Raw genomic sequence first — 72,089 nt, forward strand, 5'->3', positions numbered from 1 at the left:
AGCTTTAGGGTGAAAACGGAATTGAAATAGAACACGTGACAGCTGTGCTTTATAGGCACGATTGGACGCAGTTGTACCAATCTCATCGATAGTAACTGAGAGTAATTGAAGGTGGGCACTTAAGCGTAAATCAGTGCGAGAGAATCGCTTTGAACTTCAACTTAGTTAGTGGACATGCCATTGCTAACGAAGTAAATTAGGCAATCTCAACCGGATTGTCTAAATTTCAAAATAACTTAGTGTACTTAACAGCGCAACAGGATCTCATTCCTAGGCTATCACAATATTGATTCGATTGTAGAACGCTCCATTGATTAGCTAACACCTCTTCACTGTCAACAGTCGAAGCGGTTCGATCGAAGCAAAAGGTCACCATTAATCAGCCGGATTAGCGCTTGAAGATGTTCCGCAAACAATCGTTGAAAATGATACTCGTTGAAGCTGGCAAGAGGCAATTTGCATACGCCTCCGGTGATGCAGCCGAATAAAGCGACACAAAAGCACAACAATTGATGCGTTCTGTACAAAACGGAACTGTATAATGTACGCTCGAGGCAATTTTCTGTGTGACTGCCGAACCGACCATCCTTCCTCACACGTTTAAACCACCCGCTGCGGTTGCTCTCATGCTTTTAATAGCGGTACGATGTTACTGTGTGCATCGTAAAGTTGAAATATTAAAACTCATTACTCTCTGCCACCATTTGATGAGTTCCAGCCGTACCTCACATGGGTAGAGGGATGTGAATGTTCCATTAAGTCAAAAATTATTCATCACAAAAGCGCTTTGTTGTGTAAAATCGTTCGTGATTCGGTGTCGCATTCCGGTGTTGTTGGCAGCTTTTCGTTTGGTCTATTCGAGAATGAATGTAATATGAAATATGTATGCGACGTAATGAAGATTGTTATTATTATCAATCACTTAATAATGCTCTCACTTCGGATAATGAACCGTGCGTTGTTCGGTTATTCATTTACTGGAATTCTGGCTATTGTTTTGCCTCACGGTTAAACTCAGCAAACAATAACAGGTAGCGTGAAAAAGTGCCGCAGTTCACTGAATTTGGAAGTTGTATTCAATAATGCGGCGACCAGAATGTGCAAACAAATTTCTTCCTCCGGGGGTTATTTTGCTGTAACACTTGTTATCGGTATAAAAGCGGGTGGTAGCAATACCGATCGATTGTTCGAGGAAAAAGATGGAGAGGAATAAATGGTTGGGGTTATGAATTGCATATTTGCTGTACTGATGCGAACCACCTACTGTGTTTCCAATTTCCATTGTGGCATTGCTGTTTGACGCTTCATAATCAAAACTTCTGCTGACGTTGACGATCATCAGGTGCAATCGTTGGAAACAAAGCGAATGAAGGTAATTTAAGCAACAAAATAAGCCAAATCAGCAATGCATTTTTTTTTCTTATAGACTGATAAAATTTGATTTTTATTGAATGTTTCTGCCTCACAACGGTAGTGAACGGTGTGCTAACCCCAAAATGCTGTACTTAAAATTCTATTACACTTAACAGTAGTAGTTCATCATAGTAATCTCTAATCTTGTGTTCCATGTTGTCGGTTAGTACATACGGCAACATATTCGTAGGCCCCTAAGCCACTCGTTGATATAATATACATCATACTTATTAGCCACCTGCTTTCTGGTACTTAAATCATCTGTTACTTTGCTGTACAAAACGTGCACCAACTCACCATCCTCTCGGCAACAAACTCCATTTACTCGCTCGCCGAACTGGACAAAGGGTAAACTGTACAGGTTGCCCTGTTGGCTTCTTACGTACTAGCTGATTTCGCGTTAGATTCGAAGTAACGTTACGTATAAATCTGTTCCTTAGCACACTATCTCACTGTCAATGCTTCATGTTGCGGCGTTGCGTTGGGATACGATTGTATGTTTGTGTGAGTGATGTTTTTTTGGGGGGGGTGGGGCTTTGGCCAACTATCCTGCACCGCATGGTTGGATAATTTGCTATTTTAAACCTTTTGCTTGCGCTTATCTTAAACGAACTTTCGATCATTACCCAGCGAAGAGGTTTGTGGGGTTGCGTACAAGTTTTGATTTGAGTCGATTTTGCCATAACAAAGGTCGTCGCATACTCTACCTTCCTAACCTAACGGAATGGATAATATGTTTATCTAAGCAAAAACGTAACAATAAAACGATCGTTAAGTTAACAAATGTACACGCTACCAATGCTCTTTTGGGAATGGGTTCGATGAGGAAAAACGATCGTCTAAATACCACAACCAATGCTTTTTGCTTTTGGGTTAGCTAGATTTCTATATCTCTCAGCAGTTCTCCAGTAAAATCTCTAGTGAAATCTTGAACAACGTGTTTAAAAATAGTGCCTTGAATCTAAGTGTTTTGGTGGATCGATACCGGTGGTGTGTGAGAACGGAGCAAAAATTTAACAACAATTTCTCTGTACAAACTTTGCCATTTTGTACACGCGCGATACACGGTAAGGTGAAAACTATCGTTTTCTTACAAATATAGCAACCAGATTGCACAAATCTTCACTTGCATGACCGCTGCGGCCCGAATAATCTCGTGTACTGATAACGATAAGAAGCGATTTTTTGTTTCTTTGTCTTTTATACAGCGTTGCGATAAAAGCTAACCTACACGCTAGTAAAGTTTGGAGATATGTTTGATTAAACATAGCAAATTGTAATCGGATACTAACTAGCGTTCGATGGTGCAATCAATATAGGAACGGAAACATTCAAATTGTGTCCACACGAATCGTAACCAGCCTCTGAGAACCAAAATTGAAGCCATCTCCCATCCTCGAAAACCGCAAAGCCACGCTACGTTAACGTTTCCTAAGGGGCTCTCTTAGAGAACGTATTTATCTTTGCCTCTCCATAAATACTATTTTGACATGCGATGGAAGCTGGGAGATGGAAAAACTTTGGTTGCCATTACCGTTTGCTGCGTGCTGCCGGCAGGATATTAATAACAGCTTGCAGTAAGTAGACCGAAACTGGAAAAGGCCGTCCGTTTTACTTACAATTTCTGGGACAGGGCGTTTAATTCGGTGGAGCATTTGATGTTTTTTGTTGTTGTGTGCGTGAGTGTATGTGTGTGTGTGAAGGGAAGGAATAAAAGAAGGAGCAGTCTTTGTGTTGCAACTGAGCAGAATGTGTTCGGAATGTACGTTTGAAGGTGTTTATTTAATCGATCTTTATTGAGGTTTATTGTATTACAACTAGGAAATGACACCATGTGAACCTATGGAAGCAGCATAAATAATAAACACAACTAAATCTTCGTTTTGACCATGTCGTTATTTTTGAACAACTTCGCCCATCGCTTCACACGAAATCAACCGTTATGGTTAAAAAAGAAAAATAGGCGTATCTATATAGAACCGCGAACGGTTAGTAAACAACCCATTGATTTACTTTGTGTCAAACATATGGAGCAACACAAATAAAAGCCATACACATGGCAGGGAAAACAACGAAATGGTTGAATGGTTTTTTGACAAATCATCAACAAATAATTCATCCAATATGCAAATGAGCTGTTTGCATGTAGTACGTTTGGATTGCATTCTTTCCCGTCAACCGACAGGTAAGCTCCATACACACCCCAAAAAAGAAGAACGGACAGATGGATAAAAAGCATCCAGAATAAACATTACCGTAAGTGAATGACGATATTTCGTGCGTAAATCACATTGGCCATGATTATGCCCTTTTGCCATGTTTGCTCACTGTTGTGTGTTTGAAAATATTGATGAATGAGCATTTGATGATACCATATCGTGCCCTTTTCCGATCGAATCAGATTGTGGTTTGGTATTGTTTCTTGGTAATGGTTAATCTTTTCAACAGGTACTGGGTTCTTACTTCGGGAGTGGTTTGTTCGTTGGAAATGTGTTTCCAGTTTGATTTGCAAGTGCGTTGTTTTATACAGGAGCAGCACTAGCCTACTGATACAATGGAAGAAACCTCTATCGATACAGCGTATGATAAAGTGAATGAAAAGGAAAAGTAAGCCATGCTTCTTAACAAAGCATTGCATTTCAAGAGCTACCAGGCGTCCGCTCTGTAGTACATAAAGTACTGGGCGTCTCCATTGTTTGATAACTATTGAAAGAAACCTCATTTTAAAACAATTTTTTCTAAGCGTGGAATAAAGCGTTCGCATTGGAATAAAAAATAATAATTTTGATATGTGAACATTTCAATCGCGTGTCTTGTACGCTTAAAAAAAATATTTTTCTTGCTTTGAGAGCAGCTCACCCATGAACAACGAATAGTGTCAAATTTATCGCCCCAAAAACTTCCCCAAATGGGGAGCACTAAGAAATGTCATGTTTTCTTCTGCGCAATTGAAGCAACTCAATAAAAGAAAGACCTATAAAACCATTGCTTTTATTAGCAACCTTCCGCCTGGCGGCATGAACGCATTAAGAAGCGATTTCTAGCGCACGGAATGAAGATTCTTTGATTTCATAAATATTCCAAATTATGGAGAACGTAGCGCATTTCGGCACATTTTGCTTTCCTCCCAGGAAAAGACATTTCGAAATGACAACAAGGGTGTCATATCTCAGCTGTGGCAGGGCATCCTCCGAGCAAACATTACCCAGGAGCACACGTTTATGAGCGCAGAGTACGCGCGTAAAGGAAATTGGAAATAATGTAATACATTGTGCTGACTGGCTCGGGGGTGGTGCAGAAAAAACAACTGTCGAAACAATTGTAAGCCAATACGAAACAGCTTTCCACCCTCGCCCGATGGCCCGCTGCATTTGGGTCTTCGCGTCGGACACCAAAGAGCGGGAAGTGATAAAATCGAGTGAAAAAGTATCTTTCGGTACGTGTTGCGTTGTGTGTTGTTCGGTTCATAAATTGATTTTACGACCCGGGACCAAGTGGTGATACGAAATGATTACACCACCCCCTCGCTGTCGATGAAACGGAACGCAAACCTGGTGAAAAATATAACCCAACAGTGCATTGTTTGTTTTAATTATGCACAACGGTGGTGGTTGAAGGGGATAACGGGAAATTACAGCGATTCGTACCAAATAACGAGTTTTGATGTGTGGCACGATTCTTTCATACATTGATATGATCAGCAGCACAATCATGGTTCATGAAGAAACTCAGATCTTATCGGAATGTACCGAAATAATAAACAACGATTTGTGTGATGATAAGCGAGGAGCTGCAACAACCAGGTACGAAAAGGAAAATTAATGTACGATGTGAAGCGTAAAGCGAAGTAAAGCGAGATTAAATATTGAAAGCTACCAGGCGCCTCCATGGCATCACCATCGGCACCAGGCGGCCCCATTTGAAATTTTAAATTTATCAGAAAATCGTTGAAATAATAAACTAGCACGAAAAGTACAAACAAAGTAGAAAAATAGAAATTAATTCCACAGTTATTTTGTTTGATCCTGTTCTGTTTTCTTTCTCATTCTCTTGTCCAGTACGGAGGACGAGAACACAACTGTCCTTCAACAATGAAAGTGACTTTTGCGAAAGATAAAGTATAATGTGATGATAAAAATGGAGCATTTCCAAACTTGACGATAGCTTTACCGACAGTTTCGCCTTTATTCGTAACCGATACCAGTTCAATCTTCCTGGTGGAAAGGGCGATTAAGAAAAAAGGGAAGGAAAAGAACCGCTCGATTGCTGTGTCTTTTCCGCTGAGATGGTAAGTTCCATAAAGATGGAAAAAGAACAAAAGTGTCCACATGGTGTTTTCTCCCTAGCGGTCACGTCCGTATCAATTCGATCGAAGAAGTTTGATTGTGCTGTTTTCGTTTTGTTTCCTTAGTTTGTTACATTTCGCTGTCGTTCGTGTGTGTTTTCGGCTACCTATTCGAACGAGGGATTTCTTTGTACACATTCGGTTGCAAAAATTTACATTTTACCTGTGATCAATTTCTAGCAAACTCACACCGATACCTCTTCCGTGTATTTGGAACGATCGTTCAAATCGATAACGAGTCGCTTATCGGGGGATTTTTTCTTCTTGCTTCCACCCCCACCACCACCACCACTAGAACTACCCACCTCGGCACTCCCGCTGGCACCGCTACCTGCCTCTCCACCTTCGCCTCCAACGCCACCACCCTCTCCAGCAGCAGATGTTTCCGGTGTGTTGGCACTGTTATTCGTACTGTTGCTGTTTCCGCTACTACTGTGGCTGTTGTCATTGTTGTTTCGCTTATTAGTACCACTGCTTCTGCTACTGTTACAGCTACTGGTGCTACTATTACTACTATTGCATTTACTATTGATTGCTTCATCCGCACCGGAATTACTGACCGCGGGAACCTCCGGCCCACGGATGACGCTGCGTGATTGGTCCGCGGGTACATCTCGCGGTTCCGCCAGGCCACTGTCCGTAACCTCGTCATCACTGGCATGCCGTGGTCGGATGCGTCCATGGCCCACCGCACACCGGGACCGATTTTCAATTTCGAGATTCTGCAGCGCGGTCGTGAGCGCGTTCCGCATGAGAAAGTGCTCTTTCAGGCTATCTATCCTACTGCTGTTATTGGCGTACAATTTGTTAAACTTTTCTAGATTCACCGACCGGATCGTGGCCTCGTCCGTCGCGGGTGTTAGCTGGGCGAGGGTACCGGGCACCCCGCCACCCAACGATCGTTCCCCCGTCGGGCCCGTTTGTGTGGCATGGCTATCTACACTGTCACCGGCACTGCCCGTTAGCTGGTGCCGCTGGTGGTGCGGTTGGTGGTGATGTGGGGGTTGCTGCTGGTGCTGGTAGTGGTGCTGCTGATGTAGCAGATTATCACAAGATTCGAAAGCGTTTGTACTGAACTCACCGCACTCGCTGGTGCTGGAGGCACGCTGATGTTGGTGAGGATGGGAAGGCGCCTGATGATGATGCTGTTCCGAGTTCTGTTGCTGCTGCTGCTTCCGGTGTTCACCGACCGTGCTGGCACTGTTCGGTGCAACATACCCCAACCCGCTATCACCACCACCACCAACACCATTATTCCCACCGGCAAACTGACAGTTCAGCACCAGCTCCGAGGTGTGTTGTTTGGCTTTATGTAACGGCACCGCACCGTCCACGTCCGGTTTCCGCCGGCCGGCAACGGTGCTCGCGGAACCGGAACCGGATTTGTCGTTCACTCCACTTATCTTACAATTACAATTAACCGCACCGCTAGCACTGTTCAGCAGCACGGCACTGGTGGAATTATTTATCACACTATCGTTACGCCGATGTTGCTGTGGCTGCTGCTGCTGCTGCCGATTGCCGGTGGTACGGGTTGTGGAGCAGCAGCTACAGCTGCAGCAGCAATTATTGTTCCGTCCGCCCACATCCAGGTCCATCGAGCGCGAAAGCCCATCCCTACCGGCGTACGGTTCCTCGTCGCCCGAACCACTGCACATGCACTGCAGCTGCTGATGGTCGAGCCGGAAGTCACTGCCGTCGATCGAGCGGGCCCCCAGTTTGTGGCGTTCCCGGTCCGCTTCCTGCACACCGTCCGCATCGTCGGTGATGGTGATGCGCGTCTGTGAAGGCATCGGAACGATCGACCCATTTCCGGGTGCAGTCGTTACTGACCCGTTCGGGATCGTTGCCGTCGTGTTGGTGTTGGTGCTCTTGTCCATTCGTTGTATGGTGGTGGGAGTTGCTGCCAAGATGCCCGTTGTTCCCGACGCCATCGATAAGCCGTCCGGAGCACCCGTCATACCGGCGCTCTGGATGGCTTTCAGTGGGCTGGGCGCACCGATGGCGGGTGGTGGCCGAAGCGAGGTGGTACGGCAAGCCTCCATCAGACTAGCGACGGTCAGAATAGCCGCACCACGCTGTGGAATGCGCTCGTACAGCCGCTGCAGCTGGGTGTAAAGAAGCTTCAGCTCTTCCAGTGCTTCCGTTTCCGTCAGCCGGCCTTCATTGGCTGGAAAATATGGAGGAAAAGTGATAAGATTAGATAAACGGAAAAGGAGTGTAATTGTGAAAACAACCCCAATAGCTATAACGATGTGTACAATGAAGCTGATTGAAGGTAGTCATACATGAAGAGAAGTTGATGAGATAATCATAAAGGCGCGCGAACCATAACTATAATGAGGGTTAATTTCCGTTAGTGTTAATTAGTTTGTAGTAGTGATGGGAAATAGGCTCATTTTGCTAAAGCAAGATTGAACCAATGTCGGAAACCTAAGGAGTAAAGATTACTTTCGAACATTGCATTGAATCGACAGATCCGGTATCAGATGCAGTAATCTGGGGTACTGGTGTCACTTCACAGATGTTCCACGTGGTCCGGAACATTCCGGAACCTTGCAGTATGCTCCGGAGTACTTTGGAATAATAGGAGTAATCTGGAGCACTGGAGTCAAATCCAACATTTCTCTGTAGAAGTCGGAATAGAGCTCAGACTTCCCATCACTAGCACAGGCGAACAGTTGTTCAGTATTCATAGATTAATATCTAAAACAAGCTATCTATCAGTCTTACACACCGGCCGGAGGCTGAGCTTTCTTCTGCATAAAATAAACCAAAGAATAATGTTGTTTGTTAGGTAGAAATCCCCATATCAGACATATTTCACGTTACATTCGCTCAATAAACGATGCCATTTTTCACACGTCTAATCAATTTCGGGGACAAGCTAATATTCGCTCATATCAACCAACTCCATCTTCATCTTTCCGCGCACAAAGGCGGCACCCACTGGTATTTCCTCTGCACGGACGATAATGAAAATGGCTGATCGATCATTTGCCCCAACCGCGCGGCCCCTCCGTTCGTTCACGCATCGCATCCCAAAATACAGCACTAGTGCAGAATGTGATAACGATAATTCATTTCCTGAAGGATGTGTCTTAGGTGGTCCAATTTCGAGTGCTCATTCCCCGTTCCATGCCTGCATTCATCATCTGTGGCAGGGTACCGCCATTCGGAAGCGGGGCCCACTATCGATGGCCATGTAGTAAAGGGCACTTGATCACTGCCAGGCACGATAGAAAGCGGGTCAAAGTATAATTTCTCCTTCCCAACCGAGACAATCGAGTTCTGGGATAATTCGGGCAGGAAGGCGCACACACTATTCCTTTGCCCCGCACTGTGTGCAATAACCTTTCTGCCGAAAAGTGATTTATCGAAATTTGCCTCGAGCTCGTATGTAATTGGTTTGGTCCGTTATTTGCTCTGCCAAAGCTATAAAGTGGCGTCTGCAGTTGGACCGTGTCCGGTTGCTCGAGTGTACAACATGGCAAATGTGGGTAGAGAAGCATAAAAAAATGGAACAAGCTCAACCATACAAGGATGTGAAAAGGGAAAAGTGCTCTCATTGCTGTTCGATGTGAACAACGACGCAAACGGACGCAATTTGCTTGTCCGAATTTCAACCTCCCCTCGCACTGGCTCGCTCTTTCATTTCTGCTCGTTCTGTCCCATACTTTATACATTTCAACCCCTTTATCTGCTTCGTTCGTTGATCGTTCCTGTCCCTCCCGCAGTGATCATTGACAAATGGGAGCGTCGAGTTTTTCAACAGTTTTCCCGTACCGTATACCCGGTCGCCCGGTATCGAGAGGCCGAGATGTCAAATAGTTTCCCAAATTGAATTTAATGAAACGAAAACAATCTGGCATTCCGGGAAAGTGTGGCGTGCCAAGCGTTGTAAAGAGATTCGGTCCACCTTAACTTGCCAGCTGAGTCTCGTCTGCTCGGTTCAAGAATCGGCACACTGGCCGGAACTGCAGATGACCAGAATTGGATCTGAGAAGTGAAAACACCGAATCCCTCCCAATGTAGCCGACGGAAGAAAAATGTAAACTACTCTTTTTTTTGTACATGTACGTTCTACCGACCGTGTGTGATTTGTGTGCCCAATGAGTTCCATTAGTGCCCGTACACGCACTGTTTGTTTTAATTCCGGACCAGCTGTCTTACCTGATTGGACATCAAACGGTGGCACTGCATTGCCATTTACGGCATAGGTGACCGTTTAAAGCAAACAAGAAATAAAAGGCAAACTACCACTAACGACACACAGATTGTTGATACTGACCCATGTTGGCTCCGAGCTGAGCGGTAGACGTCGTGACGCTGCTAGCGTTTGCGAATGTTCGTCCGTGCGAGCGGCTAATAAATTTGGCACCGGACGGTTTGATGCCGAGCCCGGTTGGGTCGTCCTGATGTTTGCCACCACCCCGGAATACCAGGTATACCTGTGAACGAGTGGACATGGAACGGAAAAGAAAGAGAGTAATCATGAATGACATTCCAAGACGGGGACCGGTGGACGGGGCAATGGTAGAGAGCCGAGGTAGAGACGCTTCGAGCAGTTGGGGACGGTATTTACACGGAATCAAATTTGACAGTTCGGGTTGCTGGAAAAGGTGGAGAATTTACGCTTCCAAGAGTGTCTTGAGCATTGGATGGTTGAATTCCAGTTGAAGGTGGACCTTCCCAAAGGTGACACGCCTTGGATATGGCTTACTGAAAACTCCGTTTCGCTAACCGGAGAAAGTTGTAATAAGACATGGCTTACAGTTGATGAGAGGGAGCTAAAGAGATTTATCATGGCAACGGTATCAAAATAACTTAAAGGAGCTTCACCTTTGTTGAACTCGGTGTAGGACATTGACGTTGAGAAATGTGCAGTGAGCAATAAAATAAAAGAAAAACACTCTCCAAAAACCATACCATGTTATTGACGTTGAATTAATCAGCACGAGCTGTTTTGCAATCGAATGCAAACAACCGTCGGAGAATATCCTCGAGCACTGAGAGTTAACTTCGAAACAATTCCCGTGTTTCTCTCCCTCCCCTCTCCGATTGCCGGACGAAAATTGTCGTCAACGGTTGATGGTTGATGACTTAAGTTTCAATAAAATACCTCCAGGAAATTGTCAACCGCACTCGAAACGGCTAGGCTAGTGTTTGAAGGGGCTGAAGCCAAAAATAGTCGGAATCGGATAGAAACAGAAAACCCACGGAAAATGTCCTTGCCTGCGGCAGTTGGAAGCGTGAAGTGTCGGCAAACTTTGGCTATAGTGCCACCGTGTGTACTTTTCATTTACGGCGATGGGTTTTATTTACAGGATCGCTATCTCTAGAAGTGGCTCATTATCCCCCCCTTTTTTTTTGCTTTGCTTTTCTTGTCCCTTTTAGTTTTCTTACACTTTCTTCAAGCGCTGTAAAAATAGATCCATCCAACCGCCGATTACGGTGGCTGAATTCAGGGGGGTGGGGCTAGTCCGGGAGGATAAAACACACACACATCTACCCACTAAAAAAAGAGCCGAATAAAAATGGTTGAATTTTAAGCGGTCGCTTTTCTTTACCTACGCCACCTTTCAGCGCACAAGAGAGCTGACGAAAATGGACCAAGAATGTGTTTCGTTTCTGTTGAAGCCTTTTATATTTTTTTGGGTTGAAGAGCAATATCGTAAGAGCCGTTGACAGAGCGTGAAGAAAGCGGCTAACGATTGTTTGTCTTAACGATGGATACATTTGTTTTGTTTTTCTTTTCCGAGAGGTACGAAAGGTACACCACCACTTACACGTGCAAGAAAAGCAATCAAGCACTCTCGACAATCGAGGCGCACAAAAAAAAACCCGAGGATCAAGCGGCCGGTGTACGAAAAGCGAGCGAATGCGAAACTAATAAAACTGATGTGAAGGACCAGCACCATCACGGTGGGACAAACCGGTACCGGGCATGGAGTTTACGGGGCAGTTTGGGACACGGGGAGAGGGGGGGTTTCTTTTGTCTTACCTTGCTGCCAAAAATCAAAGCCAACAGTAGCGTGACCGTGAGCTGCGTGTGACAGAAAAATATGATGTACAATAAATCGGGATTAGCCGGTGACTGCAGGAACAACCTGGAACGAGACAAAGTGGTAGAGCGAAAAAAAAGGGGAGAGTGAAAACGACCATTCAGAATGTAACAGCGAGATGGAAGCAATTTTGCAGATTGTTGTTGAAAGGAAAAAAAACACACACAAACGAGCAGATCTGTGCTGATAAAACGAACGAAAGGAGGTTATGTGTGCATGCCGGTGCGGTCACTATGGCAAACTGCATCAGTTTAGAGTGAACATAAAAATAAACTCGTAGAAATGGCCGATAAAATGGCTATCTCTTCCGGCACGGAGTGGCATGGTGTTTTTACTGAAGCATAATGATCATCAACACTTCCACTTTGTGGATGAAACAGAACAATCTACCCTTCAGCGCGAAGGGTTCGTCTAAATATCTTCTAAATAAATGATAGTTTTTGTTACTCGTTCGGGAAGATAAATGACGCGCGATGCAATTCATACACGGTGAGCAGTCTGACGGTCATATGTTTGTGTCTGGAGATAGAACAAAGTGGAATGTATATTTCAAACTGCAGGCGTACTGATTCAGATCATCGCAATAAACATATAGTATTTTTTAAATATAATTCAAGATGCATCTTCTTCTTATCAGGTTCTACAATCGCCGCGTGATCTTGAACTGATGCAGGAGTCACGGTGCATTATCCCAGCTTTTCTGGCGGACGCATCAACAGCATCACTATGGACCTTTCATCACTCTATTTCAATTGGAGTCTACCACATCTTCTCTGTCCATATGCGGACGACCGGAAAGAATTTTACGGGCTGGGTTGTTCGGTGTCATTCTCATGACATGTTTAGTCCACCGGAGCCTGGCGAGTCTAATCCGCTGTAAGATCGTCGTAAAGCTCGTAGATCTCATCATTGTAGAGACTCTCCCATTGTCCTTCCACACAATAGGAATGGGACCGAACCAAACATCCTTCCGAGCATTTTCACCCTAACGTGGGTAAGAGGGTTTTGTCAGCTTTTGGACAAGTCCCTGTCTCAGAGGCGTATGTGAGTACTGGAACTGTATAAGCTGAATGTGGTTGTTTTGAGAATTGTTTTAATAAAAAAAATCTAATATTGTCAATGATGGCATTGTGTAACGTAAGTAAAAAATATTGTGGGATGTAAATCTTCCGGTGGCCCCACTCAAACCTACAGTTATCAAGTGATGGCTTTTCGTACAAGGTTTGTTCATTTCGCTGTACCAATTCTTTTTTCTCTTCCAATGAACAACGAACTAAAATTGTTTTTTTCCTACAATCTTCCCACATTTGTAATCCGGCGGTGGTTTCTTTTCGTTGCAGCATTATCTTCGTTGCACGAGGCGGGAAATAGTGCTGTGAAAAGCGACACCATTTGACACTCCAGCAGCAATCCATCGACGCTCGTAGAGGGCTTCAGGATATTTGAGCATGTTTCTTCATAACTCCCGCAGTGCCTGGCGGGAAGATTCAACAGCGGATCATGTTTTGCATAGTTTATGTCGCGGGAGGTCTCGCGACCTACGCCACATCATTTGCTGGTTCGAGGCGTAAGGACAAACGTCTTAATACGCGTTTTCTCAACACTCGGATAGCAAAAACCACAGAACAAAAAGGAAAACCCCCCGTACGCATTTGACCGCTGAATGGGATAAAAAGGCGGCGGCGCGTTGGCCATGTTTGACACCCGTCAGCTTTTGACTTGCTCTGCTACGAGCTGCCAGTACACGCGGTAGTGGAGATGGCTGGGAACGAGCGATTTATTATCCGGTGCGCGTCTTTTTTCCGTGATGCGCGTTCGTGTCGCTCTTCATTCCATCCCGCAACGGTCATCAAGCGGGGTTGATTTATTTTACACCATGTTTTGTTTTCGTCTGCTGGTGTGTTTGCCACTTCTGATGTTCCCTACTTGTGGGATGGTTTTGTATTTTCTTTCTTTTTGCAGATACAAAATGGAACATTTGCCGTCGTTCTCCATTTAGGGAGGAACAGAGTATTTCATCTCATCCTTCGGATGAGTGGGCATTTGAGTGGGGTTTTTTTTTGCCTCCTTCGTTTTGCTATCCCCCAAAGCAACATCATCATCTTCGCCACGTTCCATGGGTACGCGGGACACAAAGTTAAAAAGAAGGTCCGTGGCAGCAAGACATGACCAGAAAATGAAATCTATTTATTTTGACCAGCCAACGAGGCAACGGCCGGTCGTCATTCCTGAGGGTTTGGTTGCGTTAAGAGATGAATCGTCCACCGGGGATGTTGGGTGGAGTTGGTAGTGTGGCCTGACTTACGTCTAACCGTTGATGCATGAACCGTTCTCGAGTAGACTGATAATAGCGCGGTCAGTGCGGTTTCTTCTGAACATCTGCGAGCAGACAGGATGATATGGTTAGGGACCGCTTTCGACTTTTTACAGTCCGTTTTAAAGAAAAGAGGTCACATTATGGTTTCGAGGGAAGTTTTCATCAAATATGAGATGATTTACTTTTTCGTCTTGAGTGCTTCGCAGGAATTGAGAATCAGTTTTTCTTTGCGCTCGCCTTTAGTTTGAATGGTTAAGTATTTAGAGATAGGATCTTATTTGTAAAAAAATATTTATTTCCAGTTCTAATTGAATAGTTCCTGCTTTTAAAAATTTGTTAGCAGTATTTATGAATTAAAGATAAGTATAAACATTTTATGAATCTTCATTTTTAAAAAAGATTACGTGAAAAATAAGTGTTTTCCTCAAAAGAGCACTCAGGGATCAATCAATCCCGTTACCCTCGTCAGTAACGCTGGATGTTAATTGAAAATCTATACACTGTGAATAATTTCCCATCATCCATCGAGCAAAAAGAAAGACAAAAACTTCAACAGCTTAACGGATTCAACAACAAATCCTACTGATAGAAGAAAACATTCCCTACTATACGCTCCTCACTAGACGCGGAAGAAGGCAAATGGCATCAAAAGGCTGGGCAACATTTTCTCCCATAAATACTTGCTCGCCTTGAATATCAATGATGCCCCTTATTTGCATAGCGACAGGACGCCTTCGTTGACCGGGCATCTACTTGAACTGGCCATTAGCCGAAAACCTAGAAGAAGGGAGTGCCGGAGCGACAGTCTGGAGCGGGCTGGATTGGAATGGCGGTGGAGTAGTAGCCAAGAATGGACATTAAAAACCCATCATGCAAAAGGAAGAACCGTTGAAGCCACGGGAGCTGCTGTAGCCCCGGTTTTCCAATCCATAAATCCAACACATGCACACATCGATAAGCGAGCGAATTTGTGTGTGCGTTGAAAGAGCGAAAGATAACAAAAAGATCAACGTGCTAGGAAAAACGGCTACATCCCATGCCTTCGATCGTGTGATGGATTTTCTATTTCTCTTTCCAGCAGCGGAATGGATGATGATGCATACCAACTACACGTTAAGCACCGACCATATTCAAATGCTGCTTCGGAATGCATTAAAGAATGTGCTGCTGCCGTTCGTGTGAGCCAAAAAACAAATGACTCCGCCTGCGCCGGTAGCGTGGATGGCGGTGGACTGTTTCATTGTGGCAATCTGTTTCCCGCACAGCACCGGCATGGGAAACCGTAATGCATGTGTGAGGTTGAGCAGGAAATAGCTTTTCGAGTACGGTGAACACTTGCACACTGTCTGGAGCATTATGGACCGGGTGAAAATGAACCGTATGCAAGTAACAAGTTGTACAACATGCCGGGAAACGGAACGATAGTGCAACAAAGAGGGAGAAAAAGCGGCTTTCCCAGTCGAACGAGTTCAATGACAAGTGAGGTGTTTAAGGATAATAATTTCCATATTAAAATATTCATTTGCTTCCGACAGATGAACAACCATACTTTTGCAGTCAACCTGTGACAAGCGCAGTGTCGATTGTGGACCATACCCCACATCCGGGGCGGTTCAATCGGAAACGGCATGTATAATTAATCTTCACAAACGGTGCTGTTTGTGATCATTTCTTGTTGTGGCTGCGTGGAAAAAGGGCAGAAAACAGGTACGGGAAAGCAGTTAAAATTATTCATTTTAATTAGGCAACTGTGCGTATGTGCTGGACAGGGGACGTCCGCATATTAAAATTTAATCGAGATTTACTGGGCAGCAGTTTTACTGTTTTATCGATATTGCGTGTCAATTATGGCGAAATGTCATTAGTAATACGTCTTTTAGGGAATTGCATTCACTGTCACAGTGCAGACGCCATCTGTTGGAAAGTTATTAAACTAATAGACTTAACGATTTTTTAGTGAGTTACTGGATTACCAATAAGGGCTTAGGTACTCTTATACCATTCTTTGAGCATGACAAAACTGCTTGAACCCAAACGGAAGCATCAGAAACACGTTAAACTAGGGCAATGCATGCAGTATGGAAACAACAATCAGCAAACCGCACCACATAATTCATTTGTGGGACGAACGTACAATGGCGAAACACATTCATTAAAGGATGATACTCACATTGACACATTCAGGAAGCACGTCAGTAGAAATTCGTTGTAGATCGCCATCGATATGAAGCGGCTTTCGTTAAACTCGGACGGTGCCTTCCGTACCATGATGCAGAGCCGGACACCCCAGGCCAGAAACAGGACCTCCACTGCACGGTCCACGGTCAGCATTGTTGTAGTTAGCGGGCAACCATAGTTCGGTTTTTGTGGTCCATATATTTTCCACCGTGGTACCATCGCACATCCGGAAGTAAACACGCACGCACGGAGCAGACGATAAAAGATATTCGAAAAAGAAAGGATCCACCATGAAACGAAAGGATAGAAAGTTAGCGTTTGGGAAGTTTGGATGTTTTTGCCGCTACACTGGGGCGGGGTATAATATACTATTTACAACAAAGTGCAGAGTTTGCTTTATGATGCGGACATGGATGCAGTACCGTGCGCGGACCAGGGACCAGTTCGCCGTTCGCCGTGGTAAACACATTTTTCTGCTGGACCACCGTACGGTGCGCTCGATAAAACATATACACGTTACAATTTAATAAACAAAACACAAAAAAAGCACAACAAAAAACTTTCCACAACACACCGTACGCCCTTTGTTGTTTTATGAAACGGAATCTGACCCGCGTTTCGGGCTGACTTATAAATCTCATCGGTGGATAAAAAACACGTGCAGAGATAGTGAAAAGATAGTGTAGTGAAGCGAGTTGAAATAAACTTTGTTAACTTTATGTTTTTGTCTTGAAACAGATTCTTCGGCAGATTGTTTCTTTGCAAGTTTGACACAATTTATGAAAGCTGAACTTGATCCTGTAGAAGCCTTGGAGCTTCATGTAATTTTTTTTTCCCGACGAGGGTTTCTCCCGCAGCTATATTATATTTTAGACTCTCGACGAGGATAGGTTTTTCATTGCACTCGAACGGTGCAGGTGAGCTTGAGCTCGTCGACAGATTTACAGCCAACTTACAGCGGAAGCCAGTTGGCCGCGTGCAATATGCACCCTCGTGTTTGACAATATGTGCCTGCCAGGAAGGGAAAGTTCAATATTGTAAGCGTAACTTTTACGCGCTGCAAAGGAACATGGAAACAGAAGGCTTCCAACTGGCTTCAGCAACATGTGCTAGTAATTTAAACCGTAACATGCTGCTTTTGAAAGAACTCTTCTGGAGTAAGAGTACCAATAGAAGCTGTTTTGGTAATACACGTTTACCCGTTTTCCTCGTGGCAGTAGCAAAAAAGAAGCTTCCTGCATGCCGCCAGGACTGAAGGGAAAAATAATGATCACTTTTGCAAAGTATGTCAGCACAGCGGAGACCGGTGCTGGTGCTGGCACCGGAACACACAAACTTCAGGTAGAGCCAATAAATATCCTGCTAAGGTGTGAAGATTTATGCTGTTGTTTTGCTTGCATCTCGGTAATGGCTAGTGTTAATAGCTGGTGCTCAAATAGATGCTGCAGTAGAAAAGATAGGGCCACATAGGGCCTCCGTGGATAAGAAGGGGGCATAAATACCAACATTATGCTTCCCGGTAGAAACAGTGTTTTAATTAACCTGTCTACAAACTTTTCAACCAAGCGAATAAATAATGTTTCAGGTGCCGTAACGCTAAAGTTTCGATTTAACATCGGTGTTCTTAATGCCAGCTTCAGAACAAGGAAAACCCTTTGCTGAAAATTGAAATACACAAGTTACAGAGTGACCTAAGAGAAACGGTTAATGGAGTTTGTGATAACTTCAACACAGGTGGAATTGAGATAAGCGTCACGTTTCCCAATAAGCTTTTGATGAGCTTTACGGCTTGCGAAAAGGATATGTTCTTTTCTTCGAAGTTGGGGTGATGGTTACGAGGGGTCTTCCAGAAACTGTCGTCTTTATCAAGAAATGTATCACCAAAGAGGATGGTCTGCCTATCTAACCTTGGCTCATTATTATTCTCAGAAACTAAGAAAAGATGCTAGACTGGTTAAAGATGAATGTTTCGCCGAAAATTACCAACCCTCTCAAGGTATCGCAGACTCGACCGACAGTTATGCACTTATCTTAAATGAAGGATCAGATTTTGGAGGCACAAAAAAAGGTAGCTAGTCGTCAAGATCACGTTGAAAATTAATGAATGGATTTCATTTCTCATTTCTTTTCGACACCGAATTAATCGGAATTAACTTCTATTTATCGTAGAATAGGCTTATTCATTGAGCGAACCGGTCTCTGTTTTGCTTTTTATACAAACATCTCAATTACTCATTAAACTCTTCCAGGAACGGAAATAAATACAGACAAAACAGGTGCTGCTTATGCCCATTAACACGATTCAAACTAATCCTATCTTGGGCGCCTTAATTATGATATTTTTTGTAACTTTGAATGGTAAGTGACCTACTTAGACACACATCCGGCGGCAAAAACCACTGTTGCAAAGCAAACGCGTCAAGAAAAAAAAACGATCTCAAACTTCACTTTCAACACTTCGACTTGGCCGAAGCCAATTTAACGGGCCAGAACATTTTAATTAATCCCTCCACCCTTCAGTGTTTTTGTTTGGAAACCGAGCATCTGCTCGGTATCTTTCAGCAATCTACGCGGACGGGTACTTACTCGAGGTGAAGGTATGATCCCACCAGTCCGTTTTACACAGGAACGCCTTCAGATTGTCCGCGGTTCGACCGACGATCACGACCGGAGGCGCTACCAACGTCCGGACCAGCAATGCAATCCCTACGAAACCGCACAGCACGCCCAACCGCTTCAGCAGGTACGCATCCGTGATTTTGACCGCTTTCGCCGAACGGACGCGAAAAATTACCGATATTCTGTGTGGGGCAAAAAATTGGAACGATTAGAGGTGGAATGTACTCAACAAAAAGTCGTCCATGGTTTCCTTGTTTTCCTGTCCGGTGTTTAAGAGTGGTTTGCTTCTCTCGACGAGGTCTTTGGATAGAATTTTTTTTGCTATTACTATAGCAAATGTTGATGGTTTGACGCGTCTTTGTTGATGTAAACGTAAACGAATTTCTTTTTCTTTGTTCTCTTTGTTTTCTTTGTGTTTTGGTGATGTTGTCTGGAGTTGAATGTTGTATTATTTATGTTGTATGTGTTTCCCTCGGGAGTTACCCTTGTTATATCCGGTTGTGATGGTTACACATACACACCAAGAGTAAGTTAATTGTAATTGTACGGTGAAAACCCGAGCAACGAAGCCTATCGGTCCCGAATACTTACCGCCAGGTTTTCAACATCAGTGCTCCGTATGTCAGGGAAAATCCAATTTCCCGCAACCAAATGCGGGCGGTACAGGAGTAGAGCGATGGTGGCGGATACATCACAACCGACTGCCGAATGTCGTCCACAATTTCCACGGATAAATCCCGCGCCATGTTGTTGGTGTTTTTTTTTTCGTGCGGAAAGAAAGAACGTGTTGAGAAAGAGAGCAAAAAACAGGGGGAAATTAAAGTGCGCTATCTATTAACAAAAAAAAACTTATACTAACTCAAGCAAAAAGTGAGATTGACTGAGCGGTTGTGTAATAAAATCGTTCCGATTTTGCCTTCACACTTAGCTTCCCTTTCCGCGATACACTGGGTGGCTCTTGTGCACCGGCAGTTAGTTATGTAAATGCACGTAATTAGTGATTCTGTCGGCGTTCGAATGAAGTTAAAATTAGATTTCTTTTACTTTCTGCCACGTTTCGGGTGCGAATATCGTTGTTCGCGGTCTACCGCTTGGGGTGTGTGCGTGTGCTGGAAGAGCACACAAAATGCCCGCGGAAATAACAGCAAACTCGCAGTGCTCAAAACACGCCCGGACAGCGCCCTGAACGATGGTAGTTTTTAATTTGCTTTTACTTTTGCCTCCCATTTACGTCGGGTTTGTGGCGAAGGAAATGAAAGCGAAATGAAAAATTTATTTTAATGCCACTGACCCGCACACGGGAAGATACGGCGACCGGGTTTGTTTGCGCGTGGCATTCGCGATGGCACAATATTATCACCGCTGGCAGGAACCGGTTAAGCGGGTTGGGGAGCGTTGAAAACTATGTGAGGCGTGTTTTGATTTGCGTCGAATTGTTTGTCCGGTATAAAGGGAAAGTGTCGAGTGTCAGGACATCGCGTCTCGGATACGAGCGGTGGTCAAGCATGCAGATTGTGTTTCCGGACGCGGAAACTATATTCGCAATACTTGTCAATTTGCCAACTAATGATTTTCGCTGATGCATTTTGCTAATGGTTTGTTAATATTTAACAAAAATTCTTTCTACTGCATTTCGCACATATTTCACGACGAAATATACTTCCCAATTATTTCATTAATTGATATTTCATCTCAATTTTATATATTTTTCAGTAATTCGAATTTTAGGAACAATACTAAAAGAAAATTATAATTGTTTGCAAGGAATTCAAATTAATTTAAGTTAAATTTTATCAATGTGATAAATCCTTCCACCCGCGAAACGATTTATTCATTTCCTTATCAATTAATCGTGTACAACGATGGATGCAAAATATTCCACATTAAAATCGGATTAAACCTTTTCACGTGGCACTTTTATGGCAAATTAATAGCTACCGCCGAAGTGAAATCACTTTTACACACCCACCGGCGTAAAAAAAATGGAAACGCTGAGTAATGTTTGCATCCCGAAGGCTAAGCACAAAAAACATCAATTCGAAATGGAATTAAATAAAGATATCTTATTTCAAGCGCGCGCACCGATAGCCAATGCTGAGCGTTGCAAAAGGCATCCGGAAAGTGGAGAATGGAATAAAGAAAGGAACAGCATAAAACAAAAAACCAACCCTTCGAAAAACACCATTTGTAATGTAATGAAACGAAAGATTAATGTATTCTTTTGAATGGGTTTGCGTGACCCTGCCCCGTTCCGAACTATCAACAGACGGGAGAGAAAAAGACCGAGTCAAATGAAGCAATTACCAAATAAAAACAAACAAAAAAGGCACAAGAAGGTTTAAATGGATATTTGAGTATGTATGTGAAATTAAAACATTCCCACCACCAATGGTGCCCAGAAGCAATTCGGATAAATACAAAAAAAAACAGTGGAAACGAATACTTACCGTACAATAAATGCAAAATGCGCCCAATGCAATTACACGCAGCAATGCGGGACTGGCAGCTCGTACGACCTGTAATGTGGGCCAAAAAAAAAAGTGGAACGAAAGAGAATGAGAATGTTTCCGTTTTTGTTTTTCTTCTGCCTACAAGCAGCTACTTGTACACGCTAAAAATGTTTCGAAAATGGAACAATTTAATTTGGTACAAATTCACGGACAAATAATTGTGCGAATTGAATTTCCTTCCATTGACGGAGCGGAAAGCGGTGAAAAACCCAGAAAAAACGGCTTCAAAGGCAACGCATAACGTTTATGCTCCCTTCATATGCAGAAATTTTACAGCTTATCGTAGCTTTGGACAGATGCCCACTGTGCTTTTTTTGTCTTATTGTTACGATTAAAGGTTTTTTACGTAGTGAACGCCATTAAAGAGCAATGATGAAAAGGGTTTGTGTACGTTTGCTTTAAAAAAAAAGCTTAGCGTTTGACAGCCTAACATAAAAACGCACTTTTTGTGTGCAAATGGAGCTTTCAATTTAATATTTTACACACCTCTCCTCCCATAGTTAACCACTGTATAATCCACCAGTTTTGAAGTAGTTCAATTATAATCTCTCTTCATGACGCTCATGACAGCACCGCAATTTTGTTGCATTTTTAAAACATCCAATCAGACACCGACACCTCCATCCGACCGGTGGAGTGTCATCCCGAACACTGTACTACGCAAACACACATTTGTAAAATCGGAATAAATTAATGTAACGACCATGGCAACGTGATTCTCGTAATGAAAAGGTGGCAAAAACAACCACCAAACCCAGCTACTGGTTTCCTTCAGTGGCTTTATCGGCACGCATGAAAGACCCGCTCTTGTGTGTTTAATATGTAACACCAAAGGTCGGTCAGCTTCGAAGAGTCAGCGGGCAAGGTGATACAGCAGAAAAAAGTAATTTACATTTCCTGTTATGCGAGAGGATCCTTCATTGTGATTGTCGGGTACAAAAACACACACACACACGGTTGCAGCATCCGTCCGGTGCAGCTCGAACCACAAAGTTCGATGAGTCGGATCGTACACGGTGTCAACAATTCATTGCTTTGACCACATCCCGTGGTGTGAACATATGTACGTAGGTGCGTTTGTTCATTGTTTTGTTGTTGTTCTGTTTTCGTGACAGGGCGAAAACAATCACATCAAGCGCCAGGGATGCGTTCCTGTCGTTCAATTTGCAGTACGAATTGGATGTGAATGTCCCACGCATGGAAAACCACTGTACGATAGCAGCTTAACTCGAATTAAAATTTTGTTTTCAGCTGGTTTGAGTTGACGTTGGCAAGTATTAATCATAACGAGTCACATGAGAGAGTGTGCATGAATGGTACTTTAAGTTATGCTTTTTTATTTAATTTTAAACAAAACCAATTTTTTCAAGAATCGATAACACAACAATAAAAAGATTCATTTGAACCGAATTCAGAAAAGCCTCCCATTATGTCTAGTAGTATCGAAATCCATGCATGCAAAGACAAAGAAAATGTTAATGATTCCAGATCTATTTCTTTTTATAGTTTCTTAAGAATTATAATAATAGTATCATTAGAACATCATCCAGAACAAGGTTCAATTCTTAAAGTTAAAAAATCTCCGAAAACTCAAAGCTGAATTCACGTCGCAGGGAGGACATTTTCTTATCCGCATCATGAAAAGACACAGCCTAGCAACGTGCTTTTTACCTAAAGAGAAGACGATTTGACACGAAATTTAAAATTAAAATATGAAATATCCTTATATACTCTAGACGAATCCAATACTTCTAACATTAAGAGATGTCGGAGGTAAAGTAAAATCTCTTATTTGTGCGAATATATAATATGCCCTACATAACGTCGTAAAATAAGTTACTCCAATCTACATTGAAATGTAAATAGAAAGTTTGTGTGGTGTTTACCTTCAATAAATGAATTGAAAATCTGTTTCATCCCATCCCAACAAATGGTTCCCCGGCTCAGTTTCAGTTCATAAAAAAAAAAACATTTCAAAAAGGAATAAAATTGTGAGGCTGCAACATGTTTGCGTTATGCTTTCGTGATTTTTTTCATACCACAACAACGAAACGAATGTATGATGATACACTCAGAAAGGTAAACAAGCGTTCTAAATGCAAACCGTCCGCGTTGTTGTTGGCCTACCTTCACTTGCTGGTACTTGAAGGTAAACACGGCCGCCGGTGGCAGCAGCCCAATGACAGCACAGGCCAGCACCAGGATGGACGTACGCATCGGCCAGTTCAGTGCAGCCACACACGGTGATGCATCCTCGCAGGAGTCACACCCTTCAGCGCACGGTAAACATTCGTACGAGTTCGGGATGCTGTAGGTGCTGTACTCGTTCTGGAATGACAGTGGAAACAAACCAAATCGCTGTGTGTTAATACAACCGGACACGGGCAGCCAACGCTGTTCGTCAATCGTAAGAAAAAAACAGTCTCCTACCAGCATAAGTTTTTCATACTCTTCCTCCAGTGTGCTGCCGTTGAAATACTTCTGCTCGATCGTCGTATCGGGAAAGTAGTATCCCTTTCGGCAGATGCACCGATAGGATCCTCGCCGAAAGCCAAGCCCGGGAATGGGTGTACACTGTATAAATAAATCAACATATATGATAACAACGAAGCTGACTGATACTTACACTAAGTGCAACAGAAATCAAATAAACGAATGCACATATAAAAGCAGTAAAATAAATCTACCACCACGAGCCTTTTTTTCCGGGCGAGTTCTAATAAATTCTAAAAATACTACATCCTGCTCAAAACAAAAAATGTAAACTCAACTGGAGAGCACACTTTGCGTAGAACGGGGCCACATTTTACAAGTTGAAGCAGAAAAAATCCACCAACCTTAAAGTACCCACGGCAACAACATTGAAACAGCATTAAATTAATTAAAACTAATGAAAGCAATGAAAATTTATCGCCTCCAAGTTCTATTTTCCCTGGTGTGCTTCCCTCGCGGGAAAAAAAGGTCTGTAAGAGTTCAGCAGCAGAGCAGGGAGGACAAGACCTGTAACAAAAAAATAACACGGAAACTGAGGCAAAACTAAGCCCCAGCGTTGAGAGGTGCATCACATCGCCAGCTTTAATGGGCCGCCATAACTCAACGGAAAGCTTGCTCGAAAGGAATTTACGTATGGTGTACACTTTTTTTTTTGCTGGTTGGCTGCTTACATCTTCCGCTCGTCGGTGCCGGTTAGGCACCGAATGACTACAGTAACGGTCGAATATAAATACAGACGGATGAGGGAGAGAAAAAAGAAGCTTTTCTTGTCTGGGAAATGGCAAACAGAGACGAGCTCACGGTATTCTTTTTTTCTTCACCGAGAATGTTTAAAAAGGATCCCATAGAAACACCATTTTAACGTGATTTTCGCGTTCGCACATGGGGTTAGTAGCCATGTTGGAAGATAAAGCATGATTGCTAGAGGTAATATTTGGCAACAAAATGAAGACCCAAAGCAACAAACAAAAAAAAACAAGCTTTTCCTCCACGGAGTCGGAAGTGGACGGGAATAAAAGGGACGGTGTGTTTGAAATTTTTATTACAGCAAAGTCTACAAAATAACACTGTGCACTCGTGGCGGAAAGGAAAAGTTGAATAAAAAAAAAGCTGGTAAAATGGAAAATTGTATGGCGATGGGAGCGAAAACCAGCCAATTTCCACTGGATCGGCAAAGGACTTACCTCCGTCGTACGCTGTTTGCATTTGTCCGTGCCGGCAAAAATGTTCAGTGGCTGGGGTGCACCAGATGGGGAGTTTTTCTGCGGACACTGATCAATGTCGACGCGCCTTAAATCGATATCAATGCCAGATGTACCTCTATGGGAAAGAAAATGGCGTTAGCGGGTAAGTGGGCCGGTTTCGTTGGTAAGTGAAGGTGTTGAGGTTTATGATCTGCCATCATATAGTGTCATTAGGTGAATGGCCATTATCTCTTAGCACGGTCGCTGATGACGTTGTGGGTTGAATATTATGGAGTAACATAATGTCTAATACAGCGTATAAAAACCCTCAGATGCCAAGAAAGCAAAAAAAATATGCAATATTGCTAATAAAAGCTTCATTATTGTAGGACATTATTGAAACATAATTAACAAACGAAACAAATGTGTTAATTCGCTGCTTTAGTTCACTCGGGCATATGACACAATGCTTCTCTAATGCTTTGTGAAACAGCTGCAGATGATAATCGTTCCCAACATTTTACATCATCCACCTAATCCGTCTCGCAGTGTTGGTCTTGCCTCTTGAACTGCCCACACCATTTTCATTCCGTTGCCAAGGTCCAGCAAGGTCTGGCGCGATTTGCAAATTTTGCTAAATGACTCCTGACAACCGCAGCTGTCCAGCCCAACCCGGCGTAGTTCGGGCGAACAAAACCAAAAAATACTTTACCTAATAAACCGTATCAGTACGACGTACTCGAGACAACCGACAGCGAGTGAAACATTTCCGACGAAAAGCACCACTCCTACGCACACAGAAATAAAAATCGGAGCAACAGAAAAAAAAAAAACCCAAAACGCCACACAGTACCGGTCCAGTACGCGCGTTCCGGACAACGGCATAAGTCAACATCACAATCAGCTTCCCCAACTCGGCAGACGAGGTCTGCCGATAGGGAAAGTTTAATCTGATGAAAGCAAAACAATCGATAAGCGGTAACTCGCTGGAGCCGGGATGTTCGAACGGACCGGGTGCGGATCCTTAATCGGATGTGACGATCACGAGCTGGACAGAACGCGCGTAGGAAGCGTATCCGCAAATGCCGGGTGAATCCGGCGGAAAGTAATCCTATTAAGTTGTCGCTCATTGATTTTTAATTGAACATGAAATGGACCGACGTTTCGTGGAGTGTGTGCGTGTGCGTGAGTGTTAGTGAATTCTTATTTAGGAAATGAATTGTCTAACACCGGGCGGATGATGAGCCGTGGATGCGGACATCCCCGTATGCAACGAATCCCACGAGACTTGTAATAAGCGAAAGTAATCTTTGGGTAAAACAAATCCCCCCGCCAGGAAACGAGGTTAGTTTAATCGAAAATCTGTCCGAGGTGGTTTAGTGCTGCTTTTCGGGAAAGTTGCTCGGTGGGAGTTGAATTACGCTCGCTCGCCCTCACTGCCTGGCTGTATGGTGCAACTTTGTAACATACGGTATTGTTTGCTGTACCGTGCATTTATTACGTTCATCCCAGTGTCCTAAATAGTTTCTCACGGGACTAAGTTCACCGGCTTGACTAATACTTCTGATGTCTTTAACATTATTATTGCTTGTTTCGGCACTTTCTATTCTTGCCACATTTACGAGTACCGACATCAACTTGACGCCATCAAGGTAACAACTTCTGAAGTGAGTAAACTTTTCCCACCGTTGGGAGCGCAACCTGATCGGCGTTCTGCATGGTTGGTTTTAAGTGAAGCTCCAGAAGAGGTTGCGTATTCTGCAGAGTTTCCACCACTCGAACGGGTGCTTTTTTGCTGTTGCTGTTTTGCTAAGCTATAGTTTAATAAATTTTCCTTTAATCAACCCCAGGATTGAATGTTTAATGGGCCATTAAGAACCTTTTGGTACTGGGAAATCAAAGGCATTATTCATTGGCAAAATGTTTCATTGAAATGCACCATAAAGCGAACTCATTTCCCACTGCCCTGATGAGTCTGAACACCGGTGTCTGAAAAGTTTTTAGACAAAGCCAGCCCCAACACAATTACCAAGAATGGGAAACTCATTCCCAACCAGGTACATTCTAATTCTGGCCAAGATTCTGACAATCCGATATCGTAGCGCGGCTAAGCAAAATCGATTAATCATCTTATCTGAGATGCGCGCACGTTTAAGAATTATCAAACACGCGGAAAAGCAAATCGAATTGCAAATCGGCACGGTACGGTTGCAAAGGCATTTTATTTGCTTTATTTCATTCTTCACTTCACTCACTATTAATTACGGTCACATAATTAATCTCCCCGGTGCGTTCGTTCTTTTCAGAAGGTGAAATTGTCCGGCCACACTGGGAGATTGTGCCATCGATAAGCGATGTTGATTAATATAGATCAAACCAAAAGCGCTACTCTACGGTGAGCTTTCAAGATAGACCAGCCCCAAAAATTTGGGGGAAATATCGTTTAAACGTCCTCTATTGTCGAGGAGCTCGGGCAGCCATAAGACGGGCGGTGAGCACTTGCGGCCTGGTCCATCGCGCCTAGATCGTCGTTTCGGGAGCACTTCAGGAAAATCGGTCTTTCGGCAAGGATTTATGATACGGCTGTGTAAGAATTCCAGATAAGCAGATTACCATCTCCCGGATGTGTTGAGCGGCCCGTGGGAGATAGCATCGCATTGTTTCGTTAATTATAAGGTTGTCCAACAAAGAGCGCGCCGAAACGTGGTGGTGGTAGAAACGAAATGGTGATGGACCGGTTGCTTTCGATTCTTCGTAAACTGTAGCATCGTGAATATCCTATGTGAGGGTTTGGCAGTATTTGACAGGGCCACGGTACACACTATCAAGCAAGATAAACCACCGACATTTGGATCAACCTGCAAAATTAGCTCAACGCTTCGAAGGCGTGGGAAATGGTTTGAAGAGCTAGCTAGTATCGTTCCACCGTCTGAGTGTTCCATCCCAGTCGATCAATCGTTGTGGTTATTCGATTCCATTCTAACCACCCAAACCTCAACAAATACGTACAGTTTGTGTAAATCACTCTCCCTTCACCGCAACAACTCACAAATGAGTCGATTTAAGTGGCAGTCTATCCGATAAAATACAGATCCTTCAACTCCCGAGTGGAAATGCTACGGTTTTCAGCTATCACAACCTATATTGGACGCACGAAAAACTTCGACACGATTTGCTGACCACTGATGTAACGATGAGTGATTTACGGTACTTGACGGATCGTGTCACGTTTTTCGGGTGAGTAAGGGCTCCCATGAAGAAGAAAAAAGCCATAATTTCTCCACTTCGGTAACATTTTGGCGCAAGGAGAACCACTCACCAAAGCACGGACATTAACGATGCTGACCGTGTGGCTGGCGAAGATTTTGCAACAAGTCGATCAGACGCTTGTCCGAGCAGCATCAGCAACCACCGGTAGCGGTGTTCAGTCACCATCGTCTACCGAAATTACCGCAATCAATTTTCACTTGTACGTTCCGGTTCGTGTGGCGCCCGGTCGGGTGGAAGACAGTGGTTGGAAGTTGTTGGAAGCTTGTCGGGTTTCTGGTTGGGACACATTCTTGCGGTGAGATCGGTTACGTTTAGCCAAATTTTCATCATTGGCACGGAGGCTCTTTTTATTCGCCGAGATCACGGCCATCCCGAGATACGCTGGAAAGCTGATGGAGATGGAAGACCGAAAGCTCATTCAATCAAATCCCATTACGGTTTTTGCACGTCCCCATTACGGTGTTGGGGTTGGTGGTTTCCAATGGGTGATCACCGAGTTCTTCCACAACCGACGAGCAGCGGCTCGAATGTCGCTCGAAAGAAGCATAGTTGTGTCGTTCGTTGTTCGATACCTTTTTATGTAGCTCGAACCTTACTTTCTCCCTTCTTTTTTAATGCTTTGTGGGCGACGTGCTGTTGCTGTGGCTATTGCCACCTGCCTGTATAAGTTCCTCGTTCCAATCGGGAGACTCTTGTGCGGCAGCAGCAGCGAGAGAGAGAGAGAACGTAAACAGTAAACTTTCCTGTTCAATGGAATCCGATTGTCTGAAAGTCGGGATGCGAAGGCACAGTTGCTGCACCCGTGTCCCTGTAGTCTGCGCCACGAGCAACATGATCCCTTTCGGGATTTTTGCGTCAGGTCCGATTTCTTCCATCCCCGTCGTGAAGGTACCAGCCCCAACCCGGTTGTGACTCGTATCCTTTTTCCGGTCTGCGGAGTAACAATGGCGATTTTTCTTGTCCAACCAAAACCGTTCGCCTCAAATTGGACCCATTGGGACAGCGCGTTAGCGTGGGTAGATGTCTAACTAAGCCTCCCCGGTGCTGGAACCGATACTCGCGTACACACAAAACTCCGATGCATTGTGTGCCTGCCGGAGAATGTGAGCAAATATTTCTGCGAAAGAAGGCTAAACATAGCGGTCGACCTGTGTGGTCTGTTCGTGCTGGGAAGCTTTTGTATTATTGTGTCCCGCGCTCCGTGGTGCAATGGCGCACGTTCCCTTTTTTCCTCTGTCATCGGACGATCCTTTGCTACCGTTAGCGTTTGGTTAGCGATGGCCATTCTCTATTCAGCGCTTTTTTTTATTATGCTTCGCCTCTAATGTGTCCTTCGTCTTTCTACACCGTCCGTTCATCGCCAGGATCTCGGGGAAATTGAAAGCTCGGCAATTATTTGCAACCCTCAGCTCTATTAATAATGGGAATGTCGACAAGGGACTTGATCGTACACACAGCCACACCTACCCACAAGTTCCCGGCACATACCCTACCATCGGCACGGAATCGGCACGTGTCCGAGTGGAATGGTATGTTTCAACGAATCGCTAATCGTTTCGCTTTTCGAACTATAGAAATCGGTACCCGTATCATGAGCAGATAATCGAGCGTGCAGCTTTTCATTTCCTGTCGCCACCCTTCTCATCCGTGCCTTCCCGGGGCCGGGTTTGTCCTGAGCTTCCGATGCTTGATGCTATTGTCGAACGGGATTATAATTATGTGAAGTTGGGCATGCTTTTGTTCGGACCTTTTTTTTTTGTTGTTGCACAAGAAGAAGTGCCTTGTGTGTGGCCACATTTGCACGTTTTCAGCACGTTTGAAGCAGACAGCAAAAACTATTATTGGTTCTGGAAATTGAACCGCCACAATGTGCGCTCATTATGGAGCTTCGGGGGTAGGGGATTATTCTACGGGCTGAAATATATAGCTTGTTCTTTTGATACGATCAAAGCATGATCTATGCACAAAGGACTTACCATGGACTTAAATGTGAACAATTGCTTTTATCTATTCAAAATGTGCTATCCCTCTTTGGCAGGAATTTTTTTCACAAAATTATGTTTCATTTTGCACAAAATGTACCTTCGTTAGAGAATAGTGGAATGATTGAAAAGCTTTTCGTTTAGCATTGTACCTTGTGTTTTTGCATTCCAAATGACTGACACTGTGACAAATGCGTATTCGGAATAATAAATCGTCTACTAGCAATTCTCACCTAAAAGCAATCCCTTGAATAATGTTTTTGTCGTTTGCAATTAATTCCCTGTCCATGCCACCGTCGCCGGGCGTAATGTTGTGAAATACAGCAAAAAAAAAAACTGACAAGCATAAACAGTGACTTACTTGAAAAAGTACGTCCCATTCTCGTAGCCAAAGAAAGGTACCGTGTACGTAAGCATCCAGATATTGCCACCTCCGCAGTCGTAGTACGGCTTCGACCAGCGTCCATCCTCGTACTTTACCGATAGAATTTCGTCCGCCTGTCGCTCGGTGTTGTTGGTGTAGACGTGAAAAGCTGTTACCGTGACGCAAACCGTACCATTTGAAAAGAGAGAGAGGGGAAGAGAAAGAGATAGAGAAAATGAAGGAAGAAAAAAGTGTGAAACAGAGCAGAAACACGTTTCAAGAAAATTAATATTAAATGTAGCTGGAAAAATTAAAACGCACCAGGAAGCTATTTATTTATTTTCATTGCTTGGTTGTAGATTTTCCTTAGACCCGCACAACCGGGGTTTGATTCGGTGAGTGGTTGATGGAAATGCTTGAAGCAATCAAGTGAAAAGCAACTCCAGCGGGTTCCCGTAAACAGCAAATCCATTTTTCCTGAAAGGTTTTTAGTGTTGGCCGCATTACCTGCCGGGATTTTTATGTTCATTATTTTTGAGCGGCTTTGACCTGATATAAAAAATGTTGTCAGATGTTTTTTTACCACGAACACTTGACTAGCACGGATATAATAGTTGAGGTTCGGATGGATTTTGGTATACATTTTTAAAAAGTCTCATTTTGTATTCAAATACTAGATGCAAACAGAAATGTTTAATAAATAAGAAAATAAACTATATTACAACAACAACAAAAAACCTGCAAAAAAGCCATCATTTTGTAATTTCGATGCGCTTTCAAGCACGAACATTGAAATCTTTCATCGAAAAAAGACTTGCTTGACTTGAATAACTTGTTTCAAGTAAAAAAAAAAGTCAAACATCATAGGTAAAAAAGCAAACAAAGTTTCGAATGAGAAACTTTCACTTCGTCACTTTTCACCACAGTAACGCATTGCGAACTAGCAAAAGCACGAGTGTACCACTAACTAGTTGACAGGGATGGCCGTTTCCCGAAGGCGTTTCCAACACAACCCCAGTAAGGGTGAATGCGGTGGCACTGGCGGTGCATACGTAGCTACTGCTCGCGAAAAGTTTCGAAGATTTATTGCGACACTCCTGACAAGAAACTTGAACTTTACTCGGAAGGTCAAAACAAGCGCCAGCATGGGAAATTAATCAAACGGCGAAAGGACAAACTGGTTGATACTTCCGGTGTGGCTTCGCTATGTCTTTTTCTTGTAGCTGCTTTTCAAAACTAGTTGCCATTTCTTTAAATGAGCTTCATTTCGTACGACTCCTAACGTGGCAACCCCGCACGGCGTCAACTATTCGTGGTGAAGTATGCCGAGAAAGTGTGCGAGCGAGAACACAATACATCGGTGCCACCCAACTTCAAGTTTCCATCGAAACCATTATCCAAGTTGGCAACAACTTATCCAATTTGTGGTTGAATCTCGCGTGGTTGGTGTTGTGGGTTGTCTTTTTTTCTCAATTGCGTGACCTAATCAACCGTAAAACCTCACGATGAATCGGAAAAAAGTTTCAATTTTCTTCGAATATTCCCTTGATAGTATGGTACGCGTGTGTACGATGTCTTACCGGACGAGATTTCGTGGCTGCGGTTGGAAACAATGGCGAATAAAATTTGATACTGTTGTGCTTTTACGTACACCAGGTTTTGTCTTTTATTTTCGATTTATTAACTCAATTCCACTCCAATATGAAGGAGATATTTGTCAAATTATGTCAGCTTCGAAAGCATCCACTGGATCAAACTGCCGCAAAAACGTTGAGTGTATAATCATGTCAAATGTTACGTGTCAAATCATTACCGCGTACCAAGGTGAAAATGTTGTACAGCAAGATGTGTTCGTTTAACCGTACGGTTTGGAAGCATATTTTTTACTTCCAAGAAGCGGAAATGTATCGCCGCACAAACAATTGGTCTATTTTGAAACGTGGCCCAGTTTTCGAGAATCATAAAATCAACCTAAGCCCAAGTCGCCCAACTGCACAACAACGTACGTCCATTTTCTTGCGTAGTAAGATTTCTCAGAAAAAGGCACCGAATCGCAATCAGCAGCCAAATTTAAATGTTTCTCGCAAAAGCGCTTTCATGCTGTCAGTGTGCAAGCTCATGACAAACAGGACGGTACGTCATATTGGCAACAGGATATTACACACAGAGTTCACCGTTCCACTTCCGCTTATTGGACGGTGTAATCCACAGCATTACGACTGTTACGCCGTAACAGGGTAGCTTGTAAATCGCTTGTACCATCTGAGCTCAACATCATAATCACCACCGCTGGTGACGGTACACGCTTAATTTTAGCAAGGATATAAACGCTCGCAAGCATGCAGAACATCCATAATGTAAGTGAGACAGTTTTTTTTTGTATGCATATTATGCTAATCATTAAACCTCCCGTGTCAACACCAAAGAAACGCATTTTGTTTTACCAAACAAACTTCACCGAATAGCGATCCGTCTCATGTCTTCTGTTTAAAGAGCACACATACGCTCTGGAATTGTTAGCATAACAGATGCTTACTTTTTGTTCATTGTTACACACGTTTGTTTGTGTTACAGAGGTTTCGAGTCGAAGTGATGAACTAACAGCAATTTCCGGATTATATTCTATTTGGAGTAACTTTCAAGCAGTCAACATTCCGGAAATTGAAGAGAATTCTTGATATATCTCTACAGATTCTAATTCAACTTGAATCCAGAATCCAGAAATGGTAACAACTGATCGGTGTCAACTGAATGGTGCCTTCTGATCGACATGCGTACCACAGACTTTTAGATACTACCCTGATTGATACACAAAAAGTATTGCAAAACCTTAACTTCAAATCTACCTCAACAAAAATCAGATCTACCTCAACAAAAATCCATTTCAACTAGAATTTTTATTCTACACAAAGCTTCCAACTTTGACAAATGAACTTGAAACCCCTGCAAAAAAAACACACACATGCGTACAGTCTGCGATCTTGTTCCTAACCTAATGGAGGTGTGTATGTTGGAGACGGATGGAATTACGCTTAAACATTTTCCAGTTCTGGAGGAGTAGGTGATGAAAATTTTTGAAAATTCGACAACATCCGAGAGGATTGCGAGGGGTTTTGTTTGGAATGGGAAAAGCGGAAGAACAGGCTCATCATGCGAAGCGTTTGCAGTGAAATATCCTTGTTTCGAAGTCGTTAGATTGAGCGGGAGTATGCACAGGGGTTAGCAAGTTTGGTTTTGGGCACGCCACACCACAAAGCTTTACCGGTCTGTGTTGTCTCGTGAACATCGTGATCGTGTTTTCTTCTTATCCAAGTGATTCCGGTTTCGTGTGGTGGAGGGCTTGCCCAAGCAAAGCTCAAGCATGCCTACCGGCATGGAGCCTCAGGATACAAGCGTTACGATATGGTTGAAATTTTTCTATACAATTTTTCGGGGGTGGCTCGGCGTATCGAGAGAGAGAGAGAGAGAGAGAGAGAGAGAGAGAGAGAAATGGTGAGTCTTGACTCGTCGACCACACGCTAGCTAACAACCGGACCGGGACCTTCCCGTTGATAGTGATGACGATGGTGTTTGAAGGATGGAAAAATATGTTTGTTGACAGTGTGAGGGCCCGTTGGAATGTACTCAAGATGTACGGAAGGGGCATGTAGCATTTCAGAGAGGATGATATTTTACGAATCCGAACCATGTTATCAATGCGTGGTGACTCCGTTTACCAACCGCTACACCACCGGCCGGAAAGTCTCGGTAAAGCCCACACCGGAGTGAGTTATAATAATCATCCTCGGTGTGCTCGTTTGACATGGGAAAGAGTGATACGATGGGACACGTACACCATCGTAACGTATGCGGCACGACATTATATCACGCTAAAGAGCAGATGAAGCATCAGTTTCGGTACCGTGAAACCAGGACGCAAAAGAAACAAAAAGCATCATGCTGAAGGACGTCGAGGTATGTTTGACATTTACTCCAAACTGTGTGAAGGCCCTACTGTGTGTGTGTGTGCGTTGAAGCGACAAAAGAGCGACATTGCCGGATTTTGGGTTTAGGATTTCATGTTACCATCCCGTCTAATGATGCATTCTGCCACTTAGCTTGTGAGACGTGAAGTTTGTCTACTCATGTTACGCCATGGCATGCATGTGGTGGGGGCAAAAATAATTTCTTTAGTTGCCCGTTTATCGACGCAGGCAAAAAGACACAATTTTGTGGAGAATTTGAGATAAAATTATTAGACCGTTGTTGCCCCGAAGACTCACTTTCGCTAACGAAGGTAAGTTGTTGAACATGCAATCGTGTACAAATTGCTAGCTGAAGTACGCAACCGGCATTACGCTGTTACTTCGTAGCAGCTCAATTGGCAAAGAACAAAAACACAAGCTCAACACAATCCAAACAGTTTGCCAAACGACTTTTCTTCTCGAATCGTTTGCAAAGCTTGTCGTGCGAAACTTTGTTTTGGTAAGAAATTATTTAACGTAGCAAAAACTTGATTGCGAACCACAATGAACGCGGAAACCACACGATATGGTTTCATTTTCTGATTGGTTCAATATTGCAAAAATAAAAACTGTCCATACAAGTGTCTTTCGGTGCTACCGAAACTCGCAAGTTAATGGCTGGACTGCAACCCCCTAATGGTGTGTCCGGTACGGAAAGAATGGTTTTGGGGCGGAAAAATCAAATACAGCAAACAAAATGGCAATCGGTATTTATGCCGGCGGTACATTCTTTTACGGTAGATTACATATTTTTTATTCCATTTCCACTGTGGAAACCAACTCACTATATCATACCTACCGGATGGCTGGGGGTTTGGATGTATGCCGTGGCAAAAATGAAACCAATTTCGTACCATGACCAAGTCATTGGATTGGAACACGTGTCCAATTCGGGGATAGTTAGGATAATGGTCAGACGCTGCCATAATACAGAGCACGTGAAAATTCGGCGAATGAAAGGGTCATTTGTAGCTGATGCTGATGCAGGAAAGTAACTTTAGCGTGATAGTATGATCAACGGATCCTTACGAATGTTTGGTTATCTGGCAACACTGTTAAACAATGTTCAGCGCATTCATCGCTTATTCTTTGCTTCGAAGCAGAAAACAAGCTAGGCTCATTACAAAATTTAAAACCATTTCAGGCATCATACATCAAGTATGAAAGTGAAGGAAAACTTAACCCAGCAAATTAATATCAATGTAAGCTTATTAAAGCGAGACTAATTGTTTACCAGGAACATCGCTCGAATTGCTCTGTTCCCAAAAACCGTTCCCCGTCATGCGGGCCTGAAATATGCTTCCGTTAAGTTGCTGCGATTAATTATTTTAATTTCCTCTCCCACCCAGGGTAAGGTGAGATAGCAAAAGATTCATGGTAAAGTTTTATGCAGCACGCGCACGATGGTACTCATCCACCAGCCACCCATTTCTGGGGCATGATTTGTCAGCTGACAGTCAATGCTTATGGCTTATCTGTTGTTTGCAGTCATCTTGCAAGCTGTTTGCACCTCGGGTAAGTTTTGGTTTGCCATTCCGAGACTGGCGGAATTGCTTTGGGGAAAATTCTCCAAATTTCACTCCAATTCGTGACGTAATTTTTCCCCGGGTTGCGGTATGACTGAATGGCAAAGAGTTGCACATGGGTGCGCTATCAGCATAGGCAGGAAACATGAATCGTCACGCTTCAAAACTGGTGGCAAATGGTGATAAGTTGGAAAAAGCGGCGAACATTAAACTTGACGTTAGTGATATTAGCTGCCATATGTTACGCATCCGGCGAAGCGGAAAGATAAAATAAGACTAGCTACTCTAGACGCAATTTGGTGTTTAGTTCAAGTGAATTTTGGTTTAAAAATAACCCGGACCATTTTTCCGACACGCGATCTCGCTTGATAGCGTTGCCTGCGGTATTCTAGCGCCATGAAAGGCTTTGATTTTTGGTATGCCTATCGTGGAACCAAAACGAAAACATCCCCTAGCTATAGTTTATTGGGACCTATTGGGAAAAATGAAAACAAAAGTCAGCGATAGCGAAAACTTACAACTCACGTATTCAAATCTGTGATGCGGAAAAACTTCGTGCATCCCTTCGGGGTTGAAAAGGGAAAAAAGGCACGCTACGATAACAACTCCGGCGTTTTCTTTAAAAAAAAACCCAAAGTCCCATTTTAGTTTTTGCCGGACCGGAAGCGTTTAAATCGTTTCCCGTGTACACACCGAGGAAACCATATTATGACACGCTTGTATTGAATATTTTATCTCTCTCGTCCCGGTTTCCTGGTAATGGGCGAATTTTGTTACTGCGGTAAAAATTCGATCGCACAGGAGCGATAAATCCGGCACACAGCCGGTGGAACCGAAACCCCTTAAAGATTATTTTGTACAGCGCCTTCCGGTGGATTCAAATGTTAAACGGTGCTTGGAGGAGTGTTTTTGTGTGTGTGTGTGTTCCACATACTAGCGTGAAGGAAGCAAAGTGGATACTTCCACGAAAACTGCAGTACACTTTCAATGCGGTTTGGTAGCGTCATGTAGGACATCAAATCCAGGGAGCAAGGTTTTCGCCAATGTTGTGCAGTAATGTATCTTTTACAGCACTTTAGTAGTTGGTTTTATTGAAATAATTGACCTCTACAGTACCTCTCAGTTTAATATTTTCATGTTTAAAATAATGCTACATCTTTTAATAGAAATAACTAAACCTTAACTAGAGGTCGATTTTGTTTGACAAAATTTGGTAAGTTTAATTCAGGACGCCACGAAATGAGAAATTTTCTTGAATTGATCAATATTATCAACAATATCGTACCTTTTATAAGATTCTTATAATACTGAATACTGAATAAATAATAACTATATGAAGGTTTTTCCTCTTGTAGTCAAAGCAATTTCATTATTTGCATTACCGTCGTTTGGATTTTTTGAATTGCTTACGTGTACTTTGTTATAATTTTCATGAGGATTACTTAAAACCTTGTTACAAGCCAATTCTGTGTGGAAAACGTCAATATCATTCAAACCCAATGCTAATAAATTTGCAACATTCTAACAAACCACATAACACGCTTTTCGTCAACCAGACTCTCGAAACACGTTGAACGCGACCATTCGATCTATTTGCAAAACAAAGGGCACATGATTGTTTTGTAGCGAACATGGCACGCATTGATAATAGCAAAACTTCCAATCACCGGCCCTCCGGGATAGTTAATAGATTCCACAGAATGATTGATGGTACGGAGCGAACGCCGCTCGTGAATATTCATTCACACAATCCGTCTACGTGCCAACGTATCCGTTCGGCCACCTCTAATGGCGTTTTTCGGTTTGCCCGTGACGCAAATGGCAAATGGATGGCAAAGTTTTATGGAAAACAAAAACATTCGCCGCAGGCAAGTTTGGAGCGGGCTATAGACTTGCAGCCGGAAAAGAGCACGTAAGAGAGGATGTTGAAGCAGGACATCAGTAGCATCATCCAATTTACTGGCCCACTTGTCGGTGGAACGTAAAAAGTGGTATCGACAACCGGATTCGAGTAGCACCACCAGCAGCAAGACATGGAAAATGTTAAGAAAGGGCTACTTACAAATTCCTGTTCCCATTTTCGGGACGGAAGAACGAAACGCAAGATGAACCAAAAGAACCCTTCAAGCAGCATTATCATCCTCGTCGTCGTCAGCTTCGGCTTGATTTCGTAAGCTGCCCATCGAGTACCTTTTTGAAGCATAATGAGTTAATGGGAAGCTTAGTGGAGCTTTTGAGGTTTTCGAAGCACACTCCTATTATTTTGTTTCCTTTTTTCTACGGGGTTTGTTCCATTTGGTTTCCTACACCACATTCGAAAGATCGAGCCAAGGCTCGTCATCACGTGACTGATATTGGCGGTATAATCAATTTGTGCTGACTTGCGGTTTTGCGGTCAGCAGTGTGTTGAGTTTCTTCCAACGTTAGCACGCTGAAGATCGAAGAAGAATATTTAAAGTAAAATTTAAAAGAGGCTCTTCATAGTGGGAGTTCTCCTATTGGCCTGCTGCTCAGGATAGAAACCTTTAATCACTCGTTTTTCTAGCAGTAATTCTTCATCGGTGCAACATAATCAAATTAAAAATGAACACAAAAAAGATAATTCATTCAAGTCATCGTGATCTCGAGGAGTGCTCCTTAACAAGTACACGTATATTAAAATGCAAACAAAAAAACTCCCATGGAAGTGGAAATGGAGAAGACCAGACACGACGGGTCTCCATGTTTCGGGTCGGGGATTAGAACGTTTAACGTTATTGACAATGAAAAGCGATTTTTCCGTTGTTAACGTCGATTCGGAACGCGATGAAGCGATAAGAAATGGGAAAACACGATTAGTGTCATGTTTCCGGCCACCTCGGGTAGAAAAACGGTGAATCGAACACGGGGAAAAATACAAAAGGAAAACGGTAACAAAACAAAACAGAATAGAAGAAAAAAGATGGCTTCAACCTCTCGTTGATTAATCACCCTTTCCATTGACTTTGGGAAAGCAGACGCAGGACGTTGCTTAATTAGTCTGAACAGTGTTTATCGGTTGTGATGAAAGCTTAAACAAGACGGTGGTTGAAGTGAACGCAACGGCCTACTTGTGTGGAGCGGATTGATTTGCAAACACGTGTGTCATTATCAAGATGCTGGTAAAGGGTGCTTCAGACACACATGCTGAAGCAGCAAACTCACCGACTGAGGAACGTTTCTCTAAAATGAAACCGGTTAGTTTTTTTTCCAGGTCATTCAATCAGCGTTAATAGACGATCTCGTCTGATATTTTTAAACCTTTCGTCACTTTCTGAAGGACGAAAATAGAAGGTGGGAAAAATGCCAATTTCTTTTCTCAACTTACACGAATCATGTTAACCTGGTATGTAAAGATATTGTGAAATCGCTTACATAGATGAAAAGTACAACTACCGGGAACAAGTGTGAGGCCGATTCTATTTCAGCCCTGGAGAAAACCACATGTTATGAAAACATAACTTCTGCTTCATTTTAGCGCAAAGAATTCGTTCGCAATGAAACAAGGAAATTTTTGAATATCGATTCCGTCTATTGTCTTAATGTTTGACATGTTTGTACATTCAGGTGTAATACAAAAGAAAAAAAAACATCTTCAAGATGCACATCCACCCTTCATGACATTGTCAATATTTAGTTAGGTTTGTTTTGATTGTTATGGGATGGAAGGTAAACTAAACGTACAGTTGGAATCCATGAAAGGTTCTATTTTATCATTTTTAAAACGACCATTCCGAAGCATCCAAACTGTCGAGTACACTCTACGGCGCTCAGCAAAAGGAACGAAAGTTTAAAAAATATTCTGACAGTTTGCTGTTTTCCATAACTTTGCCGATCTGTTCAACTTTAAGTTAACAAAAGGGAAAACTTTACACAGTGAAACCACCACGAACTTTCAACCGTTTACGAATGCTTCATGAGCAAGGTCACGATAATGTGACAGCAGTTATGGTTCTTGTGCTGGTAATTATTTTTTTGTCCTCTTTTCGGTACAAGCGTCTAGCAGAAATGGCAAAATAACTTTGTTCCTAGTTTTGAAATTGAATAAAGCACAAAAATGACGAAGCAAAATGAGTTATCGTCGCTTTTTATGAACGGCACGCACGGCATCCTCAACAACGCAGAAAGTAACCACCATCAGATTTCATCAACAGCATTAGTGTCCTCTTGAGAGCTAGGTCAGGAGAAATGGCGTGATTTTCTGCCCAGAAATAGCCACAAAACAATGAACACGGGCAAGCATTGGGAACACCACGGTTCAAGAAGTGCATTGAGGAGTGTTTTAGGAGTGTAAAAGTAGCATCCGATGACCTGAGGACCGTCGTGGTTTTGATTTTTTTTATTGTTTATTTTGATGCACGGAATCCTAACCGTAGCTTCGGAGCGCGTTAACTTACAGACGTGCTCACGGGGATGCCATAAAGCTGGTAAATCGTCGGATCTCTACAACCAACACGAGTAAAAAGAAATACATATATACTCACATTTAATATACTGCTCGTTGTGCTCGATAACCTTCTCCGCGTTCTTGCGTGCCAGAAAGAACCATTCGGAGGTGTTGCCCAAGTAGTGATACTCGAGCGCCAGATCCTTGACGAGCGATGCGCCCTGATCCGGGGGCGGCAGACGGTAGGCGAACGGGCAGAACAGACCACGCTTGGCCGGATGTTGGTTCCAGTCGAAACAGTTTCCGCCGGCAAAAATATCATCGTCAAACTCGACCATCGACAGGACGGACGCGTGCAACAGGTGCTCGGACGCTTGTACGTCCGCGGAGGAGAACTTGAATATTCTGCCGTTGGGTAGATTAGATGGCCGTCCGGTTGTACATGGAATAGAAAGAACGGCGAGAGTGCAAAGAACATCTAATTAACTTTTGTACCACAGTTGTTTAAAGCGCCGCACGATTGCCACGGTTTTACCGTCCAGTTTGATCCGGCGTGCTTTGCAATCGTTTAGGAACAGCATTAAAAGCGGAATAAAAAGAATGCAAAAGCACGCTGATGGAGCTGCTTGACGACTAGCTGTAAACGTTTTATCTGTGAACTTTTCATTGTGTTTTTTTGTTTAAGAAATGAATGCAGATGTACAGGGGTCATTTTTGGTGAGCGAATTAATTTTTAAATTTCCTACGATAACGTTTAGGAGCATTTTGCCAAAAAGACGTTCATTTCAACATCGTTTTAAGAATGTTCGTTGAAGTTATAATATTGCAACATTTTGGGCATAGAAAGTTAAATACATTTTACTAAAACGATGAAGAAATACGATGTCTTAAAAACATTATATACAACAGAAGAAACACAGCTCTCATTAAAACAAATCCTTACATTATGCACAACATTCAACTTGAAAGCTCAACGTACTAAACACCTCTCCAGACGTACATAACAAGCCCACCTGAACCGATCTTCCGGTTTCAGCTTGTTGAAGGATAATGGGCAACATCTTCAAATCAAGACAAATTGACAAATATTTCACCACAAAACTGCCCACCAGCGACGGCAGTGACGGGCGTGTTGTTTGCCTTTCACGAAGTTGGCCAAATTAGAAGAAATGTGCTGTGTAATATTTTCCCAACCGAGTTCCCACCGGGGAGGTTGCGTTTTTTTTTCTTTGCATTGCCGCTTTGTTTTCTTTCCTTCCCCAAAAACCACAAAACCTTCCAGCAGGGGGCCGCTCGAACCGCTCGAAAGTAATGTACCTCCATCGAAAACTTTATCCTTCAGTGATGTGACTTTAGTGCCGGCTAGTGGGGAGTGTTTTCGATGGCCGGGTTGGAGGAGTGTGTTTCCATCAATCCCACCCAACCGGTTGTCCGTTTTTTCGAGGAGCCAATCTATTCATTATGGCACAACTGGCGAGGGAGAGTATAACCCACGGATGGAGGAAACCATCCCAGAAAGGTTCATCTCGATATGACGCGGATACCTTCTCGCCCTGCGATGGCCATCTTCGATGATTGATTACCGTATACTTAGCGAATCAATTTGCAACACTCGAGGCGTTTAATCACTCTGATCCTGCCGGGCTTTTCAATCCCTCTGGGCAACCGTTCGGCGTCCGCCTCCTTCAGCGGGCCTCCACATCGGCACGTCATTTGGACGGTACCACCCGTTGAAAATGGAACGGTTCCCGGTGCCGGAAAATTAGTCGAAACCATTAGCCGCTGATGGAAGGTAGCGATGGACGCGTCGAGATTTTGCTTCTTTCCCTTGGCTCGCCATTGTGAACACACTCTCACCCACACAGCATGTTGCCACTTGATGGATCAACCTTTTTGTGGCAAACACGTGTGTGACACATTGAGATGGGGCACGGTTAAATGGTGGGGCATAGTTCCCCACAAGACGACGGTCATCATATGTCCCGCTGGTATGTACACTTTCCCGAAACCTCGTCACTGCCTTGTCGGCACTGTCAACGCGTCGACTGGCAGGGTTGCGTAAGGAATGCTAAAACGATGAAGCTACGTGGCACAATGGCTGGCTAAGCGTACAAGGGAGCTGAAGCGTTGAATTCTTCATTAGCAATCCGATTAATACAACGTATTCTAGCCGACATGTGGTTTGCGGGCTTGTGTGGTTCTGTCACCGGCAAAAAGCTTTTATTTGGAGTGCTTTTTTCGCCTGAACTCACCAAAAGGCTTAGTGTGACAGCGAGAATGCTGAATAAACAATGCGTGAACCACGTACCAACTAACTGCATTTTCGATAGGTTCAAAAGTCCCGGCGGAGCAAAGGCAAACAGTTCCCATTACCCCTGTTGACCTTTCCCGAAAAAGCTTCATCTACGTGTGGGTCAAAGTCAACAAAAACTCATTATGAATGCGTTCCGTAGTTGGCACACAACGCTCAGGGATTGGGGCGATGGATTATCTAAATAGCAGTAGGCAAGCATAAATTACTTCTATCCTTCGGCTCCATTGTGTACCCACTTTTGTTTACAAATTATCTCTACCGGCAGCGATTCAATAACCCGCAACAATGTGCTTCACTTTTATTGATTTGTTTGCGCGTTAACGACATCGTGTCCAACTACAATTACTGTGCGATGGTAAAACTACTCGATAAATTACCGCACCGGACCCGGGACACTGTGCGGTGCTTTATGATTTAATTCAAATAACCTTCTTTAAACAATCGTCTATCCACTACACCGCTAGGGTTAAAGCTCGGTTTAACTATTGTTGCATTGTTTTGGTGGTACGATAAATTACTACTACGGTAGTGTACAAGCATTCGGCTTACGGTGTGCATGATATGCGCTGTGTAACTAAGGAGAAAAAAAGTAGAACAGAGTAACGATAGTATACTCCCTGGTGGTAAAGTTTTACTCGGGAAATCTAGCGCACGAAAGACAAAAGCTGAACAGTCGGTCTCCAGAACATACACCCAGCGAGCTTCCACTTGTAACAATGATGGTAAGCTGTTTTGTAGATATTATGAGCTGGTGCTCCGTGTTCGCAAAACTCCACAGGGAGTCCCCGACGGTCCAAAGGGTATGTTAATGTAGGAACAGTAGCAGCTCATGATGTACCACTACAACTGCTACACAGAGACGGAACTTGTCGAGATCCGTTCATATACAGGGGAGGAGAAAAAACCGTTTCCAGCATTGGAATTGTCATGAATGCAGATCATTCTCTTGCCGTAGAATGGAAGTTGAATAGAGCGAGCCCAACGCTTATTATTTGAAGTGCTTTATAACCTCAAAAAGAAAAAAAAAACGTTGAAAACCATACGGAAGTACACGCATACGAATGTACTGTTTTCTAGTAAGAGTATCTATGCAATTCTGCGGTTTGTGGTGTACATCTTTGTTGTGGAACGATCCGAGAGGACAAATTCCATGGAGCTTTTTTTATTCATTTTAATTATATTGATTTGAAATTTCTGTGAAAATTTTTCCACCGACAGTGTTCCAACCAATTACTATAAACCATTAGTTAACCCATCTTTTTCAAACTTTCAGACAATAAAATATAAGGGATTTGTTAAGTATTTCACGTGTTCATTTCATTTATCTTCCATACCATAACCATACGCTTGCACCCTACAATTAACTCCACTAATGTCTATTCTAAATGGATAATTTTCAAAGACTCTTTTTCTTTGGTGCACTGTGATGTGGGACACTCTTTATCTTGTACATTCTACTCTACTACTTTTCTACTATTTCAACGTTTTTCCCCCACCAAAGATTACATTCGCAAGGTGAAACGGTAGCAGTGATTTAAATGGCATTAATTAACACATTCGTAAATCACAGCATTATTTAAATTGAAACATCTGTACAGATTGTTCAAACAAGGGATTCTGAACCCATCCTACCGCAGGCACAACCATTTATATTTCAATTAAATCGTTTAGTACCCAGCATCGTCTCTGATACTACATTTACTACTTCCCTACCATGCCACACCTACGATCAAACGTTAGAGAATGTTTCACCTTCAAATTCGATTCCTAGGACGTACAACCTTTCGGCCAGAGCTGTGGTTATGAATCTTGCCTTCCAGCACCTGATCCCTGATCGAGCACTCGAACACGCTCGTACACAGTGCTCGTACGGGTGCGTGTAGTTGTGGGTGTGTGCCAACGCCCGCAAGCCATTTCCGTGTGGAAAAACAAAACATTCTTCCACTCCTTCGCAGTACCCGAATCACGAGTGCTTCCAGTAAAGTGTACAGTATGTTTCCGCATGTTTGTGTGAATACACATGAGTGGTTACTGGGACCCATCATTCATTGCCCGGAACCAATTTAGCTTCCAGATAGGCTCGAGTGGCTCGATTGACTGCTTCGCAACTCAAACAAACGCAACCACCGGGCCAGAGAGAAGAAAATTGAACACGAAATCCAATCATCGATACCGACGGGCAGCTCGTACGAGTGCGTGTATGTGCTGGGCCCTTGGGGGCATTGAGGTCCCGAGGTTCGCCGTGGGACACGGACACGCTCCTGAAACCTCGTATTCGTTGTGGAGAGAATCCGAAATTAATTAATGGAAGCACTCACAACCAATTAACGTCAGGTGGAATAGCAATTTACCATTTCTTAACCTAATGCCCATCCCGGTAGCATTCGACTCATTAGAAGGTTGCCGGAGCAATCCGATGTCGTTGTTGGCGAATGTAAGCGTCAGAGTGCCGTGTCTACGTCAGACTAAAAGTATTAAGTTCTTACTACAGCAGACATCGAAATTCGTGACGCCGTTAAGGCGTCTTTTGGGTAAGGATGACGACTGAGGCACAAGTTTCGAGACTTGAGTGTGGCTGAGGCTGAAGGCTCGAGAGTGCTGCGAGAAAGCCCAATCTGCTCCGCCAAACCTCAAAGTGCAAGGAACGTTCCTGGTAGCGTCGTGCATTCCAACCACCGTGTTCGAAGTACACAAGTAATGCCTCCCGGAGATCAATTCTTCGCAACACTTCATTGGCGGTTCCGTTCGATATGGTCCAACGAAGCGTACGGCCGGGCGGTCTGCCACGAAATTGGAAGAAATCAATGGTAACAGCACGCTATTTCGGGTTCGCCTTCAACAGGCCAGATTAAACGGCACTTGACTTGGTTGGCTGGGTATGGGTGGTGCTGTGAAAGTGGCAGCGCCACTTATTCTTATGGTCCCGCTCGAACGGTTTGCCAATGGAGTGTGTTTCTGCTGTTCCTACTTTCGAGTGAGTGTGCACTTTGTTCTGTGCCGCATCTTACCTTCTTTGTTCGACATTGTCTTGGTCCCGATGCTGGCAAACAAAATCGATTATAATGCCTTCCCCATGGTGTCGAAGACGGCGACAAAGGCCTGAGAAGTAAACCACATCAATGCGGGAAGGGTCTCGACATGTGATCGAATGTGACATATTAGAAGTACGAGGTAAAATCGAATTTCTTCCATCTCCGGCATGACTTATGGTTCTACGTACGGCAGAAAAGTATAAGAGACACACCAAAACCTCCGGCTGGGAAATTTGGGGCGGCAAACTAAATTATTTCCCACCTCGAATGGGGAAAGCATTCCCGGGTGGCCTATTATTTCTGGTAAGCTGCTTAACGCAGGAGGTGTAATAAATTCCACACCACCGTCCGTGTTTTTGGAATACCGGGATTCGTGTGTGGGATGTGATCAATTAGGTTTCTGAGTGATGGGCATCGTGATTTTAAAACGATACACAATCAATCAGCGGTTCTGGAAAGCAACCATTCAAAATGACATTTCCGACATTGAGGAGTAGACACCCCAGCAAGTGCCTTTCGTAGTATTCTCGTCTCTATCGCAATGTTTTGCAATGCCGCATCACGAAATGGTAAAGTTTTAATGAACTCAGTCGTGCTGAGTTGTACTGCACCACGACAAGGATGCTCTACGATGAGGTAACCTGTCGTTGTCGTCCTATCATTTCACTGTGATGCACTCCATGTGGCACTGTTTCGATGGGACCATACCAGCAGACGGTCATATCTAATCAAATCGCACCGTGTATGGTTGGAAAATTGGAAAAAAAATACTTTCAAATAGCTCTCACAACGAATCAAAAACAAGCTACGAAAAGAAACATCGTGTCAACCGACTGGGATTAACCTTGGAAAAGCAATCACTTTCCAACCTCAGCTCACACAAGCCCCATCGAGTACACCGGAACACTGTTTGAGTGCGTGGGCCGTAGCTCAATTACAGCCTTACTGCTGGAAGGCACATCCTACAGCATCACAGATTGAACTCAGTTCGATTGAGATTTAGCTCCAAACATCGACCAAAAAAAAAAAACGACACGTAAATGTAAAACATCGTACAGCCGTGTGATACTCACCTGGTCAACATGTTCGCCCGGTTGACGGCAATTTCAGCCTCGACGCGGAACCGATCCTGCGCGTACCGGTCGACGACACCGTCCCCGAGGTTGAGTGCCGTCCCGGCAGTACAGTTTGCCCCGAGCAGATGCTGGCTTTCGACGATCTGCAGGAACTGCGTCACCACGTCCTGGCCCCGCATCAGATTGCGCCGATTGTTCCGGCTGGTTTCGTCCAGCTCGCTCAGATCGATCTCCTCCATGTGAAAAACATTGTTAATGTCCAGCTCGGAACCCCCCTCACCGTCCGGCTCGAACTCTTCCCCGACGGTGTCGTCCTCCATTTCGGCATCCTGCAGCAGCGGATCATCGTCCTGTGGCGCATCAACGTTCGGACGGTCGTTCGTGTCACTTTCTTCTTCAGCTTTATCCGGTTGTTTATCGGTTTCATCTTTACCAGGGTTACCCATGTCAACGGCTCCCGGCATGTCATTAGGATAATCCTCCCCGTTCGCCACAACCCTTGACGCCGAACTCCAACCGGTCGGTTCCTGCAGATCGGTTGGTCCCGTTAGCGGCGGGGTTTCTGTCCGTGGAATCGCGTCTAACGAGATTAGTCGTTGATTGGATGCGGACACTTGAGCACTCCCGATCGGACGCTGGACGCTTTTAGCAATTTCATCTATCCATGGCAACGAGTTGACGCCCTTGCGACTGGACGCACCGGCCACCGGGACGGAACTGCTCGTCGACCAGTACGATTGCTCTTCCGCGCGATTACTTCCACGGCTGTCAACCGTTGGGTCGGACGGTTCGATTGGCGGCCATTTTCTTCCCACCATCGAGTGGTGTTTCGCTGCAGTGCCCCGAAATGGAACGAGTTCGATTTTCACCTCGTCCAGGTTGTTGTGCGATTTCAAGTACTCGAGCCCCTTGTCGACCGTACGGCGAATGTTTTCCATTATCTCCTTCTTGATAAGCTTTCTGTCCCGGCCGGTTGTGACAGTTGTTTGCGGCATCGATCCCGGCTCGCCGTTCGGGCCGCCGGTGTTGCGGGCCGCACTGAAGCGCAAGTTCTCGAAATCGCTTACCTCAATCATGCGCTCCAGCTCTTCCGACTCGTCAAACCGTATCGTGAGCGTGCTTCCGGTGCGCGCACCATTCCCGGCGCTTCCCACCGGCAGTTCCTTGGCTGGTGGTGGCTGTGATGTTTCCTCACTACCACCACTACCGGACCCGGCCCCGGAGCCGCTCCCGCTCCCACCAGCATCGTAGTCCAGCAGCGTAAAGTTGTCGAACACTTGGAGACCCCACCGGATGTGGTCCTTCTCGCTCGAGTGACGCACCCGCGACCGGCCATGTCGAATGATTAAGTACTCCGAGCTGGAGCTGCTGCAATTAGCCGCGAAGCACGCCAGGGACACGAGCACAACCTGGTACTGACGTAACATTGTTAAATGCTTCACCGGCGTTGCTTTGGCTGCTCTTTCGTCCTGCGCTGCTCAGCACATCGGTTGGGGCGCATCGAGCACACAGCGACCGGCTAGACGAATTTTTTTTCGGATTTGAAGTGCAAAACCGGTGCCTCGTTGTACAGATCGGAAATTCGCGCGTAATGAAGCGTGTAGGTACAGCGGGTATTAACCAGATACGGGGTGCGTTGTTGTTTCAAGCAGCTTGTGCCGCACCTCTAGCATAATGTTCACAACCCATTTGAAACGTGCGCGGAACGGCTGGAACTGTTTGGGTAGGGCGAGCGCACGGACGCAAGTGTACAAATGTATGTATGCTTATGCAAACGAGCCCACAGGGAGTGATTTGCTGTTGATTTTCGCAAATTGTTTTATCACCCCAATGGTATCACCGCCGGCCGCATCTTCCGCCCACTTATTGGCTATCAAAGATGGACGCCGTTAAGTGTGTAGCTCCATTGCGCGTTGCTTCGGCTGCCGAAATCAATCGGTCGGTTGGCGTACACTGTTGCTGATGTTACAATTCTACCTTCTTTTTGCTGTGACACCAACTGTTGTTACATCAACGATCGATAAACGAAACGCTAGCTGAACAGCTGCTACAGCGGTCTTCTTAGTACTGGTTTGTTTGAACGCGTGTCAGCTGATTGGAGTCTGCCGGTGCGTTAAATGCTGGCTGAAAAATTGGGGAAAAGGAAAGGAAAAAAAAAAACATTACCAATTGTACCAAAACAGATTTCAATAATTATTATTATTCAGAGTGCAAGTTATTTCAGTAAGTTGGTTTTTACTGTGAAGAGTGCTTGCATCTCAGCGGTTTTGAAAGTTAAAAAAGCCTTTGAAGACTGCCTCTTCAAAACTGTCCTATCTCATCATCGTAAATTATGATTCCATTTCCATGCTACCGTTTATCGAATTGAAAAAAACTTTCTTTTTCTAGTCAAGCTTTTCCTGTACGAGCGAAGAAACTACAGGCAGTTCGCAATGGCAATTCAATCAATTTGGCAGCTGTGCACTTTGGGAACAGTTTTCCATTTTCGATGACAGCCTGTGCTAGCACGGGATGGCGAGCGAAATGTTGCCCCTTTCGAAGGTAAGGAAGGATCGATTTGCGTAGTTAATAAATGGATATTGAAACATGCAGGTCTTTGGCAAATGAGAAAACTTACGAATTTCCAATAAACAGTGCTGAAACTCTGTTGCAGGCTTCGAAAGAAAGGTACAAGGAAAAACATCGTGCAAGTTTGCAGGTAATTGAAATAGGAAATAGCGTTATTTCCATCTCGTTGCTCGTGGACTTACACGTTAGAACACTGTTCTGCACAGTCAACCATGTGCAGGATCGGTTGCACTCCGTCAGCGGGTTTGGAATACGTATGTCCCACAATTTGCCCCGTTCTACAACTTCGTACCTGTCGGAACCTGTCAGCTTGTTCTGGCGCTAAACGAATCTTTTCCGTATTTTTTTTTTAGCAGACAGTGAATGTGGAATCGAATTTCCAAACCCTATTGCAGCGGTATGCTTTGACACACCAATTTTACACCTCCAATCATCGTAGCATGGAGTTAGTGTGAAATGGGCTGTGGCTTAGATTACATATGGCATACCGGCGGGTTCCGTATTTCTGGTGAAGAAAAGACGAACAGGCTTTGGTAAAATGAGTGGTTTGCGTGCGTGGAATTATAGTATTTTGTCACAAAATGGCGCCAAATAGGCACTTGTGGTTGCTGGGTGTGATTATACCTTATGGTTCATTTCGTGATGTATATATCGTTTACTAATGATTATTTATATGAACGGAATTCGTGTTATCCATTCATAACAATGTTAAATTGTACATAATTTGCCATAAAATTAACGAAATGACTCGTAACACAGCTGCTTTTTTTTAAATTGGGATCCCAATTCCATGCGAAATCATGCTGTCGACAGGACATAATAATTATCAATTATATCTCTCCCTTGCAGTGCAATGCATTTCCAGCCCCAAAAATCCCCAAAACCGTTACTAATGGTGTGCTACTTTCATCATCATCCGCTGCAAATGGAGGCAATACCGGTTTTATTCGGTGTTTGAACATCGTGAATACGCTTCACGAGGAAGATGTCTGTCGGTGGGCAAATGGCCAAAAAAAACTCCCCTCAGTTCGCCTATGTGTCCGGTACGCCCGAGAGCAAGCTCATCGATTGCAGTGTAAATAAAAATAGGATTATTGAGAATGAAATGGGAGATTGGCCCGGGCCCGAACAGATGCCACTCGGCGACATTCGGATAGGGACAGCTTGCAGTTTTCCTTTCTTCCCTATCTTTCTTCCCCAGTGGCTGTTTTGACAATTTTTGTTACCACCAATCTGTTTTTTTTTTGTTGCTTTCCTTTTTCTTGGTAATGGATACGGTTCGGTTGGGTTTGCCCGACGAACACACTCCGCTCTGACGCTGCTCGGTGCAAGTGCATCATAATCGGAGCAGACAGCCTGAAACACAGCACAGGCACAATAAGCTCCGGTTGGCCAACCATCCGAACCCGGACGCCATCGATTCCCTTCGGCGCAAAAGGGTGAGAAACTGATTGGAACGATGGAAGGAAAGCATGAAGGAAAATGCTGTCCCAGGAAGTAATAATAGGAAAATCGATTTTCCTTCCACTTGTGCTCGTCGTCCTTAAATGGGGGGGGAGTTCAGCTTGAAGTGCTTTCCAAACAGTGGTCAGGACCATATATTTTTCCCGAACCGACGTGTTTATCCGAGGTTTTTTTTTGTGCCGACTCATGGTAAAAAGGGGGGAAAATGTAAAAAAAAACAAGCAAAGCATTGCAGAAAGGCAATGGAAGAAAAAGCTATTGAATAGCAGTTACATGGACGCTACTATCGGCCAGCTTTCACTTACTGCCCATTAGCGATATTGGAGGGATAAGAACAGGGAAATAAAATTAAACGATGATACCATCGCCCTGCTTCACAGGAAAGGAAGCACACACACACACACTCAAAAATATGCCAAATGGCCGTGAAGGCTTTATTGAAATTGATCATTTCACTTTTAATCCTTCGTTGTGGGTTGTATATTTTGGGGCGACAGGTATAAACGTGAATAGATATGATTGTATAATATGAATATATAGTTGATATATAGGCTTGTAAGCCACGAAATATGTACTAATAATCAACTTGTACAGACGGATATATTCCAACCTTTTATAATAAAAAACGAAGAACTAAAAATACCTTGAGGACATCATTAAAAAAACACAGTACAAGAGGCATATTTGGCACATCAAATAGTGGCCTAACCGTCCCAAACGCTATCAAATATTGCATTTACAGTGTGTTATTTTTCACGATAAGCGACGCTCCGTATCCGTATCAATATCCGTTACATCCTTATTGAAGTACTTGATCCTCACTGCCAGCCCTTATGACCTTTGGACGCGCATAAGTAATACATGCGTGAGAAATTATGTAGCCGCGCTCCGGCACAAGACTGTGCGTTGGTTGGGCCCTTGGTCAAATTAATTTTCTTCATCCGTGTGGTGCACGGGTCCGTGCGCACCCGAATGATGAAGTTTTATGGTAATGAGGTACCAAGTCTCGGAAGGACATCCGGTCCAGCTATCGCCCTGTACCGTGCACGTTCGATAGCCGGACGACCGGAGGACCAGCCCTAATGATGAACTCATAATGAGCTACGGGGGACACCGGGTCCCATTGCTTTCCTTCTTTACGCTCTTCCGCCATCGTTATAAGCCGTCCCGGGACAGACACACGAAGGGGGAACTCAACGCACCGTGGCACAGGACGGGATCGGTTTGATAACCGGCTGGAGCGAAAGTTTAGTTTCATTAAATTTTAATTATCTTTCTTCGTTCTTTTCGCATTCTTTTCGGCCGTTCCCGTATTGTCGGGTCGCTCAGAATCTTCCGCGCGGCGTTTGTCACGACTGCGAGGGTTGTCCAAACAGGGATAGGGAGTAGAGAGAAAAAAAAAACGTAAGAAATATCTATCGACTTAAGCGAAAAACAATTTACTTGTACGGTGAGCAAGCTTATTCTAACGGTATGGTGGACCGGCAAAAGTTTGTTCATGCTGTGCCGGTACTTGAAAGGTTCTTCATTGGTTTTCCTTTTCGATCTTTTCGAAACCGTTCCGGTGCAAAGTTGCGAACGAGTTTGATACCGTGTGACTTTCCGCCTGGTGAGGGATGAAATTAATCTTTAACAGAAATTGCTCAAATACGCAAAAAAAAGAAGGAAAATCTCAAATGCCATTCCATAACGTCCTGCGAATAGCGAATGGAACGACCGTTTCGTTCGATTAGCTGAGGTAAACAAACGGCCTCGCTGCTTCTGCCTCGGTAAACTCTCGTACGATCTTGGTGTACGCGAGTTCACCGAAAATTGGCAGATGCGCTGCTACTGTGGCTGACATTCCGGTAAGTTTTGCAGGCGACCCCGGCCGTTTGTGGGTTTTTGTGGATGGTAAAATTAATCAACAATTTCCTCAAAACGCATCACTTTTCTCATTTCGTTCCACCGTTTACACCGTGGCTAAACAAAATCGCGATAGACTTCGCTTTGACAGGTTGAGTTTACTCCTCTCGAATCCGTTGAGGACGGGAAATATGCTAGAACACTGTCTATACTAGCATAGGTACGTTGCGTTCAACGTTTTCCCATTTGCTGGGAAAGATATCAAAGTGCTGAGTGGAGCAATACCCGGTATTTGTACAGAGCGTGATTTGGCGCAGGAGTTTTCGGAGAAGTTGTCACGCAGATAACTCCACTTCCACAAGGATTCCGTAAAGCTACTCGCACAGTACGGGGGAGCTGTGTAAATAGAGCTCGTGCAAACACACTAGTAGGGGTGGAGTTTATAGTGCTTCTCCAGTACTCGTGTTTGGGTGATACTCGACCGGGCACTACTCAGCTCAGGAACTGTCTCGGGTGTCGTTTTTAAGGCACAGTCCACTACCGCCAGAACTGGGGCCAAAAATAATAGCATTCCTTTCGCGATTTGCGTTGCGTTATTTATCTCGTACACATTCGTTTGCAACACTGTCGGTATGTCGAATAGCACGACCACATCATCATCATTTGGCGTCATACTCAGTGGATTCGTGTGGTCTTACCGTAGAAAACGTGTCAAGTGTCGTATTAAATATACGTTTGCATTAGGTATGAAATGGAACGATACGAAGACCACGACCTACTGTTGCAAAGTTCGCAACAGTTGTTCTCTGTTTTGATTAGGTACAGAAATGTACAACATTTTGTTTACTGATGTTATGAATAGTTTTCCTGACTGTTTGTTCGTTGGGTTTTTATGTTTACTAATCAAGAGAACGTGCACGTACCACGGTTAGGTTTGTTTTATGATAAGCTCCTCAACTAGTTTTGGAGAATTAATAATTTGATTAATGTTGTGTATGGGTAAAGAGAATGGATGAAGCTTCGTTTGTTTGAGTCATAATTTACTTACTTAAAAAAATGCTTAGTTTTAGGTTGATTATTCTTTAGTCTCAAATTTAATTTGGGCTCAGCTTGATTCTGATTTGTCAATCCAATAACTCCTATGGGCGCACACAGGCATAAATTAACGGTCACATTGTTGCAGACGTCGACCAGGGGATAAAAATGCACATTCGATTGCTTGTACAACCGGCAAAACATCAAACTGTCCCATGAAATGCTCAATAGCAGTATCAAAATAGCACACAATAACATGTAGCGTTGGGCTGAGACGAATCCTTTGAATTGCCGATACGAGTTACGGGGCCAGTTTTCCACATCACGCACCAGAACGATCGTGCGATGGGCCTTCCTATAGCAGTAGGGCCAACAAGAGACAATAAAACATAATCTCGTACATCCCGTCACGCGTGTGTCCCTTCTACAAATGACCCCCAGGGGACGTATTGCGTGTGATTCTAACAATGTGTACCATTGTGCCAAGCCGTCACATACTTTTTTTTTTCCTTACCATTACTGTCTGATTGCACTGGATGGAATTGAGACAATAATAAGAGTAAAGTCCTGTAGAAAAAAAAAAACGCTAAGAAGCAGGTTTACTGCAAAAAGTGTCTGTGTGCAGCTTAACAATTGTGGTGTTACGGTCTGTGTTCTACAAGAACAAGAGCTTTTCCTACGTTTGGCTGTGTCTCGATATGATTCATCATCATCTTTTGTGAAAGCAAAGAGCGTATCGTACGAAACGAGAAAAAAATAAAGCTTTACAGCGAGACAAACACCGCACGGTGAAACATGACGCAAGTGCTAGGGGTTACTTGAAGAATGGTAATGATTTTGACATAAAGAGAAATAAAACTGTCTCGATTTTCTTTTCCTGCCTGTCCAATTTAATGTGCGTGTCGTGCACGTATAAAATATTCACGTAATGTACTAAAGGTGCGCGTTGGAAATGAGCAACACAAAACCGAAAAGAAAAGCAAAATCAACCAGCACCGGCTAATGTCTACGTACACAGCTTTTGAGGGAAAAGTCTTCCTCGTCCGTGGGCCGTACTTTGCATTGATTCGGTTGTTCCGTGTCTACACGTGTGAGCCTGGGTACGTTTCCGATTCGTACACGTAGAGGCTTCCCAAATGCCAAAGTTTTATTCAATCGACTAAACTCATTAGACACCGTAGCGAGCAACTTTGAATGATGTCGTTAATTAAATTATGTCAATTTATGTTGATTCATTTCGGACGATTTTTTTTTATTGCTCCCGCACTTTAAAAAGCTGGCTCGTGTCGTACAGATTGTGGGCGACTGTGTGATGCAGGAAATTGAGAAAACAGTGATAGAAAAACAAAGCCGGAACAGCATGTAGCATATACCTGCTTGGTGCAAATTTACTTACCGAAGGTGCTTCCTACACCAACACAAGATGCCAAATGATGTTTTTTTTTCTATTTACATTTTGATTGTATGAAAATTTGCTTGACACTTTGCTTATTAAATTATGGCCCTGGAAACGGCCAGCCTGTGTTAGGCAAATAAATGTTGGTAGAGAAAGCTTCAAAGCATGAACAGCGCATAAAGTAATGAGTTATAACAGGTTATATTATCTAACATCAAACAACTCCACGGGATGGGCTTGATGAGTGCTTTGAGCAAACCGATCTTCACCATGTCCTGTTCAGTGCTCATCATTACCTCGTGCCTCGAGTGTGTGTACAAGACAAATGCAACCTTATGACACGAACACACATACTGTCCCTTCCTTCCCAATAACGTGCCTAATTGGCTCGATTACGAAACTTATCCATCACATCGATGTTTGACGATGAACGCTCGATAACGTCCATTTACCTAACCGGCGTACCGGGTCCCATGGCCCCCGGCAATGGCGCCCTGCGATAATGAATTCAACCCCACTTTTACTTACACACTTTGCGATGGTACCGAATGGTTGAAAGCACCATGCACGGTAGCTAACTTCGTAACAGGCTGGCACCTAACGGTGCTGGTGCTTTTAATAAATAAACCAGCTAATATGGGCGAAGAAAGTGATGGGTTTTAAGATGTCTTAAGTGTGCATGTGTGTGTGTGTTTGTGGGAAATGCCGAGCTGAGGTAGCATATGGCAGTGAACAGTAGTTGCCAGTCCGAAACGACTGATATGGAACGGTCGTCGTTTCCGGAACCAGTAGCATCGTTTTGTTCACAGTCTTTCACAAACGCTTTATATTTATTCGATACATAAAGGTACATTGTGCAATATTGGGAGATGGTGCTAGAGGTGTGTTCTGATACGAAAGCCGTACACGTGCCGTATACGTTGAAAATATGCTTAACAAAGCATTAGTATCGTCTTTCGATGGACAGTATGGGCGAATATTGAAGGAAAATTCCTTGAAAAAAATTCCGTAGAACAAAAGCACACCATTACTGTTGTTTCAATTAGGGATACCTCTGAATCCTGGGGATCACTAACGGACAGTTCACCCACCCTTATATATGATACCGGGAGAAATGATAATATTGTTTATTCTCGACAGGAATGGAATGTGCAATAGCATTTTATTTCTTGTTTCTTTTTTTTTTTGCATGAACGGACAGGCCTTTTTCGTTACTAAATTTAGCGGAAATTGTAAGAGAAAAACAAAAGCACAATGCAGCAACCTGCAACCTGGAAGGAAGCTTGCAAGATTGGAAATTCACAGGAACAACATTAAACTAATGGTGGCTTAGCAGAATGTTTTGTATTGTGAGTAGCATATTTGATGAATTGTTGTCATGTGGAATGAGAAAAAATTCTATATTTTTTCTATGTAACCTATATTCTATTTGAATAGTATGACACTATTTTTATACGTACAATATTAAGCTTAAAATCTCACAGGATAAATTTCCCTAAATTTTGTTCGTAAAAGAAAACAATGGTACAAACAAGCATTTGGGCTTCTGGTTCTGCACGTGCCGAAATAGCGAATTTCCCGGGGAAACATAAACATTTAAATTTCAAAATCATACCCGCACCCGTTTTACGACGATAACGATGTCGTACGACACCCGACATGGTTCGTACCCTTCTAACGGTAGGCTTACGTGTCGTTACTAGAGTTACCGTACGGTAACCGTTCCGAACCTCTCCTGACCTATCTCACCCCCACCCATAAGGCCTTGAAACGTCTCGTGCCCTTCATGCCGGTAACGATAAGCGAGTGTCAAAAGCGTGCCGGGTTTTTGCAATCGATAAGGAATGCCCGGGATGCAAAGGGATGGGTTCACACAAGCGAAAAGGGGGAGCGAAAAGAGGAGAAGCAAAGGCAACAAACGAAAGCTGCAGATTAGAGATACATGCATGCAAATAGGCCCAAAATTGAAATATCTTCGTGCCGGGATGTGCAAGCTGCCACGCATCAAACCGTGGCCGGATCGATACGGTGAAAGCGGCACTGCTGGATGTGTCATCACCGTATCACCCGCATGTATGTGTTTTTTGTTGCGCCCCATCAAACGATGATCGCAACGATGACGGCAAATCCCTGACAAGGAATAATTTTCAACACATGTTTTTCTTTCCTTTGACACTCCGCTCCCACGTGTCAGCGATCTGAATTGCAAAAGTGAGATGTACGATAGGCGCTAGACGGAAAAGCGATAAAAGATGTGAATTTGTCTAGGAACACGGCACACGCCCGAAGGCGACAGTAGCGCCCAAACGGAAACCGAAACACGAAAGTGTGATCACAAATATTCAAACATTCTTCTCCATGTGAGATACGAAGTGTTGGAAGCTTTTGGCAAATAGGAACCAAATGATGCTTGAATAATCGTTCACAAATACACAACTCAAACGATTGTACTAAGTAAAATAAAACATTCTTACAACATGTAGCGATATGATTTTTTCTTGCAATTGAACCAAAAAAGTTACCATTCAAACATTGGGTGATGTTGGATGTTTACGGTAGTTCCAATCGATACGCTTCTCGGCCAGCAACATCGGTACCTAAGCTCGTATTGTGGAGTTTTTCGGAAGGAAAACAAAAACTGTTATCGGCCAAGAGAAGATTTTTTTCATAAGGGACATTAAGCCGAATTTCTACCTACACGAATGAGAACATGATTTTTTTTTCGCTATTCAGTTGTGAAAGATCCATCATATCGCTACCAAACCATAGCTGATGTGTGGCATCATATTCGACTCCCCTTGTTTTTTTTTTGCTGTTTTGTTCAGCTGATTTCTACCATGAATTTCTACAGAAATTGATAGATTTTTGTTGAACTGATAACCTGCACAAGAACACAATTGGTAACGTTAGTTTTTTATGGTTTGCTACACGTTTCTACGATGTAACAATCGATGATTTGTCACAAAAGTGATATGTTATGTGGGAAAAAAAATCATCGGATAAAACCAGCAGCAAATGGAACTGAAGCTTTGCCCTAGCTTCATGCAAGGCTCAACACTAGGCTTTCACCGTTGTTATGCTGTAAGCTCCTTTACAAAAAAAAATAAAACATGAAGCCTGACCAACGGATGGAAACAACGACACAAAAGCTCTCCTTATGGTCAGCTGAACATTACTCTTGTGTGTTTTGTTTCCATAGAAAGTTTGCAATTCCAGATAGCGTTTATTTTCGATCTTTGACGAGATACTTTTCACGAACCAAAAAAAAAAGCAGCAAACTGGAAATGAATGTTTACCAAATGAAATTGATTTCTGTGCTGCTTCCTTTCGATGTCATCGATTCTTTCGCAATGCATTCGAAGCCGAGCCTGTGTACACAAGAGTAGCAAAGGAAAGGAAGAAAAAACACAGCTTCACTCTGCTGTATTAGTGTGATTTAACCCGACGCGACAAAGGAGGGTTAGTGAATAAGGGACAAAATCAACATTTCTTTTCACTAGGTAAACCCACCACCGATCCCCGGTCTGGATCATCATATTTGAATCCGAGTGTGATTGAGCGAGATGATGCTGCGGGCGTATGTGAGTCGATTTATCCATACCCACGCACGGGGCACAGAGTTTGCTCGATGTATTTTTTTCCCATCGCACCCATTGGCCGTCGCTAAAGTATGATAAGCCTAAAGATTTGGTACAGCCTTCAAGGTTCGATTGACCTTTTTCCTAGTTTCGGTTTGTTGTAACATTATTTACTCGAGTGATTTAGCCGCCGAATGGTACACTATTTGTTGATCCTTTCTGTTCGGAATAACATATTGCGTTGAAAATGTGATCAGGATCTAAAACCGACGACAGTTTGTGTTGACTTGATGATTTGATTTGATTAAAGCAACATATTTGTTACATTTTTTATTGGCTTTGTAAAGAATGTTTTTATTTGCACAAACAGTTCTATTTATAACAATTTCTAAACTGAAATCGAAATTTAAAAAAAAATGGTGGGACCATTTGAGTGACGGTTATTATGAGCTTTACAATAACTAAAAACTGCTGGGGCAATTAAAATGTTAATTATTCTGAAATTCAATATTGTATGTCCAATTTCTTTCGATTACACGTTTACCAGCAAGCGGACTGAAATTATTTTTCACCTCAAATACGTGCTCTGGCCACCGCCAATCACCAAAGCTATTAGTGCGAAACGTGAAATCATTTGCAAGGTTTGTTTCGCGTATTCGGCCATTTGCTGAAACGTGAGAATTCATTGACAATGTAATCAACGTCCTTCCAACAGTTATAGAAACCTTTTTTTCCGAGTGTCATTCATGCTCCGACTGAAAACAAATGTTATAACTGTTGTCACGTTATCAGATAATTATCTACCAGAGTCGCAAAATAACTGTACAACGCATCTGCATCGGTTGGGTGAATCAGTTTCGGTGAGTTTTAATTTTGGAGGATGAATAAAATTGATGAAGAGGCTATCCAAGTAATCGTTTTTATTGAAAATCTTGGTGGGTGTTAACAAGTCTGTCTGTCAAGTCTTATATAATATTGGAAAAACCTTTTAAATGACAAATTGTATAATCCCATTCATTGCATGGGGATAATTTATTAGTTTGTTAACAAAAGCTACATAAAAAAGTACAAAAATGAGCACTTCGGAGAAGCTCCATCAAATATTCCATTTGAACGCCACAATAAGTAGCAACACTACTTTCATTTAAGCCAATTGCTAATGCAGCCCAACATGTAAGATGACAATCGCATTGGAAATGCTATACGCAAAAGCAATAGGATCAGGAAATGCGATACAGTACAAGGTTTGTTCCTTCATCCCAACTGGCTTGGCACATTTCGAAATCCGGCCCTACTCCGATTGGAACGCCGCCTACACGACCACGACCGAAGGAAACTTAACGGGACTAAATTATGAACCGTAAACATGAACCAACCCTTGTCCAGGGTTGAGGCTTTGTGCCGGCATTAGTGCCGACGGAACATTGACGACAGACTCGATCCTAGCAAAACAGCCGGCGACCATCGCGTACCATCGTCTCCGCCATTATCATTGCAAAATCCCCGATAGGAACGAGCAGGAAGCACAGGCATTTCCTTTTTCCAGTCGATCCATTCCGAAGCGATGGTAGCTGGTCCCATTTTGCCCGAGCACCAAGGCACGCAATAACAAACGAGTTGTTTATTTACATTTTAAATTTCTCTTCCCGGGAACGGCTTGCCTCGGGCTTGTCCTATAATTGGGGCTTATTATACATTTCCTGGGAGAATATGTAGTAGGGTTGTTGAAAACAACGGTTCGACTAATTGTTGGTAATATTTACCAAGGGAAAACTATGATCAGAATCGTTTGAAATGTTTAGAAAAGGGTGCATTTTAGCATTTTATTTACTTTACTGTTTTGCGAAAGGGTACAGGAATGAGTCTCTTGGCTTGGCAGTTTAATATATTTCCTAAACTTTCTTACTCTTTTACCATACAGATTGATTAAACTTGAACTGATTTGTAAACTACCTCAAATAAAAGCATGTTTTCAAGTTTAGCATCAGCCGTAGCAGTATTTGCATTCAATGCAAGACACAAAAGTACCCAACACACCCAGTTACACTTCCAAATATTACGCCACAATTTGATATCACCGGTACGCTCTTTGCCACGCATGCTTTAAGCGGCTTGCAAACGCACAGTGAAAATGCTAATTATGCTGCCGGTTCTGGTTTACGTCTCCGTTCACGTATCATTCGGCATGTAAATTCGACAGCCAGCAGCCGCTTTGCATCGTAATGTTGCAGCTGTAGAATGGAGTAACGCGTACAAATTTGACTTGCTAAATGATGCATAACGGCTACGGCATTGTGCCAACATCGGTCGGTCGGTGCTTCGTGCCGGTTACACAATTTCACACCCAGTTGCGCTTAGAAAGGAAATATCAGCCGAGGTGGCATGCATTTATGGTAGAAATGAAGCATGGAAAAGCATCGAGATGTACCAGCCACCAGGCGGCTCCATTGCGTAACGAACGGTTAAAAGATAAGTTTGCCATTCAACCTATGTAAAAGCTTTTTTTACACAAAAAAACAATACAAGTACAATGATCATAGAGTTGATTAAGAAAAATGTTGAACATCTTTTAAATAGTTTTACCGTTCTAATGAACAATTAAAAATATTATTTTCATTATTTGCGCACATGGTTGCTACGATGACCAAAATGACAATCAGCGTATAAATACCCACTGACATTATGTCGTTATCTCATATTGATTTTCCCACCCAACAGATCAATGATACACTTTTCCGTGTCCGAAGCTGGCTTTAATTCGTCACTCACTTACTCCTATCGCAAATATCAGGTATCGTAACGCAAGATACCGAACATCTCGCCGAAATCCCATTTCCCGTTTCCGACTGATAGCTTACTCGTTTCCTAACCATGGTTACCCTACGCCTGATTACTATGGAGGACGGTTTCGCATTTTCCCTTCACCGCGAACATAACCGTAATATTAATGATAACGTTTATGAAGATTTCATCTCGTCCTTCCAAACTGCATACCATCACGTTACGGTGGCCCTTGTTTAGCGACCCAGTACCATTCGTTCGGGTTCGTTAGGTATCCATGTTCCGAACCGTTCTAGTTTGTGTTCTCTTTTCCGCTTCAAGCTCGATCGATTTCTTGCATGCTCGAAGAGCCGCCACGTAATTGGCACGGTGCTGTAGTACGAGTGAAAGTAACGATCGCCATTGCCGGCGATACCACTGCCGAAATGTTTGTTGGCACCCGCTTCGGGTAGCGTTGTGCTTCTCGGCAGAAAGTGAAACTGGCCCTAAAATGCTCAAACAGACAGTGCGTCTGTATGTCACGTTCCATAAGGTGCTCGGTTTGATGAACGGCCACCGAACGGCCTCAAGGGACGCTGGAATTACGCAATTGGAGACGGGCACGATGGGAATGCCAATTCGGTCGTTGAATCGACCCCGGGGGCAACATGCCCACCGATTCTGCCGTGGTCTAGGCAGACTAGGAAAACAATCCTTTCTCGCACAGCGTTAAGCCGTCGGCGAAGACGCCTTTTTTGCCTATTGGGTTTCGGTGTTCCTCTGGCCTTCGTAATTACACTCCATTGGAATGCTAATAGTGCAGGTCGGCAGAAGAGATTACCCTCGAATATCTTCGGTTGTTCGAGTGTCTTGCGTTCGGAGAAGGCTGGAATTCGATTATCGAGAGGGAAAAGAATGGAATGCCTCGAATGCTTCGCTAAGGAGTCATGAGATGTCCCTTTCGCTGGTCCCGAACTAAAATTAGGGCAATTATTATTATACTCCATCGTCTTGCCTTGTACACCTTCGGGCGACAAAGGTCGATGGCTTGATGCAAACTTTCTTTTTGCCCAATACGTTTTGATCCTAGTGTTTGTCCCCGTGACCTAAAAAGCCTTCGTGCTGGAGTAGCAACGTAATAAAAACTCATTCCCAAAACAAAAAATGCAAAAATAAAAGCAAGACAACAGAAAGGACAGTGCCAACCGTGCAGGTCGGGGTACCGCATCGTAAACCGATACCGATTATGGCTGTCTTTCGTCGAAGGCATTGAAAAATCAATTTATTTTAATGGCGGCTTATGGCTTCCTTCTTCAGGATGCGCACCGTGCGCTCCAGACTGGCATTACTAATGAATCTCGCATTTAATGCAAATGTCGTAATTTCTCCAGATTTTACCGTACCGGTATCTGGGCCCCAGATTCAGTGTTCAGGGGTGCAAAAAGGGTCCAACAAGATTAAAGAAAAAATCGCACAAAAACAAGTGGCTGCCGGCCCTCCGGTGACAGAGAGCATCGGTTGACGGTGCTACTATACACCAGTTCAGTTTGTACAACCACTTTGCCACTTTTGCCGTGAGTTGTCCTTTTGGTTCTTCGAGAATCACGGGACGTAAGGTTTCCGATAGCATCCTTAAAGTTTTTCCCTATCACCGCCGCCCTTTCACGAGCGTTTAGTGTTTTTTACTATAATTTTATTCTATTGGTAAAAGAATCGTGACGTGGATGGGCGAGTGTAAATTGAACGTGGGTTTCGTGTAGAATCAGACCGAAAAAAATTGCTTCTAGTGCCGGTGTGGAGAAGTGTAAGAGGTGAGAAAAAAAGAATGGAAAAGCCATTAAAAGGGATGAAGAATTATTGAGAATTGATTGCAATTTATCTAGCAGTGCTTTTAACCTTTCGCATTTTAACCTTCTCGTCGTGCCAACAATTTAACATTCGATCGATGGCTGCGAAAGGTGGCAGATGCTTCTAAAAACTGGCTGATATCGTTTACTTTATTACGCAATTGCTTTAAGTGTAGGTCTTTAAGTGATTTTTAGAAAAAAAAAACTGATATTAGACAACTGTAGAAGGACAAATTCGAATCATCCTCACCAAAGCTTAAAAATTTCGCATGGAAAAATTAAATGTTTTTCTTCAGGATTCCTCAGCTTCCGTAGAAGGCTAGAAGATTACACATTGATGGACTAAAGCGTTTCATGCGTTACAAGAATAAGATCTTAAACATAATTATAAGATTATGATTAGTTAAGATAAATAAGAAGTAAGAAAACTCATTGTGCAACATTGTCTTCTTGCGTTAGATAGATAAGAACTAAGGAAGCACACTGTGCAACATTGTAGTATCCTTCTTGCGTAAACATTCGTGTTTGATGTACCATTCAATCGAAATACCGGCAAACGAAGATATGCATACATCAGCAATATAACATACGATAACCGTACGTATTAGACATGTTCTGCAAAATAACGTCACTAAAATAAATCATACACGTTTGTATCGGTGTACGCAAATCGAGATGGATGATTTTTCCCGATCAGCGTGCTAAAGATGGCTTTCTGTGCGATGCTTTCCACCCCAGCTCATTGGTACCAAATCATTTCCAAACCTATGCACACGTGTCGGAAGTCACAAAACAGCCCCGGAACGAATGGAACGCGGCAATACGGCTCATAGAGCCTCCCTCCCATTTCCGTTCGCCGAGGGCAAACACTCGCTTCGCTTGGTCGCAGCAAGCTTCGATTGAGATTCCTTTCCGCGGCGTAGACATCTGACTGGGCAGCAACAGATTTTCCGATGCTTTTCAGTTGGATTCTACTAGCGAAACACTGCTCGTAAACGGTGCTGTCGTAGAAAAAAAGGTTCTTCACGTAACGAATGCTGTTACTTACCGTGTAAGGCCGTTCGGGTCGCCATCTTTCAAGCGACGCTTTTCGAACGGTTGGTAAACATTTGCTGAAACAATTTCCTGACCAAAATTTCGGTGCTTTTATTGCGATGGTCTTGAAAGGGAAAAAATACAAACGTGGCTATGGTTCAGATCATGCAGATCTGATCAAGCGAAATGGCAAGTCAACTCTGTTCCGAACAGTCACTGCCGACCAAGACATGTTTAACTTTTCCATTTATTTCGATTGCCATACATTCTAATCGGATGAAGACAAGTAACGGCTCACATTAAAGGGGTTTCTTTGTATGTAAACTTCGCAACAAAACTCTGAAAAGGAAACATTTTAACTTAATGCGAAAAGAATCTGAAACAAAAAAATGGATCGATTCAATAAAATTTGTGCTACGCAAAACCCCACCAACGGGGCAAAAGCATAAAACAAAAACTTTCTTAACACCTCAATCTAGACCGCGTTGGGGTGGGCCCATGTCAGAAACGAACAACAATGAACACATGGCCGTGGAAATGAAATAAACGGATGAAATCGACAATCGGCAACAGTTTCACCGAGAAAGCAAGATTTCCACTTTCCATCAATCAAACTGCAAACGGAAACGGTGGAAGATCAAAGACACGCTCGGTCATGGTAGCTTTCGCTGGGAGACAGGGAAGGTTTTTTTTTTGTTTGCCCTCTTTCTGCCCACGACTTTCCCCTTCCTCCCAAAATACCGTTCCGCACTGAATACCAGCTCGAATGGTCGTGAAGTGCAAAGGCAGCATCCGGCACATCCGGCACAAAAACCACAAAATGTCACGATTGGAGAAGTTCGAATCGAATGTGATTGCTCTAAATACCCCTGAGCTGAGCAGGCGTGTTTTTTTTTTGGTTGTTTCGCCTAAACCGTGCGGTAAAAAAGGTGAAACAGAAAAAGGATGAAACCTGAGTAGATGTCAAGATCGGTCAGCGGGAAAATGGACGACCTGTACATAGTCGAAAACAAAAAATCGAAACCATGAAAACCATGATGTTGCGTGGTGGTTTCATCCCACCTTTTTTCCCTTTTGTCTTCCACTCCTGCCCTGTGTCAATCTCTAGAGCTTTTTTGCCGTTACACGGTTACGCCACAAAATATTGTGATTGATAAATGCCATTTATCCTGCCTTATCCGATAAGAGCTTTTTACACCCAGTGCAGTGGTTAATGGGGTTTTGAAGTAGAAAGCAAAAGCCAGGCGCACCACCATTAACATTTTTGCATTTAAATGTATAAAATGGATGATAAATTGATCGATCGTTTTTACACTATAGTACGGTATTCTTTGTGAGCTTTTGGATAGCGCAAAGGATGGCTATCCTTTTCATCTATTTCGTTACAAATATCCAGCCTGCTCACAAGCCATCACAAATTCAATGCCAGAATGTTTTAATGGACCATGAAAGTATTTGTTTCACGTGCTACTGTATCTATTTGGTGATATAAAATATCAATAAAGCTAATCCCCGCCCGACCCTCCGAAGCTTCCGTAAATCGTGTGGTTGCCACTAGACTGTAGCTGTCGAAGCAAAGGCGCTTTACATAATTTACATAATCCATAAATTTTATCTCGTTCACATGTGTATGCAAACGAACCAGGGAGCATAGACAAATAATCCGTTACGATCGGCTGGCGGGTACAGAAGCTTTCCCAACCCGTAACGATCGTATGTAAATCGGAAACTGAACAAATAAAGAACAACTTTTGCAAACCGTGGCAAGTGAACTTTGTTTTAAGTCGCAACATTGGTAAGCGCTTTTGTAGATTCAAAGAGCGAGGGGGAGCCCATTGCGTTTGTAGCAGATGAATGTTTTATGTTTGTGCATTAATTTCGATGCTTTTATCACCGTTTTCCTGAACATAATTTTCAGAAAAGGTCAAACTAATCAAAAATGTTTGACTCTTCACTAAAAAAATTGAATTAATTGTGGAATAGACATTTGTGCATAATTAAAATGTGTTGGGATCTTCGCAAATTTCCACCACTTTTAACAAACCCCTAATACACTTCACGAGAATTTCCCGCGGGATCATTTCCAGGGCAGCTCGAAATTGTCCCTCTATTCCGGGAATAGCTGACCAACCGGAAGGGAATAAAGTTTAATTAAGAAATGCTTCGAAATGTGATTTGCTGCACACTGCTTTCCACCGGTTTTGTGTGTCCAGTTCAAGCAAGATACCAAAACTCAATAAGCTTTGTGCAGGAGCAAAGTAGCGGCGATTCAACGAAACAGCATATTGCTTTAATTGGAGCCGTGCAGCCAAAAAACGGACGATCAAACCCGGAACTGCTCTGCATAATTCCTTTGAACTTACCGCAACACACCGGAATCCGGACGAATGGATTCACGAAAAGTGACCGGGGCCAACTATAGCATAGGTACACCTGCAAAAGAGAAGGAGAGAGCGAGTGAGCGAGCGAGGTCAAATCGTATGGAGCCAAAACATCGTGCCGTGTACGAAGCGAAACAGTAAAAAGGTATGGAAATTGCTATTTTAATACAACCAAATGATCAAAGGCAGCTAGCGGTAAACGATGTTGTCTGCGGCGCCGTACGAAATAGGCGCCTTCCGTACGTTTGCACCCTCTGGCGAGCTTTTCCGCCGCTTGGTCTGTAATGATTATTTGCGATTCGTGTTGAGGTACGTACAGCGGAGTAAACAAAAGTAGGTTCGGAGTTGGAGTGATTCGGTAGGTACGGTACTCAGTACTCGTGAAACGTTTTGGGGCCAATTTCCATTTTTATTGGAAAAAGCGCCACTGGCGGTATTCTTTGTTTTCTATCCAGCCGGACATGGGCCCGGGGGGGGGGTTTCTGGCAAGTGGTACTATTTTCCATATTTTTCCACCACCGTTTTGTTTCATTGAGTTATCTTGTGGGAAGAAATTATTCCAATGTCCTGCACTGGGGCGGCCAATTTGTTGGTAAGTTGAAGGTGAATTTATTGAATTTCTTTCTTTATGGTTGGTCACTCACTTATCTATCGCGCCTGCCTGCGCATTACCTCGAGCAGACTGTTTTGTTTGCCGCAGTGTAATACGGATTGCATAAATTAGCGGTCATGAAAAATCATTGAATTTTTAAAATGATTTTATTACGAAACAATTTGTTGGATGCGATTAATAAAAGAAAAGCAAAGGTGAAGATCGTTTGTTCTTGCTTTATGAACATATTTTCTTCACTCATGTCGGGTTGTTTTAGATGAAATTCTTGCACCGTGCTAAGCAACCGAATAGGTTTGAAATTAAGAAACCATTTGTCCAGCGCACCTTTCACGTGCCTTCATTCAACCCGTACGAAACGGTTGGAAGCAGCTTGCATTAGCCGTCACAATGCAGTTGCAGCCCTGGCACAACTCGCCTTCTCCTTGACCACTTGATGGCCCTTAGCAGCTGGTTGCGGAAGGCCAGGAACAATAAATTTATGCCCCAGAATCACGCTTCCTGGCAGGGCACGTTTTCTGCGCATGTGAGACCATTACCACGGGGGAGAGGTGAAAGGACCAGCCGGGCAAAGCGGCAACACTTTCTAGCGCAACGTGCTACTCCCAACGATGGAATGCTCGGGTTCGGAAATGTCAGCGTAATGGCTTTGCAATTATGCAGCGTTTTTGCTTCTCGCGAAGCTTTTTTTTTTCAGTGTTTGAGCTTTTGTATGGGTGTGTTATTGGCTTCTTTGTTGTATCGCCGTTGTTATATTGTTTTGCCGTGAAACACAGGACCTTTTGGCTTTTGGGCAGGCGAGAATTGTTTTCGACCATCGTACAAATCGCTCGCTCAAGGACGTAATGGATGGGGATGCCTTTTTTTGTACTCACTTGCACACAGATTACCGTTCAAGAAGTCGCTAGGAATGAAACGATATCATCACGTTTTACAGCGCTCGGTGAAGCCTTATCTCTTGCTCGCCATTCTTTTTGACCGTACACACAGGGAAGGTGTGCTGCCTGTTCACCTGTCAGGCTGTCCACACACCGAACCGGTCTCTAATTAAACTAGCACAACCGGCATCACAAGTTTCCTGATGTGCAGCAGTAACTGACGGCATAATTGTGTGCTGTGGGCAGTGACGATTGGGTAAAGTGGAGAGGTCCATTTTGAAATGTGCTTCCTGTAATTGTGCGATAAGTGGCTATAAGACAGCAAGCGTTTAGTACATCATGACAGAAGTGTACTTTTGTTGACATAGAGATAAAATGAGAATATAATTGGATGTTGAAAAAACGAAGGCTTAGTTTTTGTTGTTTCACATAGGCTAATAGTTCGATCAACGGAACTTTCTGAAATCAATTCTGGTTCCCAAGATTTTTCCTAAGTTTGTCATGTTGTTTTTTATAATTATATTGTATTAATATGACAGTTTTGATAAATAATGAAAGCTACTAGCGTAATAGTAAATTTTCGATAGTTTTATGAAATGTACGCTATTTATTAAGCTGATTAGTTTATTTTCCGGTGTCTCTTTGTACTAAGTACCATTTTTACAAAAAAATAGTTTAATTTTGAAGTTCTGAAATACTAAAGAAACCAAGCTTTTAGTAAAATCGATCCACTTTAAACCCCTGTTTTGTTCTTTATTTCACCCGTAGCGTAAGGCATGAATGCAAATGGTACGCTTTATCGAACAAGCGCACCTATCCCGACACCGCAAAATATTGTCAACAGTCAATCGCTTCTCACAAGCTGCTTGCGAGCGCTTACTTACTTCAAAAATCAATTGACTTGTTTATCGTTCACCGCAGGAGCACCATCTCGAGCCACTTCGGTTTTCTGGTTCTGTATTTTGTTGTTTTGTGCACCCCAACTAGCGCTCTTCCATCCAAATGGCGAAGGTATACGATGTGGCGCTGTTACCCGCCAGTTATTTGTTCTTTGCTTGCTTTCGTCCCAAATTCTCGGTAAGCAGACGTCGCTGTTGGCGTGTCGTGACGAAAATGTGCCACCAACATTGGTGAGTGTATGGTAAAGGGCGAACAAAAAAAAATGGCGAAAACACCTTCTAGTGGAACTTTTGACACAACACCATTCTTCAGCAATAACCGGAAGCCAGCCTCTGAATGGCAACGGGTAAACTGTACGCTTGGTTGAGCGCACACAACCGTGTACCGTGTTGTGGAGATTGTTGATTTTTTTTTCCCCGCCGTTTGCTCGAAACGCCATCAAACATCAATACATTTGCTCTACCTGCCATTCACGTGGCAGAAAAATGGGTACCGACTGGTACTTCCCATTGACGTGCACTTACGCGAAGCGTCTCCCGATTGTTGAACGCGTCTTTCGTCGTGAAAAATGTCAGCTGCATCAGCATTTACTACCGGAGCGGCCAATCAAACACTCGAAAATCACACACCGTCGCAGCTGGAACGGCAACCGAACGACGTTTTTCAATTTCCGCACACTTCCGTACGGTGATTCGAAGGGAGGGATAAAGGATAAAACATTTTTCCAAACCGCCCGCTGACAAGCAACAAGTGTTGGCATTTGACTTTTTCGCCTGGTCGTTTGTTTCCGCTTCCGGAAAAGGGACAACATTTTGCTGCGCTTTAAGCACGAGACAGGTTTAATTTATTTTTGCGCTTTGGTGTGTGTGTCCGGGCTTGCAAGCTTACGGTGAAAGAAAAACATCGAAGTAAACGAAGGTAATGAGTTGGGTAATTAATTTCCAGTTTGCCAAGGATTAATTTTCCCTTTTTTTCATTGGGGAAAGTTTAGGGTACGCGTACTGTTGGCCATGGCTCGTAAGGAATGGGAATGTTTTACAAGAATGTTTGTTCCCCTTTTTCTCTCACTGAACGGATGTCCTTTTGCTTATCGATATGGTACGGTGCCGTAACCGTACGACACAAACTAACGGTGCGAACGCACGAGAAGGCGATGTGGCAATGAGTGTTGTGCAGGTGTCACATAAATCAAAACCCCGTGGCACATGGCATTGAAGGGCGAACGCTTTTGAAGGTTAAGTTTTTGACAGAAAAGTGACACGAGAGCTAAGTTCAAATATTTACACACACATACACCAAGCAACTTAGCGCACACATGTATTGCTTCGAAAACTGAACTGTTGACTGAGAGAACTGAAAACTGTTGTAAACGGAAAGAAGAAGTCTCAAGTGTTTCCTCTTTTACCACTCACGTAAAAGTGTTTCCCGCTTTACGTCATTCCATTATTTTCCCACAAACAAAACCCGCAACGCAATGTGTATGACGCTGGTTGACTTCAACACCTACATCCGGAAGTTGCCATATCACCCCGTCCAGATAAACCATACCCACCCAACAATCACTTTCAATTTCCCGTCCCAATGTCCTGTGTTCCTTCCTGAAGGCTCCTTTTCCACTCTGTATCGATACTCTGCACAGTGGTACCGTTTTATTTTTCCCCATTCTTCCCTTTCTCCACGTATGCCAGCATTGCAGTGCTACCGCGTTGAGAAATTTAAAGCAAAATGCCACAGAAAGACACACCATACCGATCTGACGGATGATGAGGTAGAAAAATACTTTCGATTCAAGTTTTACTACACGCCGAGCGTTCGCCCGAAGGCGTACCACACAAAAATCAATGGTGGCTTTCTATGGAGGAAAACCACATTGCGTACCCTGGGCTCGGCAAATACGAGGAAAACTGGTGCATGGTGCCGGGGCCAGGGAAAGAATGTTTCATGCTACATCAACCGTGCAGTGAATTAGTACGAATGTTTGTGTTTGTCGCAACCTACAGGAGCATAGCAAGCCGGGAATCCAGGCCTGATATTGCACCACATTGTCGCGGAAAAATCTGCCACTCGCCTGGTTGCTATGCAACGGTCTTTTTCCTCCAAATTTAAGGTTTACTCGTGCTCGATTATTCGAGAGACAACAGATAATAAATGGGTGTTTTTTAATTGTAATTAATTTGATATCTACAGAAATAACATCCAGGATCGTAAATTACTTTACATTTAATGATGAAATTCGTAGTGCACCATGTATTTATTTTTAATCGCAACACAAATTTAGGCTATAGGTTAGATCCACTTAATCGAAAGTGGTGTAAAATATTAGAACATGCTGCCATTGCTTTATGCTTGGCTACATTTTACTCTAATATATTTTCGAGCGGGAAATAGCTCTTCATGCTAATATGTTGATGGTCCAATATGGACACAAGGACAAGCAGTATAAATTTTGAAGATCTCGATCATCTCGCTTTGTTTTGCAAGGTTCGTTGCAAAGTATAAATAGAATAAAAAACGGCGGCAGTAGAAATGATTGGTATGGGAACTCTCGGAATTGAAGAGATATTTTATAAATTCGTCATGCCTCTCAGTCAAAACATTAACAAGAATATCTACCAATGTTGAGTTCCTAGAACTCGAAGGACTCTTATCGTACGATTAAACGAATATCATTGTTTTAATCTTCAGCTCGTTAGTA

The 72,089-nt window shown here is 43.4% G+C and overlaps 1 protein-coding gene across 1 annotated transcript; it reads right to left on the reverse strand.

Moving 5' to 3' along the window:
* Positions 1–5,943: 5,943 nt before the first annotated feature.
* LOC128711556 (uncharacterized) lies at positions 5,944–48,524 on the reverse strand. Its single transcript, XM_053806437.1, has 13 exons — positions 47,095–48,524; positions 40,773–41,080; positions 30,738–30,909; positions 25,125–25,260; positions 23,878–24,021; positions 23,575–23,775; positions 21,385–21,453; positions 19,529–19,638; positions 18,905–19,119; positions 16,311–16,449; positions 11,763–11,868; positions 10,050–10,209; positions 5,944–7,928 (listed from the first exon to the last, which is right to left on the reverse strand). The coding sequence occupies exons 1-13, from the start codon at positions 48,522–48,524 to the stop codon at positions 5,944–5,946; spliced, it is 5,175 nt and encodes a 1,724-aa protein (XP_053662412.1).
* Positions 48,525–72,089: the final 23,565 nt, after the last annotated feature.

This window comes from Anopheles marshallii, chromosome 3, assembly GCF_943734725.1.
Source record: "Anopheles marshallii chromosome 3, idAnoMarsDA_429_01, whole genome shotgun sequence".
NCBI classification, from domain to species: domain Eukaryota; kingdom Metazoa; phylum Arthropoda; class Insecta; order Diptera; family Culicidae; genus Anopheles; species Anopheles marshallii.

Bases quoted from the DNA above. Each gene is read 5' to 3' on its own strand.
- LOC128711556 (XM_053806437.1), bottom strand. From the start codon at position 48,524: ATGTTACGTCAGTACCAGGTTGTGCTCGTGTCCCTGGCGTGCTTCGCG. The intron at 30,910-40,772 runs GTGAGTATATAT...TCACGGTAACAG, and splicing joins CAACGAGCAGTATATTAAAT to CTTTTCACGTCTACACCAAC. The intron at 11,869-16,310 runs GTGAGTATCATC...GTCTCGTTCCAG, and splicing joins TGCTTCCTGAATGTGTCAAT to GTTGTTCCTGCAGTCACCGG.